This window comes from Nematostella vectensis, chromosome 14 (assembly GCF_932526225.1).
Source record: "Nematostella vectensis chromosome 14, jaNemVect1.1, whole genome shotgun sequence".
Lineage (NCBI taxonomy): Eukaryota > Metazoa > Cnidaria > Anthozoa > Actiniaria > Edwardsiidae > Nematostella > Nematostella vectensis.
In genome coordinates, this window is record NC_064047.1 from 9215814 (window position 1) to 9268992 (window position 53179).

A 53179-nucleotide genomic window follows, 5' to 3' on the forward strand; every position below is an offset into this window, starting at 1 on the left:
TGCGTAACATATGAGGATGTTTTCATGAGCGATGTGCGTAACATATGAGGAAGTTTGCGTGACCGATGTGCGTAATAACATACATAGAAGTAGTACAAGGAATTGTGTAAACGTATCGGAAAATGTGCGTGACCGATGTGCGCAATAAATAACGAAGTGTGCGTGACCGATGTGCGCAATAAATAACGAAGTGTGCGTGACCGATGTGCGCAATAAATAACGAAGTGTGCGTGACCGATGTGCGTAATATACAAAGCACGGGGTTTGGAGGCCAGTTTGACGTCACAAATTCTATTGCTCGCCCAGCGAAATGAGCAATGTTCCCACTTCGTCAAATTCTCTTTGCCAAAGAAAAACAAAATGCTAGCTTTTTGTCAATGGACATTGTCAATGCGAAATTACTCCCGTAGACGACACTTGGATGGGCATAACATAAACTAACATAGGAAATTCAATATAGGCTTACATGGTTTATTTATCTTTTACTGTGTGATATACGGTTTAAATTATATCATTGTTTTATTATTCTTTTCCGTTATTTATTTTTTATTTCATCCAATTTTTACCATACGACCTACTGGACAGGAAAAGAGGAGTGATTTTAATTGAAAAGAACTGTTTTGATACTTTAGATAGACCGAAATATCATCAACCAAATCCGGCGAATACTGTGGGAGATAGGCAAGAGTAAATTACCATCTTGGATATTTTACACTGTAGGTAAATTAATTCATAGCAAATACAGCTTTGGAGGATGTCATGGGCATCTAGCTAGTTGTCGTATTATTAACCACGCCGTGAAACCAAACCGACTCTCAAAGAAGCATTATGAAATTCAATACTATTCAAGTGCCCAGCGGCGAAAAATGGGATTTGAGATCTAGGAGATTTGCGAAAGACGGAGGTTATTAGCTGGCGTACTTAAAGGCCACCTAAATGACAAGTTTCGGAGCAAATGTGAATGGGACGTTCGCCAATGCAAGCTACGAGGGAAGATATTACAATGATATGGATTCAACAAAGGATAAGCGTTCAACGTTTGTTATTTGCTTTGAAGCAGGACTTTTGTGTGCTATCATAGTAACAGCAATTATAGGAAATTCACTTATTCTCACAGCTATCTATCGCTTTCGAAGTTTACAGACGAAGACAAACGTATTCGTTGTAAATCTAGCGATAGCAGATATATCTTTGGCTGTTTTGGCAATGCCTTTTACCATGACATCGTCTATAACGTATGAATGGATCTTTGGCGACACTTTCTGCAAAGTGCAAGGAATTTTCAACTCGCTTTTCTGCGAGGCGTCGATTCTCACACTGACGTTCGTCTCGTTGGAACGATTCATCGCGATTTTACATCCATTAAAATACCAACAGTGGATGACTCCTCGAACGATAAAAATCATGGTAGTGTACATTTGGTTACAGTCACTCATATGTGCAACCTCGACATTTTTATTCTCTAAGTTTGAGTTTTTAAAATTCGAGCATATATGCACTGTTGATTGGTCATATAGTATTGGCTACACCTTTTTCTTCGTTGTCACATTTTTCTTTCTTCCATTCGCGGCGATGGCTGTTTGTTACTTTGTCATTTTGCGTAAGGCGTTGGAACAGAGACGCAAAATAGCTAGTATAACAGTTGGTGAGATTCGTGGACAGAGTAATGAAGAACAGAGGAAGACCAAACAAGAACACAAAGCAACAATTATGATCGCTATAGTAGTCGGCACGTTCTCGGCCTGTTGGTTCCCCCATGCAGTGGGGATATTCTGCTTGGTATCGGGTAACTGTGAATGGCCGGATTCTTACTTCATAGCTACAACCTGGCTAGCTATGTTGAACAGCGCGCTAAACTCGGGAATCTACGGTTTGATGAATTCTAGCTTCAAGCGCGCGTTTAAAAGCATTTTACTGCGAGATCGGTTCGTTACTGATGCTAATATTGTTACTGTGATTGGGAAGAGAACTCAGGGTGTTTCTCGTGCATTCGGAAATGAATAAGCAAAGTTGATAACTTGGACTCATCATTATAACTCTCGAAATCTACTGTTCAACGGAAATTTAGCTTCTAGCGCGTGTTTAGTATCGAAACAAATCCCAAACTAGATCTAAAAATACTTTGAAACAGAAAACTTTGAGCGGAGACTTTATTAACATAAACAGGCCAGAACCTCGATAGACTGTGAAAGTTGTCACGTTAAAATTACAAGCAAATTTTTTTAGCAAATTGAATTTTTTTATTGCTTTATGTCGATGCCGCCCCGCGTATCATAGGGCCCTGGTAACTACCTAAAGGCGGTTACGAGCCGATATGGAAATGGTTGTAAGGGAAATACAAAGATAATTCGCTCTATTATTAATTTCAAGCCTTTTTCATCCAAGCCTGGTGTGACAAATCATTTTATCGATTGTCGAGGTGTTGGAAAATCCGCCTTTCGCATATCCGTTGATAAAAATAAACACCTAGGAATGATATTTCTCAGTGGAAAAGAAGTAAAATGAGGGCCGAGAATTGTCTATGAAATTTCGAGTTAAATAATAAAAAAAGGAGAAAAACGGTTCAGACATAACAACATATTGACATAAGAGAGAAAAAAAACATTTTTTTATCTTACGTCCTTATGTAGATGTTATGTTGTACTCCTGTACATAAGAACATAAAATCGCGCGCCTATGTCGTTACATAGCCAGTGTACACCGCGCATAACAGCGAATGCGACTAAAGTGGTTTAGCGTCGCATTTATCGCCGTCCTTTTCCGCTAGGCCTCAAGTGCTGGATAACATGGAGAAAATCGCAAACACGGGGACGGAACTAATATGCCAGCCTGAATAAAGGAGTGTGAGAGTTTAGGGGAAGCGTATTTGGGCACCTGTTTACTTACAATGCTCTTTGTGATTGTACAATTTAAAGTATCTCTGACAGTCGCCATTTTTTCGAACTAACAAAATAAATACAAAGGGTAAAAAGCATCGATTGTGATCGGCTGATTGGTAAACTATTGCATTTTTTTCGACTCTTTTTTTCGATTAAATTTTCGATTGAAATGTAGTATAAAGTCATGTTTTTAGCTAGTTATTTCGAAATTTCATAATATAATTTGCCACTCCTTAAACCTCACCTGAATCCGCCGCTAATATATCAGAATACAAACAAAAAAAGAATTTGTGGGGCGCCCTTGAGGTAGGGATTTCTTTACGAGAATCTTATACTTTCTCCCAGATCATATAGAGAAGAATGATGCTGATATACGGTTAATAGAATAGAACATTCTCGCTTCTGAGTTGGCCTGGCCGGAGCCAAGCGTCCGTTGCTTGCCCCCTTTCGCACTATTTTTTGTTGTTGTCTCTTCCACGGTTTGTTGTGTACTTATATCAGTATAGAGACTGTCTAAAAAAAATAATAATAAACATACAGAAGAAGGTAACTACAGCATGGGCGTTATCAAACGCAACTTTCACTTATTGCATTTGGAAATTTGGTCAACTCAATGGTTACCTCGAAATTGGAAGTTTTCTCGTAGAATTAGGTCAATGCTTGCGCATATTCGTTTGCCTGTATCACGGGAAGGGGGGGGGGGGTGTACACACAATCCTAGCAGGTTCACTTGAAGCGAAAGAGACAAAAAACCTTGATTCAAGTTCGCGAAATTTGGTTCTTAACTTTTTCTAGTAAATGAATTTTCCATCCTAACAAAAGGACACTAAAAGTAACGAAAACTGCAGGGTTTTGAAGCTCAAGTTTTCAATTTTCGTTTATCTGCGCGCGCTGCAAACACCGGTAGCATGCGTTCGCGCACGCACTAGGAAACATGCCATTTCAAACGAGCACGCGCTGTTTTGATTTTGTAAAATACTGTTTTCGTTGTTTGCGTTGTAGAAAACCAATTTTCATAGTTTTCCGTGGTATGTACTCTTATACACCACGATATTCGCTACGCACCTCGTGACTCCACAACATTTTGATCATGAGGTGACGAATATCGTGTTGTGTAAGAGTACATACCATGGAAAACTATGGAAATTTTGTTAATTATAAGACTTATCCTGTGGTGTTAGCCATTTCTCGTTTTCCATTTTCTTTTCAAGTCAACGATAATTAAAATAGGTGTAATTTGCAGTGCTTCTTTGCTCGCTTTTTTAAGCTGTTTAAAAAAGCCAATCTGTCGAAAAACGCTTGAAAAACAGTTGAAAAAAGTCTGCTTTTAATATCCTAGACTTTTAGCGCACGAAATATCATTTACGTTATTTAGCATTATTGCTAAAGCAGATATCTGTTCAATAAATATTAATGCTCACAAAAAAATTAATGTGCGTGTTTCTCGAACTTTTTACAACCAAAATTATCGACTCTCTTACAAAATAGTGGCAAAAACGAGCAGAAAGAAAAATTCAAATCTAAGTTATCAGGAGGTCGATCTTGCTGAAGTTCGCCTCCGTACGTGCAAACTTACGATTTAAAAATTATAGAAATATCCATTCAATAGCGGGCGGCTTGCTTTGCTCACAACAAGAACAACAAAAAATACACCTACCTTATAATTTATTAGATATTAAATTTGAAATAAAAAATAATAATTTAAAAATAACGATTTTTTAAATCAGAAATCACTACTCGCTTGACATATTGTGTGCATTTCTCTCATTGTAAAATTCTCCTCTCGAATAAATTCAAGTGGCGTATTCGTTTTTTAATAAATCTAGATTCATTTAAAGCCTGTCTTACAATATTGAAATAAAAGAGCGGAAATTAGAACGGTTGCGATTCAGATGGGAAAATCAAAAATAAAACGAAAAAAAAAAAGAAAAAAAAGATAGCTGCCGCCCCGTTCTTTATGGACAGCATAAAGAAAAGGGAACTCGGACTCCCTGTTGTAAAAAGAAAAAAAAATGGCGCCAAACCACAGGTTACCATGGAGACCGATCGGCTAAGTTTGTTTATTACAACTGGTAGTGCTCTCCAATTGTCGAATAAAAAAAATATTTTCTCTGGTTTATACCTGGCGGAGCAATACATTTGACTAATAACTAGACGTTTCTAATAGAAAGTGAACGCTCGGAGGACGGGACGAACATGTTTCAGTACAGGGGTTCTCGCTGATTAGCATGAAATCAAAATATAAATCAGCCGACTGGGAAGCCTGTGGTGTGGACACAAAAAAATTGCATCCACTTTATGAAACTCGCGCATGCGCTAAAACTCCGCTGATCGATATGAAATCAATATACAAATCAGCCGACCGGGAAGCCTATGGCGTGGACACGAAAAATGGACTATATGAATCTCGCGCATGCGCTAAAAAAATCACAGATCAGCATAAAATCAAAATACAAATCAGCCGACTGGGAAACCTGTGGTGTGGACACGAAAAATCGCATCCACTATATGAAACTCGCGCATGTGCTAAAAAGACCGCTGATCAGCATGAAATCAAAATACATATCAGCCGACTGGGAAACCTGTGGTGTGGACACGAAAAATCGCATCCACTATATGAAACTCGCGCATGCGCTAAAAAGACCGCTGATCTGCATGAAATAAAAATACATATCAGCCGACTGGGAAGCCTGTAGTGTGGACACGAAAAATCATATGCGATACCAAGATTAGACTTGCTCTCCGGTCGCTGCCTCTCTCCGAGCAATAATGCACTTTATGTTTATTTTAGAAATATAAATGCGAATTCCTATTAGTTTAATTGCAATTTCGTGCGCGAAATTGGTTAAATATTTTTTTAGCTGAGTACTCGGTAATATTTGTAAATTGTAAATGGTAGACGGCAAACAATGATTCTGACTCTCTATTTTATCAATCATCTTCGAAATAAAAAAAAAATGAAGTTGATTTAATACGGTGACTCCCGTATAGGGGACTTGCGCTAGATTACGTGACTTTTTTGGGTGGCAAACTAGCGCGCGCTAAAGCTTTTAGCGGTAAAATAACAACAAATAGAAAACTATTTAGTGCTTACGGAAAAGCCAGAAAGTTTTATTTTTCAAAGTTTATTTTCATTTAAAGATTTTATTTTTTCGTCATTCTCTGACGTGAAGGGTGCAGTCATCTGTGTCTATTTTGGCTTGAATTGGCCACTATAATAATCACGTGATGTCTTGGCGCAGGTCCCCTATTAACAATTTCTTATTACTAAAGAACTTTATATGACTACCTCCATTAAACATCGGCCACTAAGTAATAAAAGGCGAGGTTGTCAGTTAAATGTAGGTCATTTTATCATCTTAGCAAAATACCAAAAAAGAAAGTATCCTTTTCCATCGGCTGATTTCGTGAAGGTATTGCGCTATTTGTAATTGAATTTAGCAGGGGCTCATAACTAGGGGCAATCAACTTCCTCACATTCTTGTATTATATAGGTGTTACGGCGTTTCCTAGGATCAGGCTATTTTTAGACGCGCGTATTAGCCAATTAAATGCGACCTTAGTGCTTACGTTTTGGCTGAGCTCAACTGCACGGGCAGTCAGACAAAAAGCTATGTTTTCTCTTCGGTGCTTTGACCTTTGTTGCTCTCTTCTTCAATGATGAATCCAGCTTTAACTACGAATTTAAATTCTGGCTTGCAATTTTTTTGTTGAACAAACAAAACCGACGGATGATGGATAAAGAAATACTCTTCCTAACTGAAATTTCCCCACGTCACTAGCGCGCGCGACCAACGTCAACGTAGCTGATTGACCCGTCCGTGCGAGCGCGTCTAAAAATAGCCTGATCCTAGGAAACGCCGTGACACTTATATAATGCAGATGATTGCCCCTACTTATGAGCCTCTGATTTAGTTAATAAAGTATAACACTTGTTTTTAGATGTTATTTCGAGATTCTATCACATAATTTGTTTTACTATGTGAAGAAAAAGCAAACAACAACAACAGTTAAAAAAAAATAAAGATGTAGCTGGATAAATAAAATTTCTACTCAGAATAGTCTTAATCGTTCTTACCCGGATGTCTGTTAGGGTTCCCTGTGGTTGTTAAGAGTTGTGACATCAAAGGAAGCCATCTCCCCGTTCTGTGGCTGAGCTTGTTCCAGGCGCCACGCTGCTTTACGGTTCATCTACGAGCACAGGTAACAATCTGCAGACTTAGGGTGAGACATGGGGTGAGACGGCACTTCTAATGGAGTAAATTTAAAAATAACTACAACTATTTCATATACTTGCATTGCGCGGGGGATGGGTCGAGCGAGCACCATGCTGGGACTATTTTACGCAATTCAACATGGTAAACGCTACAGTAGAATATTCAGGAGGTTATGGCAATTCTGCTCCCGGAATATCTTCGTTAGTTAGATTTACAACATCAATATTTTCATCGTTCGACGCCATGTCGAATTGAGCCCCCTAAAATCTTCCCAGCATGCTGTTCGCTTATCAACTCGACCCAATCCCCCCCGCAAAGGTAGAATGGCCACCTCCATCTGTACACGCCTGCTTATTTCACCCAAGACAGAACAATTTTCCAACTTATCGTATGTTACTTAAAATAGAGGGTCCATCCCGAACATTAAATAGTCCTACCACTGTTGGGGCACATTTAACAATCTGCGCACACAATATCAGCGCCCTGTTACATACACCTATTTCAAATAACGTTGTCAGTTCAAATGGCAAATGGCCATTGAAAAATGGCAGTTCTACGGCCGTGAGGACAAATGGATCCCAAAATATTTGTTTCAAATTCAGAAAAATATAAACAAAACATACGGCTATCCATTTAATATAATTTTTATATGTTTGAGTTTATTTACCACCTTCTTTTTTACAAATAATTACTACCCATAAACACCTTTCGGTTGTAGAACTGCCATTAGGCAAATTGCCATTCGCCGTTTGCACTGACAGCCTTTATTGAAATAGGTCTATACATGAAATACAAAAGCACTTTTAAAAACACATGTTGCATCTGCAAGGGGACCACCATGCATGTGTTTGGTGTGGTCAGTGCAGAAGGTTAGAATTCTAGTCGGGGAGCCTTAGAAACCGTTCATTACTTAAGTTGTGGGAAAGGAACGAAGGGAGGTTGGTGATAAGGGGAGCCTCACTATCTTTAATATATCCAAAAGGGGAGCACAAATAATTAAAGTTAAATCTTGAATCTCGCAAAAGGAAGCCTCCAAAGTCTCATAAGGAGAGACATGTTTTGAATGTATACCTGCTATTTTTAAACCAGCATTTACTTATTTATATTCCTCAAACACAAGGGGTTTGACGTGGAAGGGTGACACAAACGATTGCGTGAGATGAAGGATTTCGTGACACGCGTGACACGGTAGCTTGCGTGACACAAGCAATTCATTGACACAAGCTAAAGCGTGACACACTGTTTTACGTGAAAGGGTGACACAAACGATTGCATGAGATGGATTGCGTGATACGCGTGACACGAGCAATTAATTGATTAATTGAGTTGGTACTAAAGCGTGACACACTGTTTATTTAACATACAGCTTAAAAAGTGTAAAGCTATAGCTGGAAAAGTCACTTTTACTTTTGGATTCTTCTTTCACCCATAGAGAATGCTTCTAACTCTACAGATAATCACTTCAAGCTTTCGTCATTCAAAATCCTTGAGGACTGAAATTCAGATCGTGCTTCGCAATGCGCTGACCAATCAAAAAGCAACAAATGAAATGTATTCAGGCCTGTACTTGCCAATCAGCGTCAAATTCAAGCCAAAATAAACACTGACTGTGCCTGTCACGCCAGAGAATGACGAAAAAATATAACATATTTAAATAAGAGTTCTGGCTTAATTGGTAAGCGCTATGTTTGTTGCTTTTCTTTTGCCGCTAAAAACTTGAGCGCGCGCCAGTTTGCCACTATATATAAAAGTTACGTGATCTCTTAGCGAAAGTCCCCTATTGTTTGCCTTTCAGGACAAGACGTCAGACACCGATCAAATTGCTTAATATCAAACCATAGCCATTTGTGAAGGAACTACTTTACTTAGAGAAAATTTTGATTCTTTTAAAATGAGCAGTCAAAAAAATTTCACACTTCGTTCTATAGTAAATGTCTATTTTTCTTATAATAATATGTACAAAACTAATTTTTACATTAAGCGCTTTTCAAAAGAAAGCATTTAGTTTGGATATATAGGCTAGGCTACTAGAGGATTTGCTCTTAGTTGTCATAGAGTTTATGATATTTGTATATAAAAAGAGTTTATCGTCTATTGTACATGATGTCCAATAAATTCGTGCCATTACTTGCAAGTCATGCTATTTCACTTTATGTCATTTTCTTAGAGCCATTATCCTACTATTCTTAGAGATTTTTTTCTGTTACATTTCAGCTGTTTTTCTAGTATTACTACAACTAGGCGGATTGTCGAGCCCATTGTAGGCCAGGGCCGGGTTCCTAGACAGCAGGTTAACGCTAACCTAGGGATAAATGCCCTTTTTATCCAATCAAATGTCAAGATAGCCATATTTATCCCAGGGTTAGCGCTAACCTGCTTTCTAGGAACCGGCCCCAGGGAATCCACAAGCCTGGGGGTTGTCGGGAAAAATTAGACTTTGTTCAAATGTCAGGCCCACACTGAAGAAAGTACACAAAATTGATCCTAAAATTTGATGCGTGTAAAAAAGCCTTGTAACAAATTGTAAAGCAAACTTTCCACTGACAGCTTTGATTGTTTGCCGGAAGAAGAGTTCTTCGATTGTCTTGTTTCGAACTGCGATGGCAGAATTAATAGGGAGCCTTTCAGAGCGAGCCCTAAGGTACTACACTATCTATACACATTAACTCTAACTGGACTTAAACATATCACAAAGCAAACTTTCGATGGCGACACTCCCAATTGTTTGCCGGAAGAAGAGTTCTTCAATTGTCTTGTTGCGAACCAATCGCAGCGATGGCAGCATTAGTAAAAGCTTCCCAAATCGGACTTGTTGACCGGCGAACTGTCTCTTGATATAGTCTCCGAGCATGATCTGCGCCTGGTCTTGGTAGCATTCAACTTGTTGCGGGTCTCTCAAATCGCGAAGGTCTGGGGACAAAAATGAAGAGGAGATGAGTACAGTAGAAACGGAATCCCTCCGATAGCGTAATGTTAAGAGGAAGGAATAAGGATGTTGAAAAAGGTGGAGTCCTCTGAGAGAGAATCAGACTGGGGGTTCTAAGCTCAGGATGTCTAGATAAAGGCTGATCAGTCGTACCAGACCTGCCTACGACATGTCTTAGCTCTGAATTACATGCTACGACCCTCGTAGTCCAGCGTCGTAGCGGAGTCGAAGGCTGATTCAAACTCTACGACTCGAGCTGTAAAAGTGTTGTGGGCAAGTCGCATACGACTGAATCATGCTGTCTAAATCAGTCTTAAGAGCACCATTGGTTAAAGGATCCCTGCTAGCAGAGGCGTACTTTTACTATTTTTAATAAGGAATAACCGGGCCAAAGGACGTGAAGTTTGAAAGACAAGACTCAACATTACAAAAATATCGACGAATGCATCTAGTTCCTTGATAGGATTTCTTAAAGAAATAGCAGCCTTGTGTTAAGTTACCCCGTGGCTCGTGGAAGCATGGACACATATAAACCAATCGACAGCTGTTTCATTAATAATCCCCCGTTACAAAGCTAGATCATTTACTCTTCTTAAGTACATTGTTTTCCTAACGATAATCCAACAATCCTTTGTTTTAGCCACGCTTCGCTTGTCATTAACAACTTTATTTATTACGGATTCTAGCGGAGAAATGCGTGCTTAAAGTCCAGCATTGTCTTGAATGGAATGTTAAAAATACGACGACAAGCGTAATAGAAAAAAGTCTATTAAAAGGGGACGAAATACCAGTTAGGTTGATTTTGAATTAAAAAATAGCAGTTCTATCTTCTATCAACGTGCCAATAGCACCAAGACACAACGAAGATGCCATTTTCTAATTCATTATAACTAATAGAAAAAAAACCCAGTTAATCGTGAACATCCAACTGCGCTATGTTTTAAGGCATAATCACTTTTCTCGAAAAGTTTTAAGGAAGGACTATTTGTGAACACAGTTAACAGTTCCCCTTCTCACCAGCGCTAAGAATTTTTTGATAAGTCATCTTATTTAGCTATCATATGCCATTTTAAAAGCCAGAAAGTCATTAAATTTTCCATTGACATATTAAGCAAAATTATTTCATTCCCTTTATGCCGTCTTAATAAAAATGAGTTTAAAACTTTTCAATATTCTTTTCCTGAGCGATATGTTAGGATCATAGAGAAGTAAATTGACCTCCCTGAAGCCTAGTGCACACTAGCAACATATCGACATAACGACATGGGCGCGCGCACTCTTATATTCGACATAACGACATGGACATAACGACATAAAAGAAAGAACAGGTTTTTTCTTTTATGTCATTATGTCCATGCCGTTATGTCGGGCTAAACATAGTGCGCGCGCATGTCGTTATGTTGTTATGTCGCTAGTGTGCACTAGGCATAACTGATTTCTTCGGTGCGAATTTTGAATACGCACTTCACTCACGACAAGACAATTGTTTGACATTTGCCTATAAAAGAGAATAATGCTTTCCTTTGATACAAAGCTGAACGTTTTTAATTGTAACAGCTGTTAAAGGCTGGTACAAGTAAAAAAAATACATCTTTATGTAATAGGACATTCAAAATGAAATTTTAACAAGTATTGTAGTCTGAACAGAAGAAACTGACCCGAAAACGAAATAAAACTTTGAAAAAATAAACAAGAATCTTATCACTTCGAAAAAAATCACCTATCAAATTGTCTAAATTATTGAGTTTTTGGATTTATAAATAATTTGCCTTTTCTAAACTGTGAAAATTGGGCCTTAACGAGATTTTTTCGTCAGCTTCGAAATAAAGTCAGCTTTATTGTTTTCGCGCTCTCAAATGTGGAAAATTGGTTGCTTTTTTAATAACATTTCTACTCTGTGTGTACCATTTTTGCTATTAACGGCAATGGCATTTCCAAAAGGTTTTATTTTTATTTTGTTTATAAGGCAATACAATTTCTAAGGGTAAGTAACTTGTGATTTAGCTAGTAAATAGGGATTTTTCTTGCTTAAGGCGGAAAATTGATTGGTTAAATATGACGTCAAGCTGGGATCAGACATGCTAGAGCTTTTATATTTTATCACGAAATCAAAATCAATGCTTTTTAAATGCATTTTGTCGATTTTGCATCTTTTTAGGTTTCACCAGTTACTACACCTATAGGTTTGAATTTCAGTAAGAAGAAGTAGAAATCGAATTCTAGTAGTAGAAAACTTGAATTAAAAGTTTCGCATCCCTATTAAAAAATAAGTCATACATATTTAACAACTCTCAGTAAAAACTCAGTTATTTTATAAATGTAAGTTATATTTCGAGACACAACTTCACCTGAAATGTTACAATGGATGGCTTATTACCATAAAAGATTAGACATTTATTTGAAATGTGAAAGATTGAAACAAGTCAAATGTAGAATGCAATGAGACGTATCCAACATGCCATCACTTACTAAAAGCAAATGTCTCTTCCGTCGCAATTTAAGGTTGTTAAAATAAAGATACTTGAAAGATCAGCTGTTTTGCCAATACTGAAGAATCTATACATACATTCCTTTTATGCAAGAGGTATAATACAATTGGACTTCCGCTAACTATACTTGACCAATTTATATGTAAAAATGCATGGAAAAGTAGCCCAGAAGTTCAAGCCTAAGGCGAACCGAGTAAATCAAAAACAAAACTTTATTTATTGCTATGTTACCAGATTTATTTCCGAAACAAGATAGAGATAATCTTAGATGACCGCACGCGCACTTTGCTCTGATAGGGTCGCAGACTTGTGCTGGGTTTTAAGTGCTTTAACTGTCTTATCTCTAGTTTTAGAGTTCCTGAATGAGGAATTTGGAGGCGGCAGATTGTGGCACCGGGCTTTAAAGCCACAAAGCTCAGGCATCTGTAGTAGATATCTGTATGCGGTGAACTCCATTAGTAAGGACTGTAATCTTTTCAAGTGTTGGACTCATTAGGTACAAACTTGAAGGTGAACCGACCCATTTCCATCCATCTGTTTAGAACCCAAAACTCTAAAGTCTTCGACAAATACAAGCTCAACTCAAGTATGGAATCTTTGTTCAATTCGATGACCAAGAGAAACAAAAGATGCGGTTTTAGATAACTAATGGTGATTTATTTGGGCTAGAGAGACCATGTCATAGTATCAGTAGTTTAAATACACAGTGTGGGGATTTTGTAATAAAACACTAAAGCCATAGTGATATGTAGAGATCGCGTCTTTGAGGTGACCTAATCCTCCGAACGGATACATTTCAAATTTGATTAAAGTTAATAGGTAAAAATAAGGCTTTGGGCCTAATTAGACACAGTCCAATCACTGTTGCACAATCCGGATAGAAAGCTTTAATTAGAAGTCTTGGGTAAATTAATTATAAATGGACCCACATGGGTGAGGCAGGGGAACCCTAACATGATTAGGCGAATTAAGGCGCGCATTCTCTTGTACATTATATAGGCTATGGATACTATAAGGTTTAGTGCAATTACAAAAACATCTTGTGCGATAAGAAAACAGAATGGAAATCACGCACGCCTCACTTTACATCTCAGTGAACGCAGTTGGGGGAAAAAGAACAGATGATTTCTGAAATAATATCATTCTTGTATGGAGCGATCACTGTAAACACGGTATATAGTATTAAGAAATTATCTTTTTTAAATCATGGATCCTGATAAATGCTTTGGAAAAGAAAAACTTTTTAATTTCTCAAAATCTTCAAATTGTGAGTTTAAAGAAAGTTTTCCCTTGTTAATTTTGCTTCGGTTAATTGGGTGATGTTTTACAATGATACATTTACTGTGTAAATAATTGGAGTGCCGAGCCGTATTTTTTTCATTGCTACCCTAACTTGTCTCTCTTATTAGCCAGCATTTTTGAAGTCTACTAGAAGAAAGTTAATTGACTTAAAATTGATTGAAATTACGAACGTTACTAATCTATATTGCGCACGTTTTGAAAAGAAGAAATCCTCTAAGTGAAATGAAGTGTCGATTCTGCTAAAATAACGTGCAGATGTTTTTGAAAATCCATAACTTTTAAGGCATTATAGTGAGAAATGCGACAAAACATAGGTATTTCGTTTCTAAAAAGACGCAATTCTCTTCCCTTCTAGATGTTTTGTTTTTTTCATATCATCCTGAAAAAATATTTGATACCTAATTGGTGTGAACCTTTGTTGTTTCGGCGCAAAAGGGAATAAACAGTGGAACGTAAAGTTCAGTGAGATATGCAATGTTACACACTGAAACATCTGCTACATGCAGTCTTGGGCTGCTCTATAGATCACAACTTTGACACCTATTTCCAGCTAATATAGTCATTAACTCATTAAAACCAGTAAAGATACATGAAATTTCAGGGTTTTCTTTTGACTTTATGGGTTTGGTTTCGTTGTCAGGTACGAGTCAACTTATGAGTGGAAAATATAAACAGCGAAAGAGATACATATGAATACGAAAGAAAACAAACCACCTTTGTATTATAAGCAGTGATTCAAACCTTGCCTATCCATTTAAAATATATACAGTATGTTTTCATACTAGGAAATACATTTAATAAACTAACAAGATGTGTTTTGGGTTAAAATTATGAAAGAAAAAAACACAAATTTCATAGTTACAAAATTACATAGTTACAAAATTACGAAATGGGCGATATACAAAAGCTAGGGATAGCTTAAAATAACTTGAAAACACATCTTATTGTAAAACCATATATATTTTAAGGTCTTACCTGGCTTGAAAAGAACGATTGCTTTCAGACAAGCGAATTCCGCCTCGCAGACTTGCAATGCACGAAAACGTGAACCGATTTCTTGTAGTTTTCTAATATCCGCCATTGTGGCCACAATTTTTTCTGCTGGTGTGTTATCGACGTGCATTCCCGCTGCCGCCAGAAGAGGAGCAACTTCAAGTGGGAGATTCCACTGGATTGCTCCCATAATGAACAGTTCCCGCCACCCTTCTTCGAGCAGCACAACTTGGTCACGAAATGGTAGGTTTACAAAAGACGGGATGTTTCGCGCCCACTTAACGGACATGAAAAGCAGACGCGCGGCGGATTCGAAGAGGGCATCAGGAGAAGAGCAGAAAAGCGGTGACGCGACGTCTTGTTGTAGATACGGCAGATTCAGGCCTTGACTCGTTCTATAGACTGCATCGCGGCAAGGTTCGGCGACGATAAGGCTCGCGAGGAATTCGTTATTTAGCCCTTTGAGACCGTATTCGTCCAAATGCGGTTTCATAACTCTGGTCGAGTTCGGTTGTCGCTCTTGCTGCACCGCTAGAAATAAAAATAGTATGAGTATGAGTTTTTACGCTTGATTTTTCATCTAAACCCCATTTTATAAGGTTTTAGTGTTATTCTTTTTTCTTTCTTAAAGGGAAATGATTGACTTCAGTGTAACTTTATTTTTCTTATATTTTTAGGCGGATGACTCTTTCGGCTTGCCGTCCTTGTTTCTTCAGCAAAAAACATAAATAATACTGATGTCGTAAACGAGCTTCGTCAAACTATATATATCAATTCAGATAATGTTACTATAATTAAAAAACAAGTTCAGCATTGACTAATAAAATAAGGATCAGTGCAAAAAATATCTTAGTTATTTACTTTTGTAAAAGTCCAAAGGCCTAGGGTCTCTAAGGTCTGAAAATATACAAGGAAAACAAACCATTACGGCATAGAAAAGGGGAAAAGTTGAATTGTAATAAATAAAATTCTTCTTTTCCCCTTTTTTAGGAAAGATAATTCTATGCAGGGTAAAAATTTGCGGTTATTATTATGCAGGGTAATGTTAAAAAGATTACACTAAAACTAATATTTCAATGCATAGTCTATACCACTACATCCTTACGGCAAAATTCACGTCAATTGGCACTGGAGTTTAAGGTTATGACTTTGGAAAAGCAACGTAAATATTACAACCCGAGTGAATGATTTAATCCCCGTTTGAATCAACTATTGTGTGCAAACATGATGAAAGGTTATCTACAATATATTTGGAGGAATGGTTATGTGTTTATTGAATTCGCATTGGCAGAAAATTGGTTGAATGTGTTTCTAGGGAAACCAAAGTGGGGCAAAACTTCGCAACGTTTTCGCGGAAATACCAACTATCTATTTCACCGGATCCAAAACTCCCGCAGAGTTATTCAGGAAATAGGAACAAAGTTATTGCCAAAACAAAGGCTTCATAACAATTTAAAACAAATTTATCTTAAAAGGTGTAATAATAATTGCAGTTAAAATCCAATTTGGCACAGCCCAATGTCACTTTTTAGTAAACGGTGATTTAATTTGAAGGAAATTGCTATGTGAAAACATTTATAAAACGAAATTGGAAATTGTCGAGACTGAAGTACTTATTCAATTCAAACGTATCAAGTTTAAACTGAGAGCATGTCTCCGGTTTTTAAGTGATCTTTTAAAAGTTAAATTCAGCGATAAACTTTGCAGTTCTAGAGCAACTTTTTTGTTACATTTCAAGGCCAAATTGCACTTCAAAATAAAGGTTGTCTTGAGTGTCTGCAAAACATTCTCACCCAGACGACTTTCCAATCATAGAACAAAATCCCCGAGAACAAGTGACAAAAAAATGTACGATAGAAACAAAGATAGATTCTAAAATAATGTCCATACCCACTTGCAGGACGAAATTCTGTCAAAAAAATTACATAAAGGATGATAATAGACGAAGCAAGCTAGATATAGGACCATAATTCGAAATTAATACACCAAAGCGGTGCATTGCTTTGCTTTTAATTCACAGGCACACGTAGAGCACTATTCCGAATAGTGGCAGCTTTTTAGCGCTATATTCAAAGACAACAAAAGCAAGCCGTGTGATTCTTTTCAACTGCTTTATGTCAACTCAATGCGAATTTCTGTCCCTGATTTGTTTTTTATAGGTTCTTTTTTGTGTCCGTGGAAACATTTGTTTTTTTACAGAATAGGACACGCGCCAAAATGTTGACATTGGTCCAACAATTCCACAAGTCGAATACATTTAACAATACATTATCTATCTTTGTTTGATCGGAATATCATGAAGCACGCAGTCGTACAAATTGCCTGTATTTTAAATATACTTTAATCTCGTTAACACCGAGACTTAGATCTTTCAAAAGATCCATCTAGAATGAAGAGGCCGATGGAAACCTTTGTCGAACCTAGAGTCTGCGGACATCGCGCGCTTTGCGACAATGTAGGATGGAGAAGATCAAATTGCTTACGAATAATAAGACCATTTGTTCATCAAAACAGAAGTGTTCTTCTATTGTTAAGAGAGAAAGGGAAAGCAACGGGCAAGGGATGTAGCCGTAATAACAGAAACATGAATAAAACTTGAATAGAACGTTTATATCACCTGTATTAGTATTGAGGAATTGATTAGATTTTCCTAAAAATTGGCGCCAAAAATCCCCTAAGCCGAAATCAAGAGTTAAAGAAAGGTAGAAGCAACGGCAAGGGATGTATTTGCATGAATATGGACATAAGTCAAGTCTCGAACTTTTATATCACCTGTTTTTAGGGGTCAAATTTAAGTCAGGTTTGATTTGATTTTTCCAGAAATTGGCGCCAAAAATCTTCATCTAAGTATCTGTTAGTAAAGTGTGAGTTTGTAGGAAAAAACTCAGTGTGAAAAATACATTAAAGCTGGTGTAAAAAAATACATCAAACTGTCTATAAAAGGATTCCGAAAGTCGATATCGCATAAAAAAAATTAGTATTAGAGAGATTTTAAGAGGGAAAATTCTTAGAGATGTTCCTAAGTTTAGAGGTGAGGTTAGCAGTTTTCACCTGTTCGTAGTAATGACATATGTTCTGCTTTTTCAACCACCTATTAGCACATCGGACATTTTACTGTTTTCTTAGGAATCCAGATATCATGCCAGCTTTTCATTAAGATACATATATTTACTTATTCATTCTTGACTATATAATGTTTTAAAGTACAGCAAAAGATATCCTCACCAGATAACCAGAGTTTAATTGCAAAGGCGACGAAACCACAGTGTGCCCAAGATTTACCATGATTTGTCTTGTGTAAAGAACAGAAAGGGTCCTGACGTTTTCCTTTCATTGTAAAGATTAATTGAACTTAATTGGTGTCTCTGAAATTCAATGTATTTAGTGGACAATGCCCCCATAGTGGAGCTAGGTGTATCATTTTCGCCGACTTGCCCGCAAAACCCCCGCCATACTCAAAGAGCAAAATTGATGCAATTTCCGAGAGTTCCAACTAAATTCACGCGCCATTTTAAACCTTTCTAAGAGATTCCTAGGAGTTTCAGGCGCATTCACCATTTCCCAACATAGAGCTCAAAAGTATCACTACTTTAAGAAACAATTTCGATGTATTTTTCTCGTTTAAGTAAACACTTAGGGACAAAATTAAAAATTAATTTGAAGAATTAGAATTCAAACTTTGTCAAACCGATGGGAATGGTTGTTTGTGCTTGCATATTAGGTCCCAAGTGTGTCGTTATTTCAAACCTTCAACCTGCGCCCCAATCTCTACCCCCGAATTTTACGTAATGCATTTTTACTTTGAAGAAATTCCTCCCACTAAAGTAGACTCACAAAGTATGGTTAATGCCGACGAATAAAACAATTAGGACCTAATACTCCGTTCTGTATTATTTAAACGCCGATAGGTTGGAATTGTGCTAGTTAAAGAGGTCGCTAACTAGACTTATCACAGAGACTGGGTCGCGCGGTAAGACGGCTTTTCTCTGTCTCATTGTGGGTACTCTTGTTTGGGGGCTTACGTACTTCAACTTGAAAGCGCAAGAAAGCTCGATTTATCAGGAACCCTTCCTTTGTTTCTTGTTTAGGCTATTGAAATAGCTTTAAGTTTTCTATATGGTTTCTCTTGTTTTGGGGCACGCGTACTATAAAACGAAAATGCAGGACAGAACTCACATTTCGGTATATATCGAGGTACTTCTCCTTCTACTTTGAGGCTTACAAGTCAAGCTTCAGTTAAACTGATCTTCTAACATCAAAATCTGACGGAATTCACCTCAATGGCTGCGTGTCAAACAGCCCTACATCTACAGAACATAACCCTAATAGTGATTTCGGTCTATCATTTAGTATTTATCTCACTGAAATAAATAAAGACTATAGAAGATCATGAAGGAATGTTCACTTACCAAATCTGTTCATTTTAACTTCAAGACACTTCTTGAATCTGCATGCTTGGCATTGGTTTCTTCTCTTCTTGTCCACTGTGCAGCTACCGTTGCCCTTACATGTGTAAACCATGTCTCGGCGTACACTTCGCATAAAGAAACCGCTACAACCGTCACATGTGTAAACCCCGTAGTGTCTCCCAGAAGAAATATCACCGCAAACTTTGCACAGAATTTCTTGCTTTTTGTCCATTTCTGGTGCACGTTTGGGCGAGCAAGTCTCAGTTTCTATAATATGGTCTTCAACAACTGCGTTAAGAAAGAGAAGAAATAACATAAAATACATAAAAATCTACATTTTGCGATTTTGGTGTCTCACAATCTTAACATGAAATTTGGTTATAATTTAAAGGCCGTCATGTATACACAGTTATTATAGAAAAAGAGTTAACAGTATGCGTGTTTGGAGTGGAAATGATGCTAAAAATTTTCTACGTAAAGAAAAAATATGTAAAAGTTGCCTTTAGTAATGCAATTTCTAATTGTGAAGTTGTGAATCACTTTTCTTGTCACAGCTCAAAGTCATGAAGCTTTAACTACGATAGGCCGTGAAGAGAAAATAATACTCCAACTCGTCAAATATAACAACTTGTTATCCCTTCAAGTTTAACTCATGAATACTTTCACCTTCTTCTATCTGCCTTTCTATCCAATCTTTATTAAATTCTAACAACCCAAAGTCTTAATAAATAAAACACGCTTAGATAAAATTCAGTTCTTTTCCCACAATTTGAATTTCACCCATATAAAGCTAATATGATACTAATTATCTCAAAAATCCTCCGGACCAGTTAAAAAAAGTATTTCAAAATAAAACAGGGTGAGTTAATAGTTAAAGATGGTGTAAACATAAAGCGTTTCTTACCCATTGCTGTGTCTCCTTCCATCTTGTCGATGAGCAGAGTTTAACTTGTAATCGTCAAGCTATGAAGGCAGGTCCAAAATGCGTGGCGTTTTATAGGGGACCGTAAAAGCTCGTTTGCACTTATCAAGCCCTGCATCGCTTACTTTCAACATCCCAGCTGCCGTGGGTCACGTGACATTTGAGCCTTTTCATTGGACGGTTGTACTAATTAAAACTAGTTAGCTAAATGAAGCAGGGAGATTTGGGTAGGGAGCGATCTCATTCTAAGACGGTATCAATGACTTTTGTTTTCTGTTGGAGTGTTGTTTCAGATTTTTACACTTTCCCCAGAAATTGAGACAATTAATTGATTATTAGGACTAACTTCGAACTTCCAGCAATAAGCAAAATACATAACCGCAAATGAAATGAAATAAGCTTTCCTAAGAAAGACAAAAAAAAAAAAAAACTTACCGAGCCCGCGCTTAAAAATCACTCTTAGGAATTTCCACAGATGCCTCGCACGGTGGATATGGAGCAGGGTTTTGATCTTCAATGAATATTGTGTGGCTTTAATTACAAAATCTACGAGTTTACACTGTATGTGTTTTCATGTTCAACGCCTTGAATTATGGTGTGGGATTTAATGAGTAAAGGTTTTGATCGCTAAATAAAAAGCGCGTTGATAATAGTAGTGGTGTTTTCGGCATGGCACGCGCGGCTCTCACAATTAGAACAATGCTCACTCGACACAGCGTAATAACATTGCGTGCTAGCTGTGCAAAATAATCACCAACTTAACACATAAAATTCGATAAAATCTTAAAGTGCGTGTGATATCCCGCAACAAATAACTAAACCGAGCATGATAACTCTAAAAGTGACGCACACAAATCTCGAAGGAAACTTCAGACTTGTTACATTTGAGCTAGACTCATCAAAGGCAATTTTTTATAAGCACTGAGTCAAAATAAAAATAGGTTAGTCAACCTAGGCACTTGGGAACTTGGGAAGTATAACAGACTATGTGAAATATCCATAGGTTGGTGAGGCGATCCGACATTGAGCGGAAACAAAACGTCTATGTATCGAAGGTTATAAGATAGTTTTAATTGCTCTCTGATGCACCTAATTCAATTTCCGACATCTGTAAATACATATCAGCGATGGGGAGACGCCGCAAACCAAGCACCCTACATAGCGAGCGTGGAGATCACAGTACGCGCTTTGAGATAAAAAAAAGCAAGCGCCGTTGTGTTTCTTGCGGCGAATAACGACCGTTAGAATAACATTCTCGGTGCTGTAAATTGCTTTTCTAAATCAGGGAGATTTCTTTTTAGCGGTTTTTAGCCGCTATAGAAGACATAATATGTATTGTTTGTAGTAGAATAAACACCCAATGGAATATATGATTCATTATTCATACCTAGGACAAAACCGAAAACCGCCCTCAAACAATTTACGGCCTCTATGAGCAAAAGGTGGTTAAGACTGAGAGACTGAAAATCGAGGGAAATCAAAGTTTGCCATTGCAACTTAAGCTGACTCTGAGCATGTCCCCAGTACTCCTAATTACGGAAGCTAGGGTTCCGGTCTTTTGAGAATTAAAAATCGTTAATACTTGTGCTTTTGTTTTGGTATCCTTTGATCGAAAGCATTTTGTAAACTGTTGTTTCAGTGTGTGTATATGTATATCTATACATGTATCTATTCTTAAAGGAAAGGTGCTTCCTATATCATTTTAAACTGTCATAAAATGTCGTTTATTCTTTCACGGTATAAAATTGTTAACGATACTTCTAAAACTTTCCTTTTCACTTAACATGAATGACTTTTGCCATAATATTTTAGAGTTTTAGAGGTTTCTTGGCTGTAATAATAAAATGACCCGTGCGGCACTGGTAATTAGTTCAAAAATAACATATGAAGCGAGAAATATGACTTGGATTTCCGTATAAAAAACGTGACAATCAAAAAACAAGATAAATCTGATACCGGTCAATTCACGAGAACGCCAGCTTTCACTTTTTTGGGGGAAATCGGGGCTACCCAATTAACCATAGAGACAAATGGAAATCAAAAAGTAAACATACACTAAATTTCGCGAAAAATGGATTGTCATGTACATATTCCAATTTCAGGGCTATTTAAATTTCGTTTGGAGAGGCCGTTGCCAGATGGTGATAAATATTCTTTTAAATAGCAAATGTCTCTTCAACTTTGTCAAACTCTTGGGAAAGTTGCTAGGATATGCTGTTTACTCATAAGCTAAGCATACGGACATCGCAAGGAAACACCGACTGAAGCTCTGCTTTTGTTATAAATGCGATTTTAATAAGCCTAGATTCTGAAGGTTATATGTCAGAGTCTTCAATAGGTAATTTATCCAACAACTTTTTAAAGCTTAAACGTATTTGCTCCGAATTAACACTTTGCGCCTTAAGTGTATCTCGGGATAATTTGCCAAAAAGACAGACAGATAAAACGATATGAAATTTGAGGATGCATTGGCTTTCGTAAACATCATAGAGGGAGAGAGTGTGTGTATTTTCTTGATAGAGTACAAAACATTGAGATTTAATCTTCTGGCCTAAGGCAAACCTTTCATCTCGCAAAGTACAGTTTTATAAACACATCAAGGTAAAATGAACTGTTTTTAGAGAACACAAAGTACAAGTTTTTCATAAAAAAAAAATTAGCGTTTTATATTTCAGTAGCTTGTATATATTTTGCGAGGGATTCAAACGAAAACGGCGTGACACAATGGGCTATAACTGTGTTCTTTACCGGTTCCGGAACCACTTTTAAATACAATATCGCTCGCTCCATGTTTATATACATCTATTTAACACTTAAACAAAAGACATAGGACGACTTTCCGAGGAAGCTGTGGACATCCCGTAAAGTTAACGCAAAGAGAAAACCCGTCGTGGCCTGGCGCTTTCTAAAAGCCGTTTATAAAACTCAAATGTTAAAAAATATTAATAATTTGCGAAGAAAAATCCGTTATCAGTTCATTTTTCACTTGTTTGCAAAAGATAAGATTGCTCAGTGATAGGGAACATTCTTGGTGTATTTTTGAGGTTTTGCAGAAAAGAGAAAATCCCTAACGAATGGGAATTGGAAAGAAATGAGTGGTCTAGATTAGGCTTGTGCAACACCTGTATCATGTAGGGTATGGTTTGACCGCTATGTCAGAGATCTCTTATCTCACGAAAGCAAGCCTTAACCGCACGAGAGTACATCAACAGGCCAATGGCACACTACTGCCAATGGCACACTATTTCTAGAGGGAAAATTCGCTTTCTCAACCGCTCAGCCCCTGAAGTAACATGTCATAGGGACAAACCAGAAAAATGTGTCTTTATGAGCCTCTAGAACGTATTGACGCTTGTCAAGCTAAGTTTTTGGGAGTTTCGCTTTCTAAAAATGTTCAGCCTCTCGAATATTGAGGCTTATAAAGTTTGCAAAACTTGGATATAAAAAGCTCTAGTTCGAAGGTAATAAATTGGGGATGGAAAAAGCGGTATTTCGATTTTACATATGATCATAATCTAACTTAATAGAAAATGAATGAGGTGATTTGATCAATTTTGGACCGTTAAAATAAAATTAAGTCTGACTTAGCCGCAGAAATGTGGGGATAATTGCCCCTAGGTAGAATTCTAAAAGGGTTTTAGGGTTTAACTAATTTGAGCTCTGATTCAAGTCACGATATAAAATGGGTGTGCGTATGACATAAAAAAAAACAAGAAAAATCTACGAAATTATTAAGAAAAATTTCGAGTGCATTTAAAGATAAATAACTGCTATTCAAACTTCGAAGAAATGATAAAATACCATTTTTCTTATCATTCTAAAATATAAAGTAACTGAGAGAAATAAATAAAAAAGGAATGTGTTCTTTGTCACGTTTTCTTATTGCGAGAGACAAATAATGAGATAATCAAAACTTGAAACATTTATGGAATAACTTCAAAACAAAAACACTACGGACAAAACGGCAAAGTCAATAAAAAACAACAAGAACAAAATAACAATAACAACAAGCAAACGAATGCAAGGCAACGATACAATACACATATATCTTGGAAGGGAAATTTACGGGCAAAAATAGTTTAATTTCGCAATTCTGGCTCTTCATAAATTTCTCTTATTAACCCAAATATTAGAATATAAGTTCTCGTAGGTGTCGTAGAAAGAGTCCCAGTGGGGAAAGCTCAGATTTTTTAAACCTTTTAAAATTAACTAATTTTTCAATTTATAAAAGTTGTGTGAAGTCACATGGAGGTAATTCGGCGTAAAGTAAACGTATACCTTAACTATGACTGTGTGTGTTCTGCAATTTATTCTTCAAGTTTATTTTGGGAAAATGTTTAAGAAAATGAAGTTATTTTTTGTTTCATTTTCTCGTTAAATTCTATATAATGGTATCGTGGTAAATGCTTACAAGTTTCTAGAACTTAGTTTCTGTCCGCATATTTATTAATACAATGGGAGATTTTTCGATTGAAAAATTAAAAATAATGACACTTTAAACTTCGATAAGAAATTAACTCATTTTCAATAAGAGTTGACTGTCCTAAACTTCGATAAGAAATTAACTCATTTTCAATAAGAGTTGACTGTCCTGAAATTTCTCTTTAAAATAATTATATCTGAGCAGCGTGGTAATAAGAATTAAGAATTTGATACCTCAATTATCATAAACTGTTCAGTTTTCAGGTTCAGTTGAGCATTCTATCCTAACACTTACAAAGAATAATACAGGTGATCCAGGAAATGTTTTTATCTAGAAACTTCCATTTAAAGTTGGTACATCGTAAACAACATAAACTTTATATACTAAAACTTAACAAAATGGTTATAACAAGAATTGGGAAATGACCAACAAAAGATTTTAGTAAAAAACGGAGATTTTTTAATCGGAAATCGTTTTAATTATCTTGTGGATCAAACAATTAAGTCACAAAAACTTTTTTTCTTTAAACTTGGCTTTGCAGATATTTCGACTTGCAACTGTTTAAACACAATTCAATCACCGACAATACTAAATTGGCTGCCTTAATCTTTCTCATCCTTTAAGGTAAACAAAACAGCGATTGAACAGCAAAAGAAAATATCACAATATTGCGCCTTTATTATAAAAGCAAATGGCGACATTTAATTAGTGGGTTGGTGCGCATTCTCAGAAAGTGTATGATTGCTACAAAATCTAATTACGGTTTAACTATAGGGGACAAATTCCCGAGTTTATGCAGCAGCTCCCTTAGCTACGGAGTGACTTGAAAGAAGAAACAAAGAATTGATTGGTTTACTTTCTCAAAATGTTTAAAAGTATTCGTATCGAGTTTCATTGAGGAAACGAAGTGGCTATCATGGCGCCAGATTTCTCTGTGCACATGTTTAACACTGGCCTCAAAACCTCCACATCGCTTTTTAAACACCGCGGGAACATTTGTTTTTCAAAGTTTTGGATACAATATGAAATGGATATAAAAAACTTTAAAAACGTAGATGTGCCAGACAAGCTTCCGTTTTGCAACAAAATTTTTCTCCTACGCTGATCCCATATTTGAACAGTTTAAACAAATTATCCGAAAGTGGTCGGATAGTTTCTCACATTTTTCACACCTTAGAGTTTACACAGAGAAAATTAATATGATTACCTTAATAAAAAGTACTTCACTGTTATAACGACAATTTGCTATGCCTAGGAAACCGGTACGGTTGATTACACAGTTGCTTTATACATGTCATTTCGTTCACAATTGTGATATTTACTTCGCAAAAAGACCTGATTTTAATTCTTTAAACGAAATTGTAACTAGAACGAAAAGGAAGATCATACTAACTCGAAAAAAATTTTTCCTCTTCTATTATTTATTCATTTTCTTGGAGTTTTACAAAACATGCGTTCGAAAGGTTTTATTTATAAGTAAATAAACACAAAAACTAATTCAAAAGAGTTAACATATCCTTCGAAAACACAACCGTTTATCTGTTATTTGCATTTAATCAAATACACCAATACACACATTTTTATTTATATCAAAACAATATAAAATTTCGCTAGAGTAAAAATAAATTAAAAAGAAAATAAAAACAGCTTTAAACTTGCTATATTGCAAACCCAAATTTGCGACCGTTTGATCGCAAACCACGATCAAACCACGTATATTTATTGTTTGCTCTTGGTCAGTCTTTATGACGTAAAGAATTTTACACGACTTTTAGAGGTGCGCCTTAATTATCTGGATTATACTGCTCTAGCCCCGCGTACTGTAATTGTTTCTTCAAAAATGCGCTATTTTGACATTCTAGCAAAATAGCAAATCCGATATTCTCTTTTTCTATAACGTTCAGCCCGCATACTTAGTATGTGATTTGATAAAAAAAAAAAATCATTTTCTTAATTAAAAAAACTGCACTTTAAAAAGTAACCAATTTTCTCACATTACCTGCCTTATCAAATGTTAAGCTTCTTGAGCGACACAACTATTATTCGTTTAGAAAACATAGCTAAACAATGAAAAAGGCAATACACAAAATTCAAATGTAATGTATTTTATTTTTAACTTGAAGACACAATGTAAAATGATATCGTCGAAAACAACTTACGTTTGAAAAGCTTTATTAAAGAGATCATTATTGAAACTACATTAATGTAGATGAGAATGACCTACCAACATTAAAAGTGTTTCTTAAAATTGATACAAATAAGCAAAGATGATTGATTTATCTTCGCTTTCCTCCAATGTTATTACGCTTATCGGTAACATTCGGGCGTTATTTCCAACCAACTTCCAATTCCCACGTTTTTGGCAGTAAACTTTTTACTTTCTAAGTATCTAAATAATTATATTTGTCGCATATCCAACTTCCAATTCCCATGTTATTACAGTAAACATTTTTATTTCCTAATTGTTTTAATATGGCCTCAGTAATAAACGTTTTAGACCCGATAATCCTATTGTGTGTATTTAATTCTTCAAGTGTTGCCTTGCGCCAGTTTTCAAACAACAATAATAAAAAATAACTCAATCATTGAAAAGAGTGTCTTCTTACACCTAATCTATCTAGCAGAATCTATGTCTCTCACTTTCCAAAGAAAGTCGAAACCCGTCGATATCCGTCTGTAGTGATATTGTTTTAAGCAATTTCAGCTGCAAGACAGCGGAAGGCGCAAACATTCTGTACGCTTTTAAAACTGATTCATAAAACAAAACCGGTGAACGACTGGTTATGTTTTTAATTCATTTGTTTTCCATTCGTAATTAAAACATCTAACAAGATTATTAATATAAGTGCTATCATATTTCTTAGTTCGCTTGTTAAAGTTGATGCTCTTTTCTATCGAGTTTTGTTTTTGGGCAGCTGGAACAGGTGATGTCAAGAGATTCATGGCCGCGAAAGGCCATCGTGGGAAAGTCAAGGAACCCCAGACTTTTATCAGGTCGAAAGAACTATTTACAACTTTCTTAACTCTGAATGGAAACAGAAATCATTTCGAATTATCTCATAATTTTATACTGATCATAAACCACAGAGTATCTTTTCTCTCTTTTTTTTCTTTGCTTTATTTTATAAAAACGTCAAATTTTCAGTTGAGGCTGGTTCATTATACTGATAATGAACCATAGAACCACGTATAGCAAATGTCTCCAACTTTGTCAAACTCTTGGAAAAGTTGCTAGGATAAGCTAAATTTAATTCTCATCACAAAGCAATATTTTGCTGCTATCTTAGCCTTGACATGTTCTTAGCATGCTCTTTCTTAGAATTTGGTGCAAACTCATGCTGGACGTTCTTAAGGTTATTATAAAAAAAAAAAACAAGAAAAGCGAAATTAGAGTATTAATCAACTAAATTCGTTATGTTTCAGATTTAACTGGAAGATAATACGAGTTAACGGGGTAAAATATGGCAATGGGAAACGAAAAAAAATAAACGCTGATGAGGTACGAAGTTTTCGTTCATGTATTAATTCCCAGGGTGGTTTTATTATTGTCTTAGATTCGACTAGATGCGTAGATACGACATGGTGTTGATACCTGACTTGGAGTAAAATTTTTCTTGTTGGGATTCCTTAAGGATATTTTCTGGAACTTAACCATTATTGCTTTTTGGATTGCCAAATGTGTCAAATGTTTCTACGTTGACAGTAATCTACCCCTTCCCTACTAAAAAAAAGATCACAAAAAAGGCAAAAAAATTAACCACTTACAGTCATTTTTTCATCTAAAAAATGAGTGTCAGTGGCTGTAAAACTAGCAGTATAGAGCAGACAAGCTGAACAGCGAGGGTTTTCGGAGGGATTTGTGCATCACATTTACTCTACAAATATCTAAATATTTGCAGATTCTTTAATAAGAAAATACTTCTATTTGGCATTAAGGGGAAGGGATGTGGGGAGGCTGTCATTTGTTAGAAGCAGGTATTTGTACCATGGCACCTCGGATGGGTGGCAAAAATGGGTAGATTGGAGGGGGGAGTAGGGAGCAGGTAAAAAATAGGTTCGGGGGGGAGGACCCCTGGGGGACAGACAGGGGTGATCATTGGCAAAATCGATTTTAACCTTTTAATAGATGGTACTTTGGACATGGTCAACAGAAATTCTTACGCCTAAGAGATAGCAATTTGGGTGTGGTCAAAGGAATTTTTAACCCTAAGATATAGCAGAATATAAATAAAAAATGTTAAACACCACATTAGAATAGCATTGGTCTAAAAAAAATCGGAAAAATATGTTAAACACCCCCTTAGGAATAGCAGTTGGTCAAATTTTATACCATAAGAGAAAGCAATATCGCAAAAATCCTTCAACACCCCCCTTTGGGATGGCAGTTGGTTGAAACTTTATACTCTAAAAGATGTGACCTACACCCCGGTCTACTTTTCTGGAGAGTGCCCCACCCCGGGGAAGGACAATAAGGTTAAATATGCATAAAGTGTAAAATAGTAAATAATGGCAAATGAATGAGGCATAGGATATTTCATAGAGCATTTGGAGATGTAAAGCAACCTTAAGTGTATTTTAGTTCAGGGCTTATTATCAGGAGGAAAAATCAGGTACTAGTCAAATATACAGGAGAAATAAAACTGGGAGCCGAGGGAACAAGGAAAGTGGAGATTCCTAATAGGGAAAAGGTTTGAGAATGTGAATAAGCAGGCCCATAGCCAGGATTTTGAACAGGGGGGGGGGTTTGTTTACCCATTTAGCGGACCATTTTCTCTTACGTAGATAGTCCCAGCTTACAGTGGTCCTCAATTTTTCTTCATCAGGGCAGACCTATAAGTCATGTGGGGTGGTTCTTCTGAACCCCCCAAACCCCCCTGGCTACGGGCCTGATAAGTGGCTAGCCAATTCAACGACTCATACACGTAAATTTACGTTACTTGGGGGAGGGGTATGGTGTAATAAGTAGATACCTTTAGCGTGGTTTATCTTTCTGTTTTCCTTTTCTCTTCTTTTCTTTTTATTCATTTTCTTTCTCTGTTGTCTTCTTATTCTTTTTCCCTCTATTTCCATTTCTATTTAGTCTTTTTGGTTCATGTTTGGCAATGAGATACACAAAAAAGGTTGAAGTTAGCACTGCGCTGCCACTAATCCCTGACATTGTGCGTTATAGGATGGATGGTGTATAAGGATGGGGTAAAATTTCTACCATATGTCAATGTGGTACTTGGAAAACTGCCAGGCATTTGAATTGAAGAGACGGGTAAGGACCAAAGTAGCCAGTAAAATGACAATAGGCTGGTTAAAACCTTAGACTAGAAGGATAGTTCATTCCCAAATTTTTAAGCCAATTTCCCCAGCTATCTGCTCCTAGCCCACTTAAACAAATCTCTTTGATCTTAGCGTTGAGTCAAGTAAATTGAATACAATAAATTCAAACTTGCACATTTGGCTCTGACAAAAATTATTTGTTCAACATGTATTGAGATTACTTTTTTCAAGGGGGTGGAGAAAGGGGGAGGGAAGGAATCATTTCCATATCTCCCCACACAGACCCCAAGTTCCCCAACAGATTGTCTGTAGTATTTCCAGTTAAATAATTTGATAACTTTTCTCTTATGTAAATGCAAACACTGCTAAACTGGAGTATTTTCCACTGTCCTTTAAACATCAAGCACTTTTTGAAAAGTTAACCAGCTTTGTGTGCTTTATGCAAGTTTTTCATTAGGAGGTAAAAGAAGGTACTAGTCGAATCCAAAAAGAATTTATGAATAAAGTGGAGCCTAGGGGTGCTAATGGCAGTCACCTTATCCCTTTGATGTGGTGTCTTGATCTGGACTGTACCCTGCCCTCTAAAGTCTTTTCGTCTTTTTCTCTCTTTTTTTCTCCTTCTTACTTGACTGTCCATTGGCAATGAAGATATCCTAGGGACAATACACAATACTAAATGCAGGAGATATACAGGTGCATGCATAAAAGGGGAGAGGGGAATTTGTTTTGTTTAATATTCTGTCAATCATTCTACTGTTAAAAGTAGATCCAGAATTTTTCAAATGGTAGTTCAATCTGTGAGAAGCAAACCAATGTATCTTTTGAAATGATTTAGCATCAAACAATAGAAATACATACAGCTTATTGTATGCACCTAAAGACAAGCATCTTTTAGTTGTTTTTAAACCTATGCAGGGGCGTAGCCAGGATTTTTAACAGAAGGGGCCCCAAAAGGCCCATATTTTGAAAACATTTACTGTATTTTTGGCTGCTTGAAGGGGGGTCTTCCCCTGGCTATACCAGAGCCCCCAATACCAATACCATGTAAAATAGAGGGAAAAGTGCTTAGGGCCATACTTCTATCAACAATGATCAAATGAGGGACAGGGCCGTAGCAGGGGGCGGGGCACTGGGGGGCTCTTGCCCCCCCCCCCCCCCCAAATATTTTCAAAAATTATAAGAAAATGACCAGTAGGGGTGTGGCTGTGCCCCCCATTGTTTCTTAATGTGTCTGTATTGTTCTCCCCAATAATTTGAAGCCTGCTATGGCTATGGGGGAGGAGGGGGAGGGGGCATGTATATTGGGGATGCTGTAGTTTAGAAGGTGGATATAGACATAGTTAGTAGACTATGAGACTAACTACTAACTATGATATAAACTTCTTGGTGTTGATATTTTTCATGACCTATCTTGGAATATCCATTGTCAATTTCACAATCCAGACCACTTATACCCACTGGGTTCCCTGTGTTAGGTAATGTTTGATTTTGCTAATAAAAGATCCCGGATGTTCTTCCAGATTCCTGAGCTAAAAGATGGTGTGTTTTGCTAATCTCAGGCCCCTACCCAGGGGCACCCACCCACAATGGCCGAAGGTCTACTTTCGGTTCTCAATAATCCTGCTCTTTTTTTGTAGATTAAACTATAAAGCATAAGCTAGATCACTCTGGTTTGTAGCCCAATCCGACAATAAACGTTTCGTGGAGATACTCCAAAGGCATAAAACATCCCTATTTGTTCTTTCGGAGGTGGTCAGATTTTTATCAGAGAACTCACTCCCCTCCCCTCCCCCCAGGAAAAATTAGGTCCACTTTTTCGGATACCGCACCCACCCCCTCCTCCCTCCCAAGAAAAATCCTGGGTACGGGCCTGAATCTTGTCCCATATCCGAATGATATCTCCCCAATCATGAACGGTGAAGCCAACCCAATACTGTCTATATCCAGGCCCCTGTTTTCTGGTATACTATCGTCATTTAAAACCTGTTACTAAATCTGAGTGATCAACAGATTTGTTGACGGGGAAAATCCATTCTAACAGAGTCGCACAGATAAAAACTTAGGTCTCTTGGATACAATTACACATGTTCAACTAAATTAGATTTCGATTTTTCAAGGGTATTATGATTTGGAAGGAAGCCCAGCTTTTAGAAACCGGCTGGTTTTCAAATCAACAAGCGTTAAAAATAAAATATTTCTTTTACCATAGACCATCTGGCATTTTGTCTGTTGTTATAGCTTGCTTGAAAAACAGTTCTGGCATCGATTCCTTGCTTCGCTGCTTCCTGTTTTACAAAACGCGCCAAATACATTACATCTACCAAGATCCCTTGCGCCCCTAGCATTAACAACATCCGGGATATCGATAACGAAATCAACCAAAATGGCGACGCCAAACAAGGCGACAGATACCCGAACAGAACTCGCTGAACTGATAAAAAAACGAGCCGAAATTGCGGTAAGAGAACTTTCAAATATCAACTGACTAGTAATCTTAGTATTTGCATCGAAGAATTTAGATTTCTGCCCTGGATTTAGCATTTAAAATATCGTAAAATTTAGAGGTTTGGATTGATATTTCACCTGATTGGCGCCAAATTAATTATGGACGGTATTGCCGAGAGTTTCAAACCAACGATCTATCTTCTTAGTACACTCGTTAAACATACCCTGTGTTTCTTTTCTATTTTTTTGCTAATAACAGCATGAGTTTTCTGACTTTTTGGGCGATTTGTTTGAGAGCGGGAAACCGCAATTTATCATACACTTGGGAGAAAACAGCACTTGATCATAATTGTGGTCAACTCCTCCCGCATTTTTAAGAAAATGAATTTCTAAGACAATCACGCATTAAGAACATTTTTTATACTTAAATTGTAAAGCTTACAATTTTTAGGGACTCCTTTACTCCCTCAAAAATTTGCTGTATTATACCCCCTCCCTCCCAATACACATAATACATAGACACAACCCTCCCCTTACACAAAAAGCTTCTCAATAGGCATACTCAAGAGGCCTCCCAAATGTCACACAATCGCACTCAATTACTGCTCGATCAATTTGATCACACTCTATCACATTAAATAGAAAATCATAGCCCAGTCAAATGCCAAATACAAACTAACATAACTTACAAATTGAACAAATCTTGATTGAAATTTAAAATTCTTTTAAAATTTGTCTATCTTACATACTAGCATTTCTGGATGCCTTGCCTCTTAAGGGGGGGGGGGGGGGGGGGGTGGGGTGAATAGGGGTATGTAAATCCGCTGGTCCGCTACATTTTCAGGGGAAATCTGTGGATCAGCAGATATTTTTAGATCTGCATGGTTGGCAGATAAACAATAGCATTGATTGAAATTCATTTCAAATCCGAAATTCAACTGTCAAAGCAGTCAAAATCTGAAATCCGTGCCCAAATTGTCAACAGATCTTTGATCCGCCATATTTTCAAAATCCACCAATCCACTGAAAGAATCATCAAAATCCGTAATCCGTGAGCATTTCGGGGCTGAGCTAACGTTGAGTGACTCATCAATGCATTTGAAAGCAGGTGTTTTAATGAGTGTAGACTAACATTTGTTGATATCTGGACCCCTAGGACAGTTTAGCTAACCTTGAGTGACTCATCAATGCATTTGAAAGCAGGTGTTTTAATGAGTGCAAACTAACATTTGTTGATATCTGGACCCCTAGGACAGTTTAGCTAACCTTGAGCGACAGATATATGCCTTTGAAGGCAGTTACCTTGAAGACACTCAGCTATATGGAAACATCATCAGAGGCTGGGACCGGCTGCTAACCAACAAGTAATTTGTTATCTGTCATATTTTTCATCTCTCTGGAAACAGACTTTATGGCCAATTATTTAGGAGTTTCTCTCTGCTACATAACACTACTAAACCAGGGAGGGGTAGAGAGAGGGAAGGAGGCATGGGAAGAAGGGAGGGTGAGACTAACCCCCAATAATGTGCTTAGTCATGTAGGGGTTTGTCCCCCAGAATATTTTACAGTCTAGCAAAAGCAAACTCATATTTAGGTGTTTATAAGATCTCCTATCAAACTTGTTATAGTCCAAACTATTTTATTTGGACTTAATTGTTCAATGTGTTTTAATGTACTGAAAGGCCTTCTCAGAGCTATTATTTCTTTTAGGAATTATACATTGTTGTTAAAGTTATCCTTGAAATTATTTTAAAGTATAATTATGTCATTGATCACTCCGTGACCTTAATGTCTTCTTTATTTTCAAGCTCTATAAAGCAACCATTATCCAAGGGCAAAACAGTAACGAGGTTAAGACCAATACCATGTGAATATTATACTATACACAAAAACAATCTTCATTCAATATTCATCCATACTCTTATTTCTTGCGACCTTCATGAAAATAACAGGCTTGGTAGATCTCCTTTAATTGTCTTATTGTATATTTGAACAGGAATACCAACACTAAAGTTGAGAGAAGAAATAGAAAGTTCAAAGATGCTGAACGTCTATTTTCGAAGTCCTCCATCACCTCACTAGCAGTAAGTAAAAATAATCCCTACAAGTTGCAAAAAAACACAACCTGATTTGTTTTAATCCTTTGTAACCTTGTACTCTGATTTTGCAATTTCAAAAGCTTGTACAAGTAAATTGTCTGCAGCAGTAGTTTTGGTGTCTTTAGAATGATTCTAATGAGAAATATCCGAAAGCTCCAAAAGCCACTGTTTTTCTGCGTTTTTTTTTTTTTTTTTCAGTTTTCACCCTATGCATTCCTTTACAATTTTCATACTTTGAAAAATGTCCATAGTCAAACAGTATACATTTCATATCAACCAAATCCAAATCATGAAAATTAACAGTACATGATTTTTGGCTTCAGACTGCTTGAAGTTCTGATTAAAATGGATGCAGCAAAAAAGGTGTGCTGTGTGATTATAACATGGCTGCCTGTGATGTCATCCCTTAGTGGTTCTGTGACACTCTTTAATAGATCTATTTGTTTTTGCAGGCAATAGCTGCAAGTGGCTTGACGGACACTCAACCTGAGAAAAGTATGATGCTCGTTTGCAATATTCCGATATTTTGTTTTGATAATCTGTTGTGAAAGTCCAAAGACTAGTTATTATTATTCTAACCAAATGTTTAAGCAGGATAAACTCTTCAGGTGGGGCATGGTATGAGTAAGAGGCCTGCAAACGAACAAGATGTTGGCAATGAACTTGTAAAAGCCGGTTATTATAATAGGCAAACAAAACAGAAATGACTCAAGTATTTATTAGTTTTCAGAAGATGTTCTTATTTGCCTTATTTTTACCTGTTTAATATTGCAGCATTTGGGACCTAATTGTAAAAGTTGTCTTGGTTTACTCTTTTGCTTATGTTACATGTGTCATAATGGTAGTCACATCAATAAATGAATAAATAATTATTTGTTTTTTCTTTCAGAAGATCAGTCTCAGTCCGATACTCAGATAAATCACAATTCACACCACAATCATCATCAGCATCACTCTCACACATCACACATCGGCAAAGTTCATAAAGGTAAGTCTTAACTAATGCTAAACCTTGACATGCTTTCATCCAAATGAATTAGTATTAGTCCACATAATTCCAATTCACTTCAATTCTATTTTACTTTCTTCGCATTGAAAGTTTTTTATATTTCAGCATCTCATAAGAAAAGAAAACACAAGCGACACAGGTTAGAGTCTGTTTTCTAATTGATCTTTGTACCAATTGGTGGTTCACTGTAAATACCTGTTTTAGCACTCGGTTTCATAATGCCTCCTTTGAATAAGCACCACCAATAAGTCATTGAATATTGAATAAGTCCCCCTTTCTAAATCCCTCCTCTCCAAAACAAAAGTGTAAGGATGACCAAATGCAAGGCCTTTAGCTTTACAAGTTACTCATTTTGATTATTGAACAACAAAAAATGCATATTGAACTGTTTGTCTGAGTTGTTTTTGTTTAATTTATTACTTGAAATAAAGAAATAACAGATGTTCATTTAGAGCTGAGGTCAGTATGTTGGAAAAGTGCCCAGCTTCAAGAAGCTCCCAAATTCAAATAAGCGCCCCCTTGTGACTAAAAGATTAATAAAAGGTGTTAAAAATGAGTATTTATTGTGAATCCATTTCTTCTCCTGCAATGAAGGTATCTGAGTAGAGGTGTATCTTGTATGTCATTCCTTTCCATACAAAGGTCCCATTATGTAGATCATGTTTAAAACAAAAACATGCCCTGATTGCATTCCTCTTAAAGCATTCCTCTCCATACAAAGATCCCATTATAAAGATCATTGCTAAACAAAAACATGCCCTGATTGCATTCCTTGTAAAACATTCCTCTCCATACAAAGGTCCCATTATATCGATCATGGCTAAACAAAAACATGCCCTGATTGCATTCCTTGTAAAACATTCCTCTCCATACAAAGGTCCCATTATATCGATCATGGCTAAACAAAAACATGCCCTGATTGCATTCCTTGTAAAACATTCCTCTCCATACAAAGATCCCATTATATCGATCATGGCTAAACAAAAACATGCCCTGATTGCATTCCTTGTAAAACATTCCTCTCCATACAAAGATCCCATTATATCGATCATGGCTAAACAAAAACATGCCCTGATTGCATTCCTTGTAAAACATTCCTCTCCATACAAAGATCCCATTATATCGATCATTGCTAAACAAAAACATGCCCTGATTGCATTCCTTGTAAAACATTCCTCTCCATACAAAGATCCCATTATATCGATCATGGCTAAACAAAAACATGCCCTGATTGCATTCCTTGTATATCATTTCTCTGCATACAAAGGTCCCATTATATCGATCATGGCTAAACAAAAACATGCCCTGATTGCATTCCTTGTATATCATTCCTCTCCATACAAAGATCCCATTAATACAGATCACGGCTAAAACCCAAACAAAGCCCTATATTGCATGGTTTCTTTTCAGGATTGAACTGAGAGTTAAGAAGGCAGGACACAGATCTAGGGAGCCCAGTATAGACGGACAAGAGGTGAACTTTTTTTCTTGCATCTGCACGGAATAGTTCAATTTTCCAATTTAACTTTCCCACTGGTTATAGGCAATAAGGACTCATAAATACAGTTCGAGTATCCGGACAGGAGCGGATCTATGGGGAGAGGGTTTAACCCCACCCCCCTTGGGCTGCCAAAAAGCCAAATACTGTATATCAAATAATAAATACCCGCACCCGTTATTCTAAGCAATTGAATTTTTATGTACAATACCTTGTCTTTTCCCCTTATGTTTCATGGTGCCAATAAACTATATAATAGTGGAATATTATGATTTTCTAAAAATTTCTCAGTGGATGGATGTCAATGGTACAAAGAAACAGCATTTGTACCCCCCCCCCCCTTATGCCAATTCACTTTCTCGCCTTAACATGCCCTCTCTATCCAAAACAATCATTTTTTTTATTGCCTTTTAATCTATTGATTTTTCTGCCTTTGATATTTTAAATAAAAACAGCTTTATTTTGATTAATTTTAACTAGTAATCATTAATGACTCTAACATTCTTATGGTGGTCTTTTATTTCCAGGAAGAACTTGAAAACTAAAAGTGGACCTATGCCATCAGAATATCGATAACTGAGGTAGCTGCTAGTATACTAGAGGTAGCTGTGTATACAAGCCTGCTCAGATCCAAAATGCTATTTGGCACAGTGATGGAAATCTCATGTAAACTACTGTGAAAGCTCTTCAAACCTGGGGCCCAAATAAAATAAATCTGCCATCTCTTACTATGCCTTTTTTCCCAACTAGACCAACTATTTGATATCTGACGGATGGATAAAGATAATCACCCTAACATTATTGAACAAGCCAATAACCCCCCCCCACAAAAAAAAAAATAAACAAGCAGTCTTTGCCAATAAAAGGGCACAACATTGCAAAGACAAATTTGAGGAAAGCCAACTGGCAACAAAATGAATATGGAGCAAAAAAAAGATGCTACCTTCCTGTCAGAAATTAATTGGTCAGTGCCTTAAGAATATAAAACATAGAATATAATTTGTTTCCAAGAGTATCAGTTAATAGCCCCCAACCAGCCCCTTTTTGAAGGTAAAAAATGAGGCGAAGATTTTTTGGGCAGAATTGGACAGTGAGTCGAGTCCCTGCTGCAATCTTCTACTTTTTCCCCTACTTTGTGTGACCAGAGTTCATTAAATACCCATCCTCATTCCCAGGGTATTCCTCTCATATCCCCCTTTCCTCCTTGCCCCTGGGGGTAGGGCAGGGTGGTACCCTGGGAATGTGGATGTTAAATACCCTGACACAGGACACCTTAAAATTTCAGAGCTTATCAATGTAAAAATATTGATGTACCCCATATTACAATCCCCAGGAATTCAGTAGAACTATTCCCCCCCCCCAGTATCTTTACTTCCCCCTTAGGATATTTAATGACCACTGACTTATCACAGACCATTAAGCTTAATAGAGGCTAAAGAGGGATCAGGCCCAACAGGATAACATTATTTTTGTTTAGTTTTGAATATTTAGAACTCTTGAATTTGTAAAATACAATACAATACTATCTATGCATCATTTTAGTTTAAAATATAAATGAGTACTTGAGCATACGGATAGAATTGAATTTTTTTAGCATTGGCAGAAATTTGATTCTGTATTATTTCACTACTAGAATGGACATTTCACTTGCATAGAGAACAAAACTTTTTCATTTAAACACCTATGTTTAAATGGGTGTTTAAAAACACCTGTGGTTCTTCATATGTTTTCGTGTGTAACCTTATTTGATATAGGCATATCAGTATTCAAAAAATACATGGACTAAAGTTGTGGTGACTCAGGTCATGGGCATTCCTCAGGGAAAGGACTGTGGCAGCTGAGCTTATGTAAAAAAAGGGAAGTTGTGTTGACTCAAACCCATAAACACACTGTTACCAGGAAAAGGTTGGAAGGGGAAAGCATGCATATATATTACTGGGTCCATCTCCCCTTGGGTTGAGTCCATCTCCCCTTGGGTTGGGTCCATCTCCCCCTTGGGTTGGGTCCATCTCCCCCTTGAGTTGGGTCCATCTCCCCCTTGGGTTGGGTCCATCTCCCCCTTGGGTTGGGTCCATCTCCCCCTTGTGTTGGGTCCATCTCCCCCTTGGGTTGGGTCAATTTCCCCCTTGGGTTGGGTCCACCTCCCCCTTGGGTTGGGTCAATCTCCCCCTTGGGTTTGGTCCATCTCCCCCTTGGGTTGGGTCCATCTACCCCCTCGGGTTGGGTCTATCTCCCACATGGGTTGGGTCCATCTCCCCCTTGGGTTGGGTCCATCTCCCCCTTGGCGTGGGTCCATCTCCCCCTTGGGTTGGGTCGATATCCACCTTGGATTGAGTCAATCTCCCCCTTGGGTTGGGTCCATCTGCCCCTTGGGTTGGGTCCAACTCCCCCTCGGGTTTGGTCCAACTCCCTTGGGTTTGGTCCATCTCCCCCTTGAGTTGGGTCTATCTCCCCCTTGGGTTGGGTCCATCTCCCCCTTGGGTTGGGCCAATCTCCCCCTTGGGTTGGGTTTATCCCCCCCCTTGGGTTGGGTCAATCTCCCCCTTGGGTTGGGTCCATCTCCCCCTTGGGTTGGGTCCATATTTTCTTGGGTTGGGTCCATCTCTCCCTTGGGTTGGGTCAATCTCCCCCTTGGGTTGGCTCGATCTCCCCCTTTGGTTGGGTCCATCTCCCCCTTGGGTTGGGTCCATCTCCCCCTTGGGTTGGGTCCATCTCCCCCTTGGGTTGGGTCCATCTCCCCCTTGGGTTGGGTCCATCTACCCCCTCGGGTTGGGTCTATCTCCCACATGGGTTGGGTCCATCTCCCCCTTGGGTTGGGTCCATCTCCCCCTTGGCGTGGGTCCATCTCCCCCTTGGGTTGGGTCGATATCCACCTTGGATTGAGTCAATCTCCCCCTTGGGTTGGGTCCATCTGCCCCTTGGGTTGGGTCCAACTCCCCCTCGGGTTTGGTCCATCTCTCCCTTGGGTTTGGTCCATCTCCCCCTTGAGTTGGGTCCATCTCCCCCTTGGGTTGGGTCCATCTCCTCCTTGGGATGGGCCAATCTCCCCCTTGGGTTGGGTCCATCTCCCCCTTGGGTTGGGCCAATCTCCCCCTTGGGTTGGGTCTATCTCTCCCTTTGGTTGGGTCCATCTCCCCCTTGTTTTGGGTCCATCTCCCCCTTGGGTTGGGTCCATCCCCCCTTGGGTTGGGTCCATCTCCCCATTGGGTTGGATCCATCTCCCCCTTGGGTTGGGTCCATCTCCCCATTGGGTTGGATCCATCTCCCCCTTGGGTTGGGTCCATCTCCCCCTTGGGTTGGCCTTGGGTTGGCTCGATCTCCACGTTGTTTTGGGTCCATCTCCCCCTTGTTTTGGGTCCATCTCCCCCTTGGGTTGGGATCATATCCCCCCTTGGGTTGGGTCCATCTCCCCCTTCGGTTGGGTCCAGCTCCCCCTTGGGTTGGGTCCATCTCCCCCTTGGCGTGGGTCCATCTCCCCCTTGGGTTGGGTCGATATCCACCTTGGATTGAGTCAATCTCCCCCTTGGGTTGGGTCCATCTGCCCCTTGGGTTGGGTCCAACTCCCCCTCGGGTTTGGTCCATCTCTCCCTTGGGTTTGGTCCATCTCCCCCTTGAGTTGGGTCCATCTCCCCCTTGGGTTGGGTCCATCTCCTCCTTGGGATGGGCCAATCTCCCCCTTGGGTTGGGTCCATCTCCCCCTTGGGTTGGGCCAATCTCCCCCTTGGGTTGGGTCTATCTCTCCCTTTGGTTGGGTCCATCTCCCCCTTGTTTTGGGTCCATCTCCCCCTTGGGTTGGGTCCATCCCCCCTTGGGTTGGGTCCATCTCCCCATTGGGTTGGATCCATCTCCCCCTTGGGTTGGGTCCATCTCCCCATTGGGTTGGATCCATCTCCCCCTTGGGTTGGGTCCATCTCCCCCTTGGGTTGGCCTTGGGTTGGCTCGATCTCCACGTTGTTTTGGGTCCATCTCCCCCTTGTTTTGGGTCCATCTCCCCCTTGGGTTGGGATCATATCCCCCCTTGGGTTGGGTCCATCTCCCCCTTCGGTTGGGTCCAGCTCCCCCTTGGGTTGGGCCCATCTCCCCCTTGAGTTGGGTCCATCTCCCCCTTGGGTTGGGTCCATCTGCCTCTTGGGTTGGGTCCATCTCCCCCTTGGGTTGGATCCATCTCCCCCTTGGGTTGGGTCCATCTCCCCCTTGGGTTGGGCCCATCTCCCCCTTGGGTTGGGTCTATCCCCCCCTTGGGTTGGGTCTATCTCCCCCTTGGGTTGGGTCCATCTCCCCCTTGGCGTGGGTCCATCTCCCCCTTGGGTTGGGTCGATATCCACCTTGGATTGAGTCAATCTCCCCCTTGGGTTGGGTCCATCTGCCCCTTGGGTTGGGTCCAACTTCCCCTCGGGTTTGGTCCATCTCTCCCTTGGGTTTGGTCCATCTCCCCCTTGAGTTGGGTCCATCTCCCCCTTGGGTTGGGTCCATCTCCTCCTTGGGATGGGCCAATCTCCCCCTTGGGTTGGGTCCATCTCCCCCTTGGGTTGGGCCAATCTCCCCCTTGGGTTGGGTCTATCTCTCCCTTTGGTTGGGTCCATCTCCCCCTTGTTTTGGGTCCATCTCCCCCTTGGGTTGGGTCCATCTCCCCCTTGGGTTGGATCCATCTCCCCCTTGGGTTGGGTCCATCTCCCCATTGGGTTGGATCCATCTCCCCCTTGGGTTGGGTCCATCTCCCCCTTGGGTTGGCCTTGGGTTGGCTCGATCTCCCCGTTGTTTTGGGTCCATCTCCCCCTTGTTTTGGGTCCATCTCCCCCTTGGGTTGGGATCATATCCCCCCTTGGGTTGGGTCCATCTCCCCCTTTGGTTGGGTCCAGCTCCCCCTTGGGTTGGGCCCATCTCCCCCTTGAGTTGGGTCCATCTCCCCCTTGGGTTGGGTCCATCTGCCTCTTGGGTTGGGTCCATCTCCCCCTTGGGTTGGATCCATCTCCCCCTTGGGTTGGGTCCATCTCCCCCTTGGGTTGGGCCCATCTCCCCCTTGGGTTGGGTCTATCCCCCCCTTGGGTTGGGTCTATCTCTCCCTTGGGTTGGGTCAATCTCCCCCTTGGGTTGGGTCCATCTCTCCCTTGGGTTGGGTCAATCTCTCTCTTGGGTTGGGTCTATCTCCCCCTTGGGTTGGGTCTATCTCTCCCTTGGGTTGGCTCGATCTCCCCCTTTGGTTGGGTCCATCTCCCCCTTGGGTTGGGTCCATCTCCCCCTTGGGTTGGGATCATATCCCCCCTTGGGTTGGGTCCATCTCCCCCTTGGGTTGGGTCCAACTCCCCCTTGGGTTGGGTCCATCTCCCCCTTGAGTTGGGTCCATCTCCCCCTTGGCTTGGGTCCATCTCCCCCTTGGGTTGGGTCCATCTCCCCCTTGGGTTGGGTCCATATCCCCCTTGGGTTGGGTCCATATCCCCCTTGATTTGGGTTCAACCCGATACTCAATTTTATTGTCGAGGTTACCAGGTTACAAATAAGAGACAGTAAAGTCTAGGATTGCTAGCATTTATATACAAAATCTCAATGTTCGTTGCCCACTCCTTGACATGAGAGCACAAAAGTACCATTGTCTTGTATTCAAGATTACTCAATAGACACCAATGCTGCGCCATATTATTGGTCATGAAAATTTAAAAATATTTACAGTGATTTACAATAATTCCAGAATGACTGCACGATACAGTACTTAATTAGACGAAGAAACAGGTCAATTTGACCCATTAGAGCCCATAAGACAACTAATTAGATATACAATAGAAACATATATAACTAAAGAAATGATTTTTAATATTGAATAACATGAACCATTGCTTCATGTTACTCTTCCGGAAAGTCGCGCAAGTCTCAAATATCAGGTTTAAATGCTAAAGTGTTGAGGTCGGAATGAAATTGGCTATTTATAAAAAAAAGAAAGAAATGCAAATCGGGATCGTTTGGGTTTTCGTCAGGGTCAAGATACCAAACTGCCGCCTGTCCGGGCGCTAATGTACTTTTTAAAATTTTTTTATATTATTGAAAGTGCCTGATTTTGAATCGCTTGGATTTTTTGTTTATAAAAGCTACCAAGCTGTAGCCAATCTCCTTGGCCAAAGTTAAGTATTCAAATAAAAAAACGATGATAAGTTGACTTTCCGTTTCGAGTTCTGTTGGCAATGGTGCAAAGGGTATGAGGGAATGATGCTCATTTGTGATTGTTCGATGATATTTATGTGCAATTCAAAAAGTATTGTGGTTTGTGATTCTGGGATGTGCTTCTTCAAAGGATTTTTAGTACTGTATTGTGCGAAAAAAAGCTAAAAAAATATAAGTGTAAAGGCGCGGGTATCTAACGGCCGAAGAAAGTGCGCCCACGAGCCTTGATCTTTTGCCAGCGGCTCTGCTTCTACTTCTTCTGTAAAAAAAAGGTTATTGAAATAGCTTTTTTGCAGGTAGTCAAAAAAATATTCACCCACTAACTCCTGAGTACTTTTGCGAACAATTGTGAGGAAAACAGACTTAAAAGGAAGACTGTGGTGTCTTTTTAGTCTTGCGAGGGCGCTATGACATGTATGTTGCTGACATTGTAATTTGCGGGGCTGAAATGCGATAGATTAAATATACTCACAGCCTGTTCGAGCTGTTTGCGCAGCATCTCGATTTCCCTGTCGACACAGAACCAGTGTTATGGACTCGATTATATAGTGTACTATGTGTATATGTTAGACTTGTATAGTGTATTATTTTTACATGTATAGTGTATTGTGTGTTCATGTATAGTGTATTATGTGTACACGTTAGACATGTATAGTGTACTATATGTACATGTTAGACATGTATAGTGTACTATATGTACATGTTAGACATGTATAGTGTACTATGTGTACATGTTAGACATGTATAGTGTACTATGTGTACAAGTTAAACATGTATAGTGTACTGTGTACATGTTAGACATGTATAGTGTACTATATGTACATGTTAGACATGTATAGTGTACTATATGTACATGTTAGACATGTATAGTGTACTATATGTACATGTTAGACATGTATAGTGTACTATGTGTACACGTTAGATATGTATAGTGTACTATGTGTACATGTTAGACATGTATAGTGTACAATATGTACATGTTAGACATGTATAGTGTAATATGTGTACATGTTAGACATGTATAGTGTACTATATGTACATGTTAGACATGTATAGTGTACTATGCGTACATGATAGACATGTATAGTGTACTATATGTACATGTTAGACATATATAGTGTACTATGTGTACATGTTAGACATGTATAGTGTACTATGCGTACATGTTAGACATTATAGTGTACTATATGTACATGTTAGACATGTATAGTGTACTATGTGTACATGTTAGACATGTATAGTGTTCTATGCGTACATGTTAGACATGTATAGTGTACGATATGTACATGTTAGACATGCATAGTGTACTATGTGTACATGTTAGACATGTATAGTGTACTATGCGTACATGTTAGACATGTATAGTGTACTATATGTACATGTTAGACATGTATAGTGTACTATGCGTACATGATAGACATGTATAGTGTACTATGTGTACACGTTAGACATGTATAGTGTACTATATGTACATGTTAGACATGTATAGTGTACTATGTGTACACGTTAGATATGTATAGTGTACTATGTGTACATGTTAGACATGTATAGTGTACGATATGTACATGTTAGACATGCATAGTGTACTATGTGTACATGTTAGACATGTATAGTGTACTATATGTACATGTTAGACATGTATAGTGTACTATGCGTACATGATTGACATGTATAGTGTACTATATGTACATGTTAGACATATATAGTGTACTATGTGTAAATGTTAGACATGTATAGTGTACTATGTGTACACGTTAGACATGTATAGTGTACTATGCGTACATGTTAGACATGCATAGTGTACTATGTGTACATGTTAGACATGTATAGTGTACTATGCGTACATGTTAGACATGTATAGTGTACTATATGTACATGTTAGACATGTATAGTGTACTATGCGTACATGATAGACATGTATAGTGTACTATGTGTACACGGTAGACATGTATAGTGTACTATATGTACATGTTAGACATGTATAGTGTACTATGTGTACACGTTAGATATGTATAGTGTACTATGTGTACATGTTAGACATGTATAGTGTACTATGTGTACATGTTAGACATGTATAGTGTACTATGTGTACATGTTAGACATGTATAGTGTACTATGCGTACATGTTAGACATGTATAGTGTACTATATGTACATGTTAGACATGTATAGTGTACTATGCGTACATGATAGACATGTATAGTGTACTATGTGTATGCGTTAGACATGTATAGTGTACTATATGTACATGTTAGATATGTATAGTGTACTATGTGTACACGTTAGACATGTATAGTGTACTATATGTACATGTTAGACATGTAAAGTGTACTATGTGTACACGTTAGATATGTATAGTGTACTATGTGTACATGTTAGACATGTATAGTGTACTATGTGTACACGTTAGATATGTATAGTGTACTATGTGTACATGTTAGACGTGTATAGTGTACGATATGTACATGTTAGACATGTATAGTGTACGATATGTACATGTTAGACATGTATAGTGTACTATGTGTACATGTTAGACATGTATAGTGTACTATGCGTACATGTTAGACATGTATAGTGTACTATGCGTACATGTTAGACATGCATAGTGTACTATGCGTACATGTTAGACATGTATAGTGTACTATGCGTACATGATTGACATGTATAGTGTACTATGCGTACATGATTGACATGTATAGTGTACTATATGTACATGTTAGACATATATAGTGTACTATGTGTAAATGTTAGACATGTATAGTGTACACGTTAGATATGTATAGTGTGCTATGTGTACATGTTAGACATGTATAGTGTACGATATGTACATGTTAGACATGTATAGTGTACTATATGTACATGTTAGACATGTATAGTGTACGATATGTACATGTTAGACAGTATAGTGTACTATGTGTACCTGTTAGACATGTATAGTGTACTATGTGTACATGTTAGACATGTATAGTGTACGATATGTACATGTTAGACAGTATAGTGTACTATGCGTACATGTTTGACATTATAGTGTACTATATGTACATGTTAGACATGTATAGTGTACGATATGTACATGTTAGACAGTATAGTGTACTATGCGTACATGTTAGACATTATAGTGTATTACTCACTCGTCCTTGGTGTTCGCAGCCTCGACCAACTCGGCCTGAAATGCAAGTTTTATAGAGCACAAGAAAAGACGCAAATATGGACACTGTCACCAGTTTACTTCCAAAAGTCCGACTGAAACCTTAAAGACGAAAGAATCTATTAGAATCCTAGATATTAAACAGGCCATCCACTCCAAATTATCATCACATCCTCGAAGAAACTTGCAATAGACAGACAACTTTTACAATTTTTAAATAGTTTTCGATTTTTCCGTTAATAATAATCGGAGATTTTACGTAATCGACCTAAATGTAAATGGTGACAATGCGGCTTTAAAATTGTGATGTGTCGACCTGCGAGATGTTTTTTTAATTTGTGACGATGCAAAAAAACATGAGCTGAATTTACAAAAAGCAGACTGAAAACAGATACCTCCCCCCTATTTTGTTTTTTTTAAAAGCCCGTCAAAGTCAAACATCGCTGCACCTAGTCAGTGGTATCCTAGCTTTCCAACAGTGCTTTGCGGCCCCATCTCTAATCCCATGTCGCTTCGCTGAGGCAAGCACAAATTGATGGTTGCTTGTATTTTTCATCAAAAATACAGCTTTGAGCATATTGGGAGTGTGTCCTAAGGCATCATGAAGTCTATTGGGACATAATTGAGTGCTGTTCTTATGGATATTTGCAAGCAAAGTTGGATTGATGCCCTTTTTTTCTTGTTTGGCTTTGCCTGGATAAGAAAGTAATTTTCCAATGAATCACCACAGCTCTCCTAAATGCTGTCTTTTCTGTAACCAAATTAATTCCAAAATTGTTAACACTGCTATTCTGGGTCTGTATGACCTGGAATTGATTTGTTTGGCTTCGGGGTGAAAAAACTTCGGGGTGAAAACCATCTGACTTTGGGGAGAGGAGTGTTGACTGGACCGCTCCCCGCGTTAATTTTTCCTCGGATTTCCCAGAATGCTTTGCAATCCGTAATGGCATCCAAGTTGTTTCATAAGCTTTCAAGTAGTGGACATTGTGTTTTGAGGCAATGCAAGTCGACCTGGAGGATCAGAATAAAGGTATATATTTGTCTTGAGTTGTGTTTGCTGATCTCTCTCCCTTGTGTGGTATTTTGAGCGTTTTATTGAGAGGGGTGATTCTGCTTTTCTCTCCTTGTTCGATTTGAAACTTGTCAAAGAACCTGGGCTATTATCTGGCTAAAGAGTAGTTGCTATCACCTTGGTTGAATGCATATCTTCAAGACCATTTATACCTTAGATTGATGCCTGAGTATCTTCATCTTGTTGTGTTTATTTTGCATTTATGAATTTTAGGGGTTGTGGGTACTTCTCAAGGCCGGTACAGGCCGGTTGAGGGGTCAATGTGTTAATCAGATATAAAGTCCAATCACTAACATTTACATCCGCGAGCTTGCTTGTCGAGTCCATGAGCCTAGAAGAACGCAAGCAATAGATGAGAAGAAGTCACGTGATAAAAAGATGACGTCACGTGTTGAGTAGAAGAAGTCACGTGATAAAAAGACGACGTCACGTGTTGAGTAGAAGAAGTCACGTGATAAAAAGACGACGTCACGTGTTGAGTAGAAGAAGTCACGTGATAAAAAGACGACGTCACGTGTTGAGTAGAAGAAGTCACGTGATAAAAAGACGACATCACGTGTTGAGTAGAAGAAGTCACGTGATAAAAAGACGACGTCACGTGTTGAGTAGAAGAAGTCACGTGATGAAAAGACGACGTCACGTGTTAAGTGGGAGAGTTGCGCAAGGCTCTTATTTTTGCACTCAGAGAATTTTACAGTGCGAATCCCGCAGTAAGATTGCGTAAACAATCATACAATTATAGCCATCGTAAAGACTATTGAAAACAGTGGCTTGGTGAAAATATCAGTCATGTTTTAACCCCAATAGGCCATTCCAGCTATAAGCATGCGTGCGCACTCACCATGGGAACCTACCTCAACTACCGGCATGCAGCGCGCGCTTCGTTTGATGTAACTTAAAAAAGCGCGCGCTGCATTCTCGTAGTTGAGGTAGGTTTCTATGGTTATGCGCGCGCAAACTCATAGCTGGAATGGCCTATTGCCTGCCCCAACTCCACTTTCAACAAATTTGTGACGCTGCTTGAAACATGAAGGCGTCTTTAAATCATTATGATTTTGAGGGTTGTTCCCATAGGCTCACATAACTCACTTGATCTCTTTTCTTGCCAGCTCGTTCTCGCGAATCTGATAACAAAAAGATTGATGATAAAAATAAATAACGACAACCTCATATTGATGACAAACGAAAGGAGTCTTTTAAAATCGCAGAAAAGAAAAAACGACAAAGAAAAATAATAGGAGCAACAGTGGCAGCAATAACAACAACAACAACAAGATCAACAACAGCAGAAACAACAACAACTGCTGCCCAGTGGTAATACAAAAAGAACATTAGAGTCACAAATCACAACACATAACGAGCCATTTGACGTGTAACATAGCGAGATGCATAACGGATGACGAGTGACATAACAGGTCAAATAGCGAGTCACATAACGAGTAACGTAACGAATCACATAACGAGTAACATACCGAGTCACATAACGAGTCACATAGCAAGTAACATAACGAATCACATAACGAGTAACGTAAGGAATCACATAACGAGTCACACAACGAGTGACATAACGAGAGACATAACGAGTGAAATAACGAGTGACATAATGACTACCATAACGAGTTACATAACGAGTCATATAACTTGTTACATAACGAGTCATATAACGGGTAACACATAGCAGCATACTGTACCTGACCAACATCGTTGTTCCACAGCTCATGATTGTAATCGCGATATTTTTTCAGAGACCTAGAAATCGCGCGGACACTGTCAGCATAGAATAGATTGCGTATCGAAATCGAGAATCACCTTGAAAAACATGACAGAATTTGATAAATGAGGAAAAAAACTTACAGCTGAGCTGTTTGCAAGCGAGAAGCCTAAAACACACAAAAAATGATTATTTATCAATAACAAATCGCAATCTGAGCTATATAATGGAAGAGGATAAATCTTGTGCCTCTTGTCCTGGTCTTTCCAAAATGAATCTTTTTAAAAAGAGTCGTCATGTTAGCTGTTTTCTGACTTGTAATGAGACCCATTAGTTACGTTACTCGTTATATTAATCGATATGTCAATCGTTATGTTACCCCTTATATGACACGTTATGTGACTGGTAACTTTGCTGGTTATGTTACCCGCTATGTGACTCGTTATGTGACTCGTTATTGGCACTCGTTATGTTGCTCGTTATATCACTCGCTCGATATGTCACTCGTTATGTCGCTCGTTATGTAACTCGTCATGTGACTTGTTATTTCACTCGTTATGTCACTCGTTACGTCATTCGTTGTGACCCGTTATATGACTCGTTATGTCACTCGTTACGTCATTCGTTGTGACCCGTTATATGACTCGTTAAGTCACTTGTTATATCACTCGTGTTATCCGCTAGATGTGACTCGTTCTTTGACTCGTTATATTACTCGTTTTTTTCTGTGTGACTCGTCATATATGTGACTCATTTAGTATCATGTTTTGTATTATGTTACGGGTTACTTGCAGGCACCCTCTAAGAACACTCGGTCCTCTTCAAAGAAAGCCCTACCCTTTTAACTCTATTTGTTTTCCAATATTTTGCGCCTTTGAAGATGTTCGCTATCAATACATTCAAGACAAATATCGTCTCCACTTCAAATGGCGCAAGCCAGTTCAGTCATACTTACAGCATCACTTCGGATGGTCTCGAGGTTGGCCAGCAGACTGTTGGATGGAAATTTCAATAAGTGTAACATTTTTACCATTTGATCATTTGTTTACAACTTTCTCTCATGCACATAAAATGTTAAGAAAATCTTTGTACCCGAAGCACAAAGGTGGCGATAGTTTTTTCGTGTATGGAAATATAAACAGAGGAACTTGGACTTACCGGGCAACGTTGTCTTGGAGCTCTTTCTGGAGATAAGAAAAATTGTTTTTTTAAAGTAAATCAGTATCAGCATCATTGTAATCATCCCCGAAAACAACATCATCATTATCAAGATTATATATCATCAACACTTTTACATCGAAACCCTTATTCAGTAGTCATCAGCGTCGTAACAGCAACGATCTATTATATATACTCAGTCGATATAAACTACAACAGGAGTAAAAAACAGCCTTTATAAATGAACTCACGTTGGTAGTGTTGAGCTGGGCATTGTTCTCCTCCAGTCTGTGAAGATAAAAGAAAGAATGTAACTAGATTCTCGGGTCCAGCGGGTCAGTAGAATAAGGATTTCAAATAAAAGATCATGTTCGCTTACCGGAATAGTTCTGCTTTGAGGGAGGAAACGACACCCTGAATATAAAAAAAAATCAATAGGACGCGCATTCACGAGGATGGAAATTTTGGCTTCTTTATAGAGGTTAAAGACAGAGCTTTCTTAGGGGGGAGGGGAGGGAGCCGAGGGAGATGCAAGACCATGTGAGAGTACTGCAGTTCTATAGTCATCTTCTAAAAGCCTGATATAATGCTCAAATATAATGCCTTCCTCGAGAAAGAGAATATACAGGTCAGCACCTGTGTATTCTCTTTCTCGAGGAAGGCGGCGGTAAGCTCTCAGTCATCTTTGGACGCTGCAACAGCTAGTTCAGAGTCATTTTTGGATTTTGCAACAATGACCTCGCCATCCTCTCGGGTGTTACGGTTTTCATATCAGCCTGGTTATCGGGCGCATTGACTCCAATTGCTGTATCCTTGTCGGGCACGTGGTTATCCATGGTTCCACCATCATCCATTTCTTTCCATTTTTCCTGCTGTTTTTTTATTTTCAACTTCTAATTCAGTTTCCCTAAAAAATCACACGAGTAAGTCAATTCCAGTCAAGGTCTTGTCGGGGGCCAAAGGAATAACATGCTAATGTGATACATAAAGTTCTCACTTAATTTTCGCGTAGATAGGGCGTGAATGTAGTCAGCCTATTTTTTTTTAAATATTAGAATACTGAAACAATGTTTCAATATATAAAAATACTTACTTTTCAAAAACCTCCTCCTGTGAACAACAAGCGAATACAGGTTAGTTTTAAGGTGTATATTTTCTCACAGGATATCATAACGAGACTAAAGCACAACACAACAAAACACAACAAATTGAGAAAACTTACAATTTCCTTAGCCATGGCTTCTGAAAAAGAAAAACAACAAAGAAATAACCTCAGAGGTGACAGCAGCAAACGTTTTATTAAACGAAATAATAAATCAGAGTTTTATGTATGGCATCAATGGTTTATCACAATTTTTTTAAAAGGGGAAATTAGGCAAACCCTCCTTGCAGTACAAACAGCAAAAAACTGAAAATATACATGTTGCCAAAATATGTGGATGATAAACACCGATAATTACTAAAAAAAATAGATATTGCTCTTAGAATACTTTACCTTATATATAATACACAAAAAACTGGAATTCCAGTTTTTGTGTATTGTATTCATTGTTCTGGTACAAGAGCACGACAATTTGGGCTTTTTGTTTCTATTCGTATTGATTTACTGATTTTTATATATTAATAATGAATAACCAATCATATTACTGCTAGAATTGGTCACGTGATATATATAAATAATAATGAGCCGATCGTATTGCTTCTAAAATAATTATCATGATGAACATGAATAATAACTGGTGTCCAATCATATTACTGCTACTGCTTGGTCAAGTGATATACTAAAAAATAACTGAGAACCAATTACTTCTAGAATATTTCCATCATTAGTAGTTAGTAAGAGCCAATCAGATGAGTGCTAGAATGTTCCATGCCCTGGTACCTCGTTACCATGGTCTACCAAGTGATGTAAAAGAGAAACTAAGAAACTCGGCCGCTATCGCGTGATTTTCCCCTTTTCTAACATTTAATGACTCACCTTTCTCTACCACGTCCGACATTTCTAAGGCTGAACCCTTCTAACGCGCGCAACTTACTGATTGATGACGTAAAGGACAACCTAATTAGGTGACTAACATAACCGCTGACCAATCGCTCATAAAAGCCGATGACTAAAGGCCCAGGAGGAGGAGTTGATTACAGAGGCCGCTTGTAACGAACAATATATCCTGGATTTACCATTTGACAAGAGATCTATAAAGACTTCCCCTAAATCGATACGGGTGGATCCATTTCGCGGGGCACTGACAGTAGGATAAAGATAAGCAAAACCTCCTATCACCACCCCCCTCAACCCTGATTTTGCTGTACCCATACCGTCTCCCCCAAGATATTCAAAGGGAGCATGAGGTCCAAAAGTCAACTGCTTTCAACTTTCAACTGCTTTCCCAACGATGCTCTAAATATAAACACAACCCTAACTGGTCTCTCGAAATTCACGAATGATGGCTTGCTGGAGTTCTCGTTTACTGCGTTCCATTAAAAGTTTAATGGACGCTCAGCCAAAATGCCGTGACGTTGACTAAGCGTCACTGGACGAGAGAAGTCTGGAGGCTCTTGTACCCAGGGTACCGTTTTCTCTGTAGTTTCTGTGAAATAAACCTTATTTAGATCTATTTTATTCGCGAGAGATTGGGCATCTCCTCCTTCCCAAGCTCTCTACAAACTTTGAATCACATTACTGTCAAATTCGTTGTATCGCGACACCGCATTTTCAAAACATCTATTTGTTTTTGTCTTTTGGGATTTTCTGTTCCGCCAGTCGAATTATTCTAAGCCAATCAGATTCTTGCCATCTCTCGCCTAGTGCAGTTGCCTGGCTTACTGTCGCGACACCGTCTGGTTTTGGTCCAGAGAATAGCCAGGGAAGTGCACAAAGCGAGACTCTGATTGGCTCAAACTGGTTTTACTGACGGAACGGAAAACCAAAATAAATCGTGTTTTGAAAACACGGGTCGCGATACAACTGATTCGACAGTAATTCTGATTTTTTTTAAATACGGAATTTGCTATTATAACGCGATATTCAGCCATCTGATGTCCCATAGCGGTCCGACAGA

General features: G+C 38.5%; 3 protein-coding genes and 2 long non-coding RNA genes across 8 annotated transcripts; 2 read left to right on the forward strand and 3 right to left on the reverse strand.

Annotated features, from left to right (window-relative positions):
- Positions 1-552: 552 nt before the first annotated feature.
- LOC5509901 (G-protein coupled receptor 161) lies at positions 553-3434 on the forward strand. The gene has a single exon (XM_001630355.3). The coding sequence runs from the start codon at positions 937-939 to the stop codon at positions 2002-2004; it is 1068 nt and encodes a 355-aa protein (XP_001630405.2). The 5' UTR covers positions 553-936; the 3' UTR covers positions 2005-3434.
- A 5504-nt stretch (positions 3435-8938) lies between these two features.
- LOC5509887 (photoreceptor-specific nuclear receptor) lies at positions 8939-23507 on the reverse strand. Of its 2 annotated transcripts, XM_032378928.2 has the most exons (5): positions 20120-23507; positions 19216-19503; positions 15668-15703; positions 14789-15337; positions 8939-10006 (listed from the first exon to the last, which is right to left on the reverse strand). In XM_032378928.2, the coding sequence occupies exons 1-5, from the start codon at positions 20139-20141 to the stop codon at positions 9765-9767; spliced, it is 1137 nt and encodes a 378-aa protein (XP_032234819.2). In that variant the 5' UTR covers positions 20142-23507; the 3' UTR covers positions 8939-9764. The 2 variants fall into 2 exon arrangements, with proteins under 2 accessions (XP_032234819.2, XP_001630385.3); XM_001630335.3 differs by lacking the exon at positions 15668-15703 and having other exon boundaries at positions 20120-23503.
- A 6088-nt stretch (positions 23508-29595) lies between these two features.
- Positions 29596-32174, reverse strand: LOC125556749. Its single transcript, XR_007306504.1, has 3 exons — positions 32033-32174; positions 30364-30481; positions 29596-29641 (listed from the first exon to the last, which is right to left on the reverse strand). It is a non-coding gene; the product is annotated as an uncharacterized LOC125556749 (long non-coding RNA).
- Positions 32168-37705, forward strand: LOC5509897 (chromatin modification-related protein MEAF6). Of its 3 annotated transcripts, none has more exons than XM_048721680.1 (9): positions 32168-32286; positions 33525-33637; positions 34082-34123; positions 34270-34357; positions 34825-34867; positions 35262-35360; positions 35487-35520; positions 36792-36855; positions 37407-37705. In XM_048721680.1, the coding sequence occupies exons 1-9, from the start codon at positions 32212-32214 to the stop codon at positions 37422-37424; spliced, it is 576 nt and encodes a 191-aa protein (XP_048577637.1). In that variant the 5' UTR covers positions 32168-32211; the 3' UTR covers positions 37425-37705. The 3 variants fall into 3 exon arrangements, with proteins under 3 accessions (XP_048577637.1, XP_048577638.1, XP_048577639.1); XM_048721681.1 differs by having other exon boundaries at positions 35265-35360; XM_048721682.1 differs by lacking the exon at positions 34082-34123.
- Positions 37706-42391: 4686 nt separating this feature from the next.
- Positions 42392-46816, reverse strand: LOC125559819. Its single transcript, XR_007306505.1, has 3 exons — positions 46163-46816; positions 43505-43541; positions 42392-43291 (listed from the first exon to the last, which is right to left on the reverse strand). It is a non-coding gene; the product is annotated as an uncharacterized LOC125559819 (long non-coding RNA).
- Between the last annotated feature and the right edge of the window lie 6363 nt (positions 46817-53179).

What these genes read in the sequence shown, in the direction of transcription:
- LOC5509901 (XM_001630355.3), top strand. Translation starts at nt 937, where the DNA reads ATGACAAGTTTCGGAGCAAATGTGAATGGGACGTTCGCCAATGCAAGC.
- LOC5509887 (XM_032378928.2), bottom strand. Translation starts at nt 20,141, where the DNA reads ATGGAAGGAGACACAGCAATGG. An exon ending in AGTTAAAATGAACAGATTTG is followed by an intron (nt 15,704 to 19,215) that starts GTAAGTGAACAT and finishes GTATATTTTCAG; the next exon opens with ACCTTAGAGACCCTAGGCCT. An exon ending in GCCTTTGGACTTTTACAAAA is followed by an intron (nt 15,338 to 15,667) that starts GTAAATAACTAA and finishes TTTTATTTCTAG; the next exon opens with CGGTGCAGCAAGAGCGACAA.
- LOC5509897 (XM_048721680.1), top strand. Translation starts at nt 32,212, where the DNA reads ATGGCGACGCCAAACAAGGCGACAGATACCCGAACAGAACTCGCTGAA. An exon ending in AAAAACGAGCCGAAATTGCG is followed by an intron (nt 32,287 to 33,524) that starts GTAAGAGAACTT and finishes CTGGACCCCTAG; the next exon opens with GACAGTTTAGCTAACCTTGA. An exon ending in CATCGGCAAAGTTCATAAAG is followed by an intron (nt 35,361 to 35,486) that starts GTAAGTCTTAAC and finishes TTTATATTTCAG; the next exon opens with CATCTCATAAGAAAAGAAAA.